Genomic DNA, 72,089 nt, shown 5'->3' with positions numbered 1-72,089 from the left:
TTGAATGATGGATACTAAATATGGAAAGAGGCATGATATTGTGGAAAGAATATTCTATTGAAAGTCCAGAGAAATAAGTCACACAGCTGTAATCTGAGGAAACAATCTCTCTGAGCTTTGTTTTATTTTCTATAAAATGAATGGATCAGGTTAGATCTCTGACACTCTCTCTTACTCTGACACTATAGTGTACATCAAAAGGTCCAAGGAACTGTTACTTGGAAAGCAAAGGTTTACCTACAGCAATCAAAGTATGCAGGGGATTTTTTTTTTTGTTTTCAGGATTTATTTATTGCTTTGTGGGGGAGGGGCAAAGGAGAGGGAGACAGCCAATATGGGGCTCCATCTCATGACCGTGGAATAATGACCTGAGCTGAAAACAAGAGTGAGATGCTGAACTGACCACACCACCTAGGTGCCCCAAGCTGGGGAAATATTTTAAGAACATTTAAAATAATTACATCATAAAACACTATACCCACCATAGCTGTAAAGAAACCTCAGTACTACACAGATATGAAGGAATATCTTTTAGGTGAAGACAATGTATAGATTTGATTTTTTTTCTACTTAAAATCAATTAATTAAAGTATAGTGTATTACTAGTTTCAGAGGTAGTTTAGTGATTCATCAGTTGCATATAACACCCAGTGCTCATTACATCAAGTGCCCTCCTTAATGCCCATCACACATTTACCCCTCCACCGCCCATCCTTCCTCCAGCAACCCTCAGGTTTTTTTTCCTATAGTTAGGAGTCTCTTATAGATTGCCTCCTCTCTGTTTTTGTTTTATTTTATATTTCCTTCCCTTCCCCTATAGTAATCTGTTTTGATTCTTAAGTTCCACATATGAGTGAAATCATATGGTATTTATCTTTCTCAGACTGACCTATGTTGCTCAGCATAATATCCTCTACTCCCATCCATGTTGTTGCAAACAGCAAGATTTCATTCTTTTTAATGACTGAGTGTGTATATTTGTGTGTGTGTGTGTGTGTATCTCACATCTTATTTGTCCATTTCCATTCATCTGCGATGGACATATAAGCTCTTTCTAAATTTTGGCTATGGTGGACATTGCTGCTATAAACATTGGGGTGCATGTGCCCCTTCTAATCACTATGTTGATATCCTTTGGGTAAATACCTGGTAGTACAATTGCTGGGTGGTAGGGTAGCTCTATTTTTAACATTTTGTGGACCTCCGTACTGTTTCCCAGAATGTACAAGTTTGCATTCCCACGAACAGTGTAAGAGGGTTTCCCTCTCTCCACAACCTTGCCAACATCTGTTGATTACTGACTTGTTAATTTTAGCCATTCTGACTGGTGTGAGGTGGTATATCATTGTGGTTTTGGTTTGTATTCTCCTGATGTCGAGTGATGTTGAACATTTTTTTATGTGTCTATTGGCCATTTGTTTGTCTTTCTTGGAAAAATGTTCACATATTCTGCCCATTTATTGACAATTTTTTTGTTGTTGTCTTTTAGGTGTTTAGTTTGATAAGTTCTTTATAGATTTTTTATACTAGGCTTTATCTGATAAGACATTTGCAAATATATTCTCCCATTGGGTAGGTTGTCTTTTAGTTTTGTCTACTGTTCCTTTGCTGTGCAAAAGCTTTTTATCTTGACGAAGTCCCAAAAGTCCATTTTTGCTTTTGTTTCCCTTGCCTTTAAAGATGTGTCTAGCAGTACGTTGCTGCAATGGAGGTGAAGGGATTGCTGCCTGTGTTCTCTAGGATTTTGATGGATTCCTGTCTCACATTTAGGTCTTTCATCCATTTTGAATTTATTTTTGTGTATAGTGTAAGAAAATAGTCCAGTTTCATTCTTCTGCACATGGATGTCCAATTTTGCAAACACCATTTGTTGAAGACAATGTCCTTTTTCCATTGGATATTCTTTCCTGTTTTGTCAAAGATTGGCTGAACATAGAGTTGACGGTCCCTTTCTGGGTTCTGTATCCTGTTCTATTGATCTATGTGTCTGTTTTTGTGCCAGTTCCATACTGTCTTGATGATTATAGCTTTGTAATACAGTTTGAAGTCGGGAATTGTGATGCCACCAGCTTTGGTTTCCTTTTTCAACATTCCTCTGGCTATTCAGGGTCTTTTCTGGTTCCATGCAAAACTTAGGATTCTTTGTTCCAGCTCATGAAAAATGTTGATGGTATTTTGGTAGGGATTGCATTCAATGTGTAGACTCGTTTGGGTAGCACAGACATTTTAACGATATTTGTTCTTCCAATCCATGAGCATGGAATGTTTTTCCATGTCATCAAGTCTTCCTCAATATATTTCACTAGTGTTGTAAGAGTTTTGCAGAGTACAGATCATTTACCTCTTTGGTTAGCTTTATACCTAGGTATCAAATGGGTTTTGGTGTGATTGTAAATTGGATTGATTCCTTGATTTCTCTTTCTTCTACCTCCTTGCTAAGTGTATACAAATGCAACTGACTTCTGTGCATTGATTTTATATCTTGTGACTTTGCTGAATTCCTATATGATTTCTAGCTATTTTAGTGTGGAGTATTTTGGAATTTCCACATAAAGTATCATGTCATCTGCGAAGAGTGAAAGTCTGACTTCTTTGATTTTTTGGATGGCTTTTATTTATTTTGTTGTCTGCTTGTTGAGGCTAGGACTTCCAGGACTATGTTGAACAACAGTGGTGAGAGTGGACATCCCTGTGGTGTTCCTGACCTTAGGGGAAAAGCTCTCAGTACTTCCCCATTGAGGATGATATTTGCTGTGAGGTTTTTTTTTTTGTATGGCTTTTATGATATTGATATGCTCCCTCTATCTCTACACCGCAGAGAGTTTTAATCAAGAATCGATGCTGTATTTTGTCAAATGTTTTTTTCTGCATCTATTGAGAGGATCATATGGTTCTTTTCCTTTATTTAGTTAATGTGGTGTATCATATTGATTGATTTGCAGATGTTGAACTACCCCTGCAGCCTTGGAATAAATCCCACTTGGTTGTAGTGAATAATCCTTTTAATATACTGTTGGATTCTATTAGTATCTTGGTGAGAATTTTTGTATCCATGTTCATCACGGTTATTGGTCTGTAATTCTTTTTTTCTGGGTTCTTTGTCTGGTTTTGGGATCAAGGCGATGCTGGCCTCATAGTACAAGTTTGGAAGTTTTCCTTCCATTTCTATTTTTTGAAACATTTTCAGAAGAATAGGTATTCATTCTTCTTTAAATGTTTGGTAGAATTCAGCTGGGAGGCATCTGGCCCTGGATTCTAGATTTTTTTTGGGAGATTTTTTTATTACTGTTTCCATTTCTCTGCTGGTTATGGTTCTGGTCAAGTTTTCTATTTCTTTATGTCTTTGTTTTGGTAGTCTATATGTTTCTGGGAATGCATCCATTTCTTCCAGATTGCCTGATTTGTTGGCATACAATTGTTCAAATATTCTCTTAGAGTTGTTTGTATTTTTTTGGTGTTGGTTATGATTTTTCTTCTTTCATTTATGATTTTATTTATTTGGGTCCTTTCTCTTCTTTTTGATAAGTCTGGCTAGGGGTTTAACAATCTTATTAATTCTTTCAAAGTATCAGCTCCTAGTTTTGCTGATCTGTTCTACTGTTCTTTTGATTACTATGTCATTGCTTTCTGCTCTAACCTTCATTATTTCTCTTCTCCTGCTGGATTTAGGCTTTATTTGCTGTTCTTTTTCCAGCTCCTTTAGGTGTAGGATTAGGTTGTGTATTTGAGACTTTTCTTATTTCTTGAGAAAGGTCCGTATTGCTATATACTTCCCTCTTAGCACCACCATTGCTGCATCCCAAAGGTTCTGTACTGTCGTGTTTTCATTTTCATCTGTTTCCATGTATCTTTTTAATTCTCCTTTAATTCCCTGATTAAACCTTTCATTTTGTAGTAGGATGCTCTTTAACCTCTATGTATTTGTGTTCCTTCCAACTATTCTCTTGTGATTGAGTTCAAGTTTTATAGCATTGTGGTCTGAAAATATGCATGGTATAATCTCAGGTTGAGACCTGATTTGTGACCCAGTATGTGATCTATTCTGGAGCATGTTCCATGTGCATTCAAGAAAAATATGTATTCTGTTGCTTCTGGATGGAATGCTCTGAATACATCTGTTAAGTCCATCTGGTGCAGTGTGCCATTCAAAACTCTTGTTTCCTTGATCTTCTGCTTAGAGGATATGTCCATTGCAGTGAAGGGGTTGTTAAAGTCCCCTACCATTATTGTATTATTGTCTATGTGTTTATTTGATTTTGTTATTAATTGGCTTATATATATTTGACTGCTCCCATGATGAAGCATAAATATTTACAATTGTTAGGTCTTCTTGTTGGATAGACCCTTTAATTATGATATAGTGTCTTTCCTCATCTCTTATTATACTCTTTGGTTTAAAATCTAATTTGTCCGATATAAGGATGGACACCCCAGCTTTCCTTTGATGCCCATTAGCATGATAAATTGTTCTTCACTCCCTTACTTTCAATCTTGTTGTCTTTGGTCTAAAATGAGTCTCTTGTAGACAGCATATTGATCAGCCTTATCTTTTTATCCAATTGATATCCTGTGTCTTTTGATTGGAGCATTTAGTCTATTTACATTCAGACTAATTATTGAAAGATATGAATTTAGTGCCATTGTATTACCTGTAAAGTCACTGTTTCTGTAGATTGTCTCTGTTCCTTTCTGGTCTTTGTTACTTTGGGGCTATCTCTTCACTCAAAGGCTCCCCTTTAATATTTCTTGCAGGGTTGGTTTAGTGTTCACAAATTTCCTTAGTTTTGTTTTCTCTAGAAACTATCTCTCTTTCTATTCTGAATGACAGCCTTGCTGGATAAAGTATTCTTGCTTGCGTATTTTACCCATTTTGCATATTGAGTATATCATGCCAGTCCTTTCTGGCCTGCCAGCTCTCTGTAGACAGGTCTGCTCCCAACCTTGTGTGTCTACCTTTAGAGGTTAAGGACCTCTTGCCCCAAGTTGCTTTCAGGATTTTCTTTTTATCCCTGAAATTTGCAAGCTTCACTATTATATGTTGAGGTGTTGACCTATTTTTATTGATTTCGAGGGAGGTTCTCTGTCTCTCCTGGCCTTGAATGGCTGTTTCCTTCCCCAGATTAGGGATGTTCTCAGCAATAAGTTGTTCAAATAAACCTTTTGCCTCCCTCTCTCCTCCTCTTTGGGATTGCCGTTACTTGAATATTATTTTGCTTTATATTATTACTAGTTTCTCCAATTTTCCCTTCATGAGCCGGTAGTTATTTTTCTTTCTTTTTCTCAGTTTTCTTATTCTCCATCATTTTGTCTTCTATATCACTGACTCTTCTGCCTCATTTATACTAGCAGTTAGAGCCTCTATTTTTGACTGCATCTCAGTAATAGCATTTTTAATTTTGACCTGATTAGATTTTTGTTCTTTTATTTCTACACTAAGGGATTCTCCACTGTCTTGCATGCTTTTTTTCCAGTCCAGCTAGTGTCTTTATAGTTATTGTTTTGAATTCTAGTTTCAAAATCCTACTTATATCCATATTGATTAGATCTCTGCCAGTGAGTAGTGCCTTCTGTTCTTTCTTTTGAGGTTTCTCCATCTTGTCATTATGTCCAGAAAAAATAGATGAAAGAGAGAGAAAGACAAAAATATCAACAACACAATAGAAAAATACAAACAAAACAAATCAGAAGAAAACAGAAACAAAATGAGAAATAATTAAACAAGAAGTAAAACAGAACAAAACAATAAACTAGATCTTGAGTGTATTTTGGTCTGTTTGTTTAAAAAAACTAGATCCCAAAATGAAAAGAGAAAAAAAAATTACACATATACAAAAATAAAATACAGTACAGTGAAAGGGAACCAAAATAATACATATAACATACATAAAAATACAAGTTAAAAAATAATTTAAAAAAGAATTTATAAAATAAGAAAATAACTGAAAAGAAAGTAAAACTGAAAGACTAAAGAATAAGAAAAAGCCCCATGAATTCTATATACTGTTTTCCTTAAGAGCTGACGTTTTGCAGTTCTCTATGATTGGCAAACTTGTTAGGTGGTTGTTCCTGATGGTCTTCTGGGGAAGGGACCTGTTGCAGTGATTACCAGGTGTCTTTGCACAGGTGAATTGCACCCCCCCTTGCCAGGGGGCTGGGCTCACTGTAAGTGGCTCTGGATTTCACTGTGTGATGCTGTTTTGTTCCCCCAAAGACTTCCAGGACTGATGGGGGGGATATAAATGGCAGCACCCCAATGTCTAAAACTGGAGTGGAAAATTCATGCCCCCCACTCTCCAGTGAGTCCTCACAAAATAAGCAATCACTCTTGTCTCCCTGATTTCCCTAACTCTGTGTTCACCCAACCTGTAACTGAGCATTTTTATCTCAGGCACATGACCCAGTTTCCAGTCTCCAAACTTTATGGACTCCTGCAGTGTGGACCCATGCCATTCTTCCCAGGGGATAGAGGTGTGTCCTGCCCTGGGCTCCTGCCTAGAGAGCAGTTGCCTGACAGTGCAGCAGTTTGCAGTTTATGGCAACAGTGAGCAGAAAGCCAGTGCCTAGACTCACTGTTTTTAGCCAGCTTCTGTGTTCCAATACTTGGGTCTGTGCTGCACTCAGGAACCCTTGCTCTTTTTGTGACCCTGGAGATCCTGAGACCATGCTGTCACACCTGGTATTCCACCCCACTTTGGCACCTGAGCACCTTTAAGCCAGGCACATCCCCAACTGTAGCAGACTGCTTAAAGTTCTGATTTCCCACTCTGCTGCTTATAATACTTTCTGGTAGCCTCCTTAAGTAAGCCCCTCCCCCTCCATGGTTTATCTTCTAATATATCACCTTGGATTCCTGTCTCTACACCTCCTACCTTGCAAAAAGTGATCACGCTTGTATTTGCAGAATTGCAGCAATTATATTCTCAGATCTCTGATTGATTTTGCAGGTGTTCAGAATGATTTGATAACTACCTAGCTGAATTCCAGGCACCCGATGAAATTAAGTTCCCCTACTCCTCCACCATCTTAACTTCTCACTCAGATTTGATTTTTCTAAATGTATTGCTGAGATATACTCTTTTTTTATTATTTTTTAAATAATTTTTATTTTGTTATATTAGTCACCACACAGTACATCCCCAGTTTTTGATGCAATGTTCTATGATTCATTATTTGCATATAACACCCAGTGCACCATGCAATATGTGCCCTCCTTAATATCCATCACTGGCCTATCCCAATCCCCCACCCCCCTAAGCCCTCAGTCATATGGTTTCACTCATTTATGGAACATAAGAAATAGGAAGATCGGTAGGAGAAGGAAGGGAAGAATGCAGGGGGGGTAAACAGAAGAGGGAATGAACCATGAGAGACTGTGGACTCTGGGAAACATACTGAGATATGCTCTTGATAAATTCTTCTGTCTTGCCTCCAGTCTTTTCTCCACAATATAACCAGAGTAGTCTTTCTACAGTTACAAACAAATCACTTTACCAGCCTGATTAAAACTATTCAATGGCTTTCACATTTTCTTCAGAAAAATATAAAATCCTTAAAATTATCTCTATGACCTCCCTGGATCTGACACCTTCCTAAAACCCTAACCTCAACTTTCACTACTCTCTGCTTCAAAATCATTACACTGGGCTTCCAGCCATAGTCAACTCTTTTCAGATACCCAAAAGGGCCACAGGTATACTCCTCTGTGGGCTTTTGGACAGACTCACCAATTAAAAATGCTAAGGATATATTACATATGAAAAAGCAGTTGAATGCTCTTGCAGTATTATTTGCAATAACCAGAAACTGAAAAAAGCCCACAAATATTCATCAACTAATGGATGGGTAAACAGAAGTTTTACTATCCATACATTGTATTTTTCACACAATGAAATATTATTCAGCCACAAAAAAGAATCAAGTTCATGCTACAATATAGATGAACTTTGAAAACATTATGCTAAATGAAAAGAACCAAACACAAAAGGTCACATATTGTATAACTGCATTTGCATGAAATGTCTGGAAGAGGCAAATCCATAAAGATAGAAAGTAGATTGGTAGTTCCCAGGTTCTGGAGTGAGGGAGAGTGGGGAGTGACTGCTAATGGGAATTATGTTTCTTTTGGGGATGATGAAAATGTTCTAATATTAGATTTTAGTGATGGTTGCACAACTCTATGAATACTAACAAGCATTAAATTGTATTCTTTAGATGGATGAAATATATTGTATTTGAAATAAATTTCAACAAAACTTAAAAATGCAATTTAGTATGCTTTGAAAGTCATTATATAAGTGGCAGAGAAACAGGGTAATCCAGTCCAAAATAAATAAATAAATAAATAATAAATAACTGAATTGAGGTTGGAGTGTTGGCACCTTAGCTTGCTGGGTTTGTGAGCTTGGATAAATCATTTCTCAGCCTTTAACTGTAAAACTGATAAAAATACAACCTATGTTAGCTTGTGTGAGGAATAAATGGGATAACATAGGTAAAAATGCTTACTAAACTGCAAAATACTATTCAAATGTAAGATCTAGTAAGATAATACATAACTGCATTGTGCGATTTTAATTATAATATACAGTAGGTATGTGAAGTCCAGTATTTGACACCTGTATTTTTATTCTTAGTCCCAAAAGCTCCCTTGATAATGATAAAAAAATAACTTTAGATAAAGAAAAATTCTCTTAATTATCCCCTTTTGATTTTAAAGAATGTAAAAGTATTCTATTATATCTCGTTGATACTTAGACAAGCGAGTTTTGTTCATGAGTCTCTGAATACAACATTTTCATCTAATGCTAATACTCTAAGAAGGAAATCTGTTCATAAAATCCAAAGAGGAAAACTATGGAAAAGATTTGAAAGCCAAGGTTTATAATGTGGCATTTAGGAGGCAGGGAAGAAAAAGAGGAGGAAGGATGCATATTTCTTTATAAGTTTTTGCTGAAAATCTTGGGGTGGGTAGAGAAAAGCAAACATCTGTAGTGGTGATTTTTTTTTTTCTCCTTAAATCTAAAGGACAGCTGAAAAGCAATCTGTTGTTTGTACAGAAAGAAATGTTAGTAAAAGAGGAAGAAAGTACACTTGGGGGAACATCTGCTCTGAGAAACCACTTGAAAAGTAAGCATGGGGAAACATTTGTACAATACACAGCATATACTGTACTGCAGAAATGAAAAGAGAATAATACAAGAAAGATCTGTATGCATAAGTCTATGTAGCATAAGGAAACAAGTAAAAATACAATATATTGACTTTTTCCTTTCAAATATATTTTAAGACTAGGCTATACAGGTTATGATAATTTAAACACAGTAACCATGAATGGCATCTATTGCCCTAGCATAAGTCAACCCTCCACCTTCCTTATGATATGCTCATTGTAAGTAGAGAACAGTTGAAATAAGGGATGTCCCTGCTTTTGACAAACTATTGGCTGACTTAAGGAGCCAGAGTGTCTAAACAAGTCATATTGATATATACAACACCATAGAAATAAATGTAAATATGAGGCCAAGAACACACAAGAATAATACATACACACACACACACACACACACACACACACACACACACACATATATATTTTTTATATAATAACCGGGACTTAGTGGAGCTAGTCAAGAAAGATCAGAGGTCTTGCATTAGCTGCCCTTGAGCCAAATCCAACCAAAAGCTCTGTTTGGCTTGGTTTGGTTTGTGCACACAAACACACACACACACACACACACACTCCCATCATACTAATTATTTAACAATTGGGAGACTTGGGGCGCCTGGGTGGCACAGCAGTTTTGGCTCAGGGCATGATCCCAGCGTTCTGGGATCGAGTCCCACATCGGGCTCCTCCGCTATGAGCCTGCTTCTTCCTCTCCCACTCCCCCTGCTTGTGTTCCCTCTCTCACTGGCTGTCTCTATCTCTGTCAAATAAATAAATAAAATCTTAAAAAAAAAATTGGGAGACTTCCCATAAGAATTCAGATACCTGGTTTCTCCTGAAAAAGCAGATAAAAACAAACAACTCATTTGACTTTCCTGTATGGCAATAATTGGCTTGACCTGAGGCACAGCTGCTTGATTTGGAGATAGTGTATATTCTTCCGCCTACCATATTTCCCACACTCCAAATTGCATCACTAGTGCATTGGTTAAGAAAATTGGCATAAACACAAATCAGAGAAGAAGCTCTCAAACACTATATATGTAAGGAACATTTCCATGTATGAAACCTTTGAGTATGTATGTATGTATGTACATGCATATATGAAACACCTGACCTCAGTGTACATTATGTAGGAAATATTTGAGGTGTTAATTATAAGTACTGTTTCCTGGAATATATCCCAGAACTAGAATCTCTGAGGCCAGGTGACTGGAATATGCATTTTTATACTAGCATCATAAGTATTTCATATATACATATAAGTGTGAGAACTGCTGTTCTTAGCCATCCCTACTCAAATTCACTTTACTCATTGGTGGAAGATAAACCTTAATTTAACTCTACCATGTTGCTTTCTGCTAAAACAATCTTTAATGATTTCCCCTTACCTGCTGAATGAAGTTCACACCAGTCAGTCTGGCATAAAAAGTCTGTTACTATCTATTCCGGGGCACTTCTTCATTATTTTCCAGCAACATAAACCTTTCATTCTTTTTAAATTGAATTATCCCTTCCTCATAAATGCCTCATACCTCTCTAACCTCTAGGCCTTGGGACAGGTATCCCCTTAAATATGGAAATTTCCTTTTTTTATCTGCCAATTAATTGATACTGAGGTAGATATCTGATTTAAGTTGGGCCAAGCAGAAATTTTCCTTAGCTGTTTCTCCCCAGGAGGTTGTAAAACCTGAGAGCTTATGACATTAATGTGTTTAAGTATGTGAAACAGAAAAGCAGTGAAAAACCTGGAATGAGAATTTGGAAGAAACTCAAACACTTGGAGACTAAGAACAATCCTGTTCAAGAATGAGCCTCACTCAAAAGAATAGAAAAATCTAAAATGCAGTTTTTAATTTCTCACCTCAAGAAGCTGGAACAGCAACAGAGGGACAGACATAATCCACGCACGAGAAAGCAGTTGATCAGGATTAGAGCAGAGATCGATGAATTAGAAATCAGGAGCACAGTAGAGCAGATCAACAGAACAAGAAGTTCTTTGAAAGAATAAATAAAATAGATAAGCCACTGGCAAGACTTATCCAAAAGAATAGAGAAAGGACCCAAATTAATAAAATTATGAATGAAAAGGGAGAGGTCACAACCAACACCAATGAAATAGGAAGGATTATTAGAAACATTTATCGACAGCTTTATGCCAATAAATTAAGCAACCTGGGAGAGATGGAGGCTTGAATGGCTATGTATTTTCCCCTTAAGACTGCCTTTGCAGTGTCCCATAGGTTTTAGACCATGTGTTTTCATTCTCGTTGGTCTCCATAAATTGTTAAAATTGATTTTTGATTTCCTGGTTTATTGAATCATTTTTGAGCAGGATGGTCTTAGTCTCCAAGTGTTTGAATTTCTTCCAAATTTTTCCTTGTGGTTGAGTTCCAATTTCAAAGCATTGTGGCCTGAGAATATACAGGGAATAATTTCAGTCTTTTGGTATCGGTTGAGACCTGTTTTGTGACCCAGAACATGGTCTATTCTTGAGAACGTTCCATAGGCATTAGAATAGAATGAGTATTCTTTTGTTCTTGGGTGTAGTGTTCTGTATATATCTATGAGGTCCAACTTGTCTAGTATGGCATTCAAAGCTCTTGTTTCTTTGTTGATTTTCTGTTTAGGTGATCTATCTATTGCTGATAGTGGAGTGTTGAGGTCCCCTAATATTAACATATTATTTTCTACATGTCTCTTTTTTCTGGTTAAGAGTTGGCTTGTGTATCTTGTTGCTCCCCTGTTGGGGCCATATATATTTACAATTGTCATATGCATTTGTTGGATACATCCCTTAAGAATAATATAGTGCCCTTCTGTATCTCTAACTATAGTCTTTAGTTTAAAATCCAATCTGTCTGATATGAGAATTGCTACCCCAGCTTTCTTTTGAAACCATTTGCATGAAGGATAGTATTCCATCCTTTTACTTTGAGTCTGGATGTATCTTTAGGTTCAAAATGAGTCTCTTGTAGACAGCAATGGATGGGTCATGTCTTTTTATCCAATCTGCAACCCTGTGGCACTTTATGGGAGCATTCAGGTCATTCACATTAAGAGTTATTATTGAGAAATATTATTTTAATGATGTCATGTTGCCTGTAAAGTCTTTGTTTCTATACATTGTAAACTTCTGTTCTGTATCACTCTTGGGGCCTTTTTACTTTTATAGAACATTCCTTACTGTCTCCTTAGAGCTGGTTTCATGGTTACGAAATTGGTCAATGACTGGCAATTCTGGAAGGTCTTTATCTCTCCATCAGTTCTAAATGACAGCCTTTTTGGATAAAGGATCCTTGGCAGCATGTTTTTCTCTGAAAGAGCTTTAAAAATGCCCCCTCAACCCTTTCTCTCATTCCAGGTCTGTGTAGACAGGTCTTATGTAATTCTGATGCCTTTGCCTTGGTACGTGAGAAATTTCTTTGCCCTGGCCACTTTCAATACTGTATCTTTGGATCGAATATTTGCAAATTGTGCTATGACATGACGTGGCATAGGTTTGTCGTGGCTGAGCTTGGTAGGGGTCCTCTCTGCCTCTTGGACACGAATGTTTGTTTCCCTCACTAGATTAGGGAAGTTTTCAGCTACAATTTGTTCAAATATCTCTTCTAGACCTCTGTTTTTCCCCACCCCCTCGGGGATGCCGATGATTCTGACATAGGATCATTTCATTGAGTCAGTAATCTCCCGTAACCTACATTCCTGAGATTGGATTTTTTTGAGCAAATTTTCTGTCTTAGCTTTCTCTTCTACTAACCCATCCTCCAATTCACCTTTTCGTTCTTCTGCCTCATCACCCTGGCCGTCAGAGCATCTAGTTTTGACTGCATTTGATTCATAGTATTTTTAATTTCTGCCAGATTTGCTCTCATTTTGGCCCTTAGAGATTCTATATTCTCGTTAATATTTTCATTAATATTTTTTTCAAGTCTACACGTCTTCTTGACCATTGTTACTCTGAACTCCATTTCTGATAATTTGGTTATATCCATATCCATTAGTTCTGTGGCAGAGGCCACAGACTCATTTTCTTTTCTTTGCTGGGGGGGATTTCTCCTTCTTGTCATTCTGCTGAGGAGAGGTTGTGGGGTTGCCCAAGGCCCAGATTATTGACAGGACCCAGGCAGTGTGCACTTGTTTTATAGGGACCTTAGGGATGTGGGCTTCTTGATTTTTCAGCCTGCCTTCTGGGGAAGGGGCCTGCTGTGCCGATACTCAGGCAACCCTGTTTGGGTAGAGTCTCCGTGTCCCTTGCGAGGGGGGATGGGGATGGGCACACTGTGAGCCGGTATTTCCAGGCTTTTGTTCTCTGGAGGCTTTCCCTGGTGGTTTGCTGTGCCTCTTCTGAGAGTCAGAGCAGCAGTGGCTGAATCCCAGCCTCTGTCAGAACATAGATATTGCAGTCCGCTCTCCACTGAGCTCTTCTGGCCTCTTTAACTTTGTTTCTGTAGGTGCTGCTAAACCCTGCAGTGTCCTGGGATGTGCGTCCCACAGCCGGTATCCCAGCCCTCACTTCCAGGGCCGGCACGTAACTGTCCTTTGTGTTTCTAACACTGCCAGCCACCAGCTGCCCCCGCGTGCTCCGGAGCTCCATTTCAGTGTGGTTCGTTCACTCCAGAGCTCCGGTTTTCAGACTGGTCACGTGCGTTCCCCAGCTCATGGTCTCAGTCTCTTCTCTCGTGGGTGCTAGTCTGCGAGTCAGAATGCTCCCTAGTGCAGGTGACTACCGCTTCCCAGCTCCCGAGCACAGAGGCTCCCTCCCCGTTCCGTGTATCTTCCGGTATCTTTGCGCAGATTCACGGCTCCCTGCTTCGTACCTCAATACTCAGCGCTGGAGATGTTCATTTGTAGAGATCCAGATGTATCTTCCTGCATCTCAGGCTGATTCCATGGGTGTTCAGGATGGTTTGGTACCTATCCAGCTCGACTCAGGGAGCCAACTGAAAAAGGGGACCCCTACTCCTCCACCATCTTAACTCCTCCCCCCTTATCTTAACTCCCCCCCTAAAATATATTGATAGAATATGCAATGGTATATATTGTATATAGTACTATATGTACTGTATTTTATATATATATACTATATAATACTATATATACATAATACTATATATAACAGTACATATAATACACATATATATATACACACACACACATATATACACACACGTAGACATATATGTGTATGTATATATATATATATATATATATATATATATATAGTATTCACAAGGTCCAAACAATTAGATAATTCTGACAATTCAATGAGAAAAAAATAAAAAAATGAGTTATACTTACTTTGGATACATTGTAAAACAAATAATTTACTTGTCACCAATTTATTTGTGGCAGGTTCTAGACTCTCCTAGTTTTCCATTTAGAAATGAATAAAACATTTCAGCTTTGGGGTGCCTGGGTGGTGCAGTCGTTAAGCGTCTGCCTTTGGCTCAGGGCGTGATCCTGGCTTTCTGGGATCAAGCCCCACATCAGGCTCCTCCATTAGGAGCCTGCTTCTTCCTCTCCCACTCCCCCTGCTTGTGTTCCCTCTCTCACTGGCTGTCTCTCTCTGTCAAATAAATAAATAAAATCTTTTAAAAAATTTTTCAGCTTTGTATACCATTCCATTATGGCCTGAAGAAGATTCTGAGCAAATTGCATTCTAATGTTGGGTGAAAAAGAATGGGTGTCTTGTTTCTCAAAAGGAATATTAAGTTTCCTATAAAATTCACGTATTTTCAAAAGACTCTCTCCCTCTCTCACTTTTTCTAATTGATAGGAAAGTTTTGTAGTATGTTAGGTCAAATGTTGGAATAAATTTGGTAGATACTTTGAAGTAGAGAATGAACTCTTTGAAATCTTATATAATGTGAAGAAACATGAAAATAACCAGAAAATAACCATCTTTTTAGGTATTACCTGTTGCTCCTACCTTATTTCTCTTTTGTAAACTTTATAACCATTTTGAAAACATACAAAAAGATAGAAAATTTAGACATCAAGAGTGAGAACCTGAGCAAACCAGGCTGATCATACACAAGATGCATAAATAGACTTTTCTAACTTGAATTAACAGTGACAAGTGATTAACTGAAGTATAGGAGCAGCCAAAAGTAAGCTTCCTCTCAGTGCCAAAACAAGTTACATCCTGCTATTTGAAAAGTACCAAAAACATTGATTGACCTGAAACATCAATTAAAAGCTGACTCCCCCCCTTTTTTTTTTTTTACTAGAAAAGGAGAAAAGGAGTAGTTTTATTCCAGCCCAAGTTAGGACAGCTGCCTATGGTACACAATCTTCACAAAGAGAGTAAGGAGCTGATTGCTTTAAGCAAATACTTTTGGAAGTCTCTCCAGTGTAGTTGGGCTAACTTTGGAAAACAAAATTGGCATAGCTGAAAGGTTGTAAATTCTTTAAATAAATATGCCATTATTTTTCAGAATTGTTAATTTCAACATTTTTGTTTTGATCCAGGCAATCCAAGTTTTTCATTTTATGCTTTTTTTTAAAAAAAAGGTTTCATTTATTTATTTGAGAGAGTGAGCAAGAGAGAGAGAATGGGGGTGGGGAGGCAGAGGAAGAGGGAGAAGCAGACTCTCTGCTGAGCAGGGAGCCCAGTGCAGGGCTCCATCCAAGGACTCCAGGATCATGACTTGACCTGAAGGCAGAGGCTTAACTGACTGAGCCACCCAAGCACCTGATCATTTTGAGCTTTTAAACATGCATCCCTTTACATAAACACATAAAAAATGTAAAATTGAATAGCTGTATCTTGAATGTAAATATTTTAGATTTATTAGTTAAACCTATTATTAGTATATTTGTAATTCTTTTCTCATAGTAATTTAAACACAACATAATGCCCCCGTTTGGGAAGGAGGAGGTTCTGGACATACTTAACTTCTCAATGTAGATTAGGATTTGTTTAAAACAAATTAGCCTTTCTCATTCAGCTTCTACTTGTTGAACTAATTATATACCATGGTATTAATGAATGCTGGTTAAAATTCAGCCCAGAATCCCCTGACATACTGAAATAAATAAAATTATTACATTATAGCCTGTCCCACAGGCTAAAGTTTTAACACAACTGATGTGATTATTTTATTTCAAGTATGGAATAAGTCACACAAATAGCATATACATACAAAATGCATTTCTTCATGAGAATATAAAGATTAAACTAGTATTTAGAATACTTAAAATTTCATTATAAAATTTTATAAAAGCTAATCTTACAGAACATACATTAGTGTCATAATTGAAACTTTATGTTTTTGTTGTTAAAAACTTTATTGAAATATAATTAACACACAATTCACCCATTTAAAGAGGCTGGGGGTGGGATGAAAGGGGAAAATAAACTGTATAATTCAATGGTTTTTAGTATGTTTGGAGTTGTAAAACCACAACCACAATCAATTATACAACATATTCATCAGCCTCCTTCCCCCAAAAAACTGTACATAGTCATTAATACTCAATCCTACCCTCCCGTCTGTCCTAGGCAACTACTAGTATATATTTTATCTCAGATATGCATTTATAAAAATTCAATATAAATGGAATCATACACAATGTGGTCTTTTGTGATTGGTATCTGTCACCTACCATATTTTCAAGGTTCATTCATGTTGTAGCATGTATCAGGACTTCATTGCTGTTTTTAACTAAATAATATTCCATTATAAGGATATACTACAATTTGTTTATACATTCATCAGTTGATGGATATTTTGGTTATTTCTATTTTTTGGTTATTATAAATAATTCTGTTATGAATATCCTTGTACAAGTATGTGTATAGCCATATCATTTCTTTTTGGTATATAACTAGGAGTGGAATTGCTGGGTTATATGGAAACTTTATGCTTAATTTTGAGGGAAGGATGAAGGAATATACTGATCATAAGAGACATAAAATATTTCACATATTTTATCACATATCACATATTTTAAAAATTGGCAAGACTAAACTAGAATGTTTAGAGATACAAACTTGGGTGATAAAACCATCAAGAAAAGCAAGTAAGAAATTACTATAAAAGTCAAAATGGTGGTATTTTTAAAGAGAGAGCAAGGACTGTGATAAAAATAAAGCACATGGTGGGAACTCTTGGAAAATTGAACAAATTCTATTTCTTGAGCTGTGTGGTGATTATAAAATAATATTTGTTTTATATTATATGGTATAGGAAAGATGACATTAGGGTTCAAAGCCAATGGCCAAGAAAGAATTCTTGAGACATCTTTGGTGCAAAAGTGATTCTATTAAAGCATGGGGACAGGACCCATGAGCAGAAAGAGGTGCACTGGGGTCATGAGGAATGGCCCATTATATACTTTCAAGTTGGGAGGGTGTTAGGGATAGCATAAGTCTCTGAGGAATTTTGGAAGCAAGGTTTCCAGAACCTTGAGGGAGACAGCTATTGTTGGGAAAGAGTCATTTATGACTGTCTCATAAAACCTGAGTCATGAGACCACTCAGATGTGTATTGGTGGGTCATATGCTTGGGGGATGATTGCCAACATGTACCTTGGGGGTTTAGAGATAAAGGAAGTTTCCAAAATAATTTTTATATGTTAAAGTAGGCCTACAGGAACATGGGGGGATTGGTTAGGACTAGGATTGCCTTTTGCCCTTAGCAAAGTGTCAACATTGAGGCAGTTGATTCTGTAGAGGAATGTCACTCTGCCTGTTTCAAGGACTTGTCAATGTAGGTAGTAAGGAAATTTAATATTTTTTCTTCCACCTTTGTTTCCCACATCACCATAGATTTACTTAATATGATTTTATTTCATTGTATTTTAAAATAAAAAGATAAAAATAAAATAATTTAAAAATACAAATAATAAAAATAAAGGTGCAAAAAGGTCATTTTTGTCAGAAATAAAAACAAAGGATTTTTCACCAGCAATTCCACACTAAAAGAAGAATTAAAGGTAGTTTTTTGAAAGAAGGAAAATGATCTCAAATGGAAGTTGAAAATGCAGATGAAAATGTTTAATACAAGAAGGGCAAATATATGATAATTATAAATGAATACTGACTCGCACAAACAACTGCAATTTTACAAAGAATTTAAAATATATATATAAAATAGTATAACAAAGGGGTGGACATAGATTGACTTAAATATACTATGTCTCTGTAAGTATAAGGGAAGTGGTTAGAAATACCAAATTTTTATTACATTATGACAAGTAAGGAATATGGGTTGTAATCTTTAGGGTAATTATCGTAATAGTAAAATAAGATGCAACTGTAAAGTTAAAGAAAGTAAACATATCTAGCTATATAGAAATTACATTAAATGAAAATAGGCAAAATACTCTAAGGCAAAAGATGATCAGAACTGATTAAAAAATAAGACTAAGCCATATGTTATTTTAAAAAATAAAATAATTAAATATAAAAAGAAAAAGTTTAAGAGAAAAGTAAATAAAAAACCATACACCATCTAAACAACTAATCAAAAGTTACCTGGTATAACTCTGCCAGCTTCAGGCATAGTAAATGTTAGAGCAAAAACTATTGGGTGTAAGGGAGACATTCATAATAGCAAAGGTATTAGTCTAACAAGAAAATGTCATAACTCTAAGTCTTTATTTACCTAACACCATAGCTAAAAGTATATAAGGCAGAAATTAACAAAAATAAAAAGATATATAGAAAATTAACAATTATAGTTAATAGTCCTTACCACATTTCTTTCAATGTGTAAAGACGACCAGGCCAAAAAAAAAAAAAAAAAGATAAAGATATGGAAATTTGAACTACACAATTAAGTTGATCTAATTGACATATAGAGCACGTGCTTAACAATGGCATACTTTAGTTTCTTTTCAGGTGCATATTAACATAAACCAAAAACATAGAGAAAGTCTCAATACACTTCAAAGTATCAAATAACTTAGATTTTGTTTTCTGACTGTAATTGAATTAAGTTAAAACCCAGTAAGAAAGCAATAATTATATAAAATTCCACTGCTGGAAATTAGACAATCCATTTCTAAATAATTCATGGGTGAAAGAAGAAATCAAACAGAAGTTATAAAATATTTTGGAAGAAATAATAATATGGTTTGACAAAACAGAACTTGGTGGGTGCAGCTAAATCAAGTACCTAGAGGGAAATTGATTACTTAAAGTGCGTATATTAGAAAAGATGAAAGACTAAAACTAAATGATTTAGGTTGCTATCTCAAGAAGCTAAGGGAAAAAAATCAGGCATAAGGAAGGAAAAAGGAAGGAAAAGTAAGGATTTAAGTAGAAACCAATGAATTAGAAAGCAAACATAAAATAGAGGAAAATCAGTAAAGATAAATATTGTTGTTTTAAATACGTTAATAGAAATGATAAATCTCTGGAAAGATTGATCAAGAAAATAAAAGGGAGAACAAAGACTTCATTACAGATTCTACAGATACATCACAATAATGAGAGGTCATTAGAATGACTTTATGTAGATGCTTTTAACTGTTTGCATAAAATAGAATATTCTTCAAAAAGCACAAACTGCCAAAACTGACAGAGGCTATTAAAAATCTTCATAATCTGACTTCTATTAAAGAGATTCTGTTAAATTCTTTCATATGCACATGCACACAAAAACACATGCATACACAAGCACACACACGCACACAAACATAGTCTCACATACCTTCACTAATAAATTCTTCAAATATTTAGGAAACAAATACCACCAATTTTGTATAAACTCTTTCAGAAAACAGAAAAAGGAACACTTCTTTAATATATTTGTTAAGGACAGTACAACCTTAATTCTATAACCTGACAATATGGCAGGAAATAAAAATTACAGATCAGACTCTTATCTACATATATGCCACAATAATAAAATATTAGCAAATTGGATATATTAAAAGAAAAACACATTTTATCCAAGTGAAGTTTATTTTAGTTTCATTGTATCATATGTGTATTTAAGAGTGCTTTAGAATCAGAAAATCAGTCACATTAATAGGAAAAAAATTAGGCAATTCATATGATCATCCTTATTGATGCAGACAAAACTTTGAAGAGATTCAGCACTAACCATGAGAAAACTTTAGTCAAATTAAGAATAGAAGTTTTCTTAATGTGGTAAAAATCATGTTTCGTGTTGTTGTTGTTGTTTTGTTTGTTTGTTTTAATCTACTGCTGCCAAAACAAATTAGCACAAATTTAGCATCCTGAAAAACATAAATTTATTATCTCATATGTTCTGTGATCAGAAGTCTGGGTGGATTTGGGTGAAATTAAGACATTGGTCAGGCTGTATTTCTTACTGAAAGCTCTGGAAAAGGATCTGCTTTCAGGCTTATTCAGATTTTTGGAAGAATACAGTATTGCAAGAGTAAGACTGAGGTTTCTATTTCCTTGAATGCTATCACCTGGAGGCTGTCCTTAGCTTCTAGAGGTCTCTGTCTGGTCCTTGTAAATGGCTCCGATGCAGTGATGTGGTGAACCCTTCTCATGCTTAGAATCTCTTGGTGTTTCTCTGATGCACTTCTTCTGCTTCCTCTTTCACCTCCTCTCTGGAACTCTAGACAGAAAAATTGCTCTGCTACTAAAGACTCACACAATCAGACTGTGCCCACCTAGATAATTTCATTATTTTAAGCCATATAGTCTTAATTATAGCTACAAAGTCCCTTTGTCATATAATCTAATATATTCATGAATTCCAGAGATAGGGCATGGACATTTTTGGAGTATTGTACTGCTCAACACATCTACAAAAACATTACAGCACATATGATAATCAGGAAATACTGGAAACTTTTTCACTGAATTCAGGAATGAGACAAGACTGCCCAATATCACTGATTTTATTCAGTACTCTACTAAAGGATCCAGTCTGTCTGAAAAGGATAAAGAAATAAAAAGGTATAAGGTTTGGAAAGCAAATAATTAGTTTTAGATGATATAATTACATACCTAGAAGATCGAAAAGTGCTTATGTACCAGCATCATACAAATTGAAATACATTTTTTAAGACTTTATTTATTTGTCAGAGACAGAGACAGAAAGAGAGAACACAAGTAGGGAGAGCAACAGGCAGAGGTGGAAGGAGGCTCCCTGCTGAGCAGGGAGCCCGAAGTGGGATTCAATCCCAGGATCCTGGGATCATGACCTAAGTCAAAGGCAGATGCTTAACTGACTGAGCCACCCAGGCATCCCTTGAAATACATTTCTTTAAAAAAGTAGCATCCAAAAGACCTCTGGGGAAAAGAGCATAGCAGGAGGACCCTAAGCTCACCTCATCCCATGGATACTAGACAAAACTCACATCAGTTTAAATAACCCAGAAAATGACAAAAGACAGGCAGAATAAACTCCCAAACTAAACGTAGAAAACAGGACATGCCAAAGAGGGAAGGAAGAATGGAGAGGAGGTCAGGAGCTAAACAGACTCTCAGATCATCTAGAATAGGGAGCCATGGGCATGGAGAGGAGATAGAAACAGACTCTCACACCAGAGATACCACACAGGGAAAATGAATCCCCATAACATTTGACTTTGAAAAGCAGAGGAGCCAAATTTCATGAGTTCTTACAGTGAGACTTAGACCCTAGAACTTTATTTTTTTAACCCCAAAACTTTAAAAATTATTGGTCTTGGGGTGCCTAGGTGGCTCAGTTGGTTAAGCATCTGACTCTTGATTTCAGCTCATGTCATGATCTCAGGGTCATGAGATCAAGCCCTGTGCTGGGCTCCATGCTCAGTATGGAGACTGCTTGGGATTCTTTCTCTCCCTCTCCCTCTGTCCCTTCTGCCCCCCACTTGCATTCTCTCTTTCTCTCTCTCTCTCAAATAAATTTTAAAAAGGGGCCCCTGAGTGGCTTAGTTGGTTGAACAGCTGGCTGTCAGTTTTGGCTCAGGTTGTGATCTCATGGGTGGTGATATCAAGCCCCATGTCAGACTCTGTTCTCAGTGGGGAGTCTGCTTGAAATTCTCTCCCTCTGCCCCCCCACTTGCTCTCTCTCAAATAAGTAAATAAATCATAAATAAATAAATAAATAAATAAATAAATAAATAAATATAAAATAAAACAACAAAAATTAGTGGGCTTGGCTCTGGCAGAACCTAGAAGATGATAGGAAACTGAGTACATGCCCTTAGAGACAGCACAAGAAAGAGTTGGCAGAGATACACCATATAAGCAATAGTTTGAAAACAACTGGGACATAGAGGATAGAGTTATTTACTAATCACAGTGTGTCCCAGAGGGACAGTTTTTGCTGGTAGACTTCTCCAGGAGCAGAGGACTTGGCAGATGCCATTTCCTTCCCAACCCCCAGCATAAACACAAAGCCAACTATGGAAACCAGCACAGTGCCAGATTATACCACATAACTTGCTTACACTGTGAGCTGCACCCTTCAGCCAGGCCTGACTCGGTCCTGAATGCATGGAAGCTGGTCACCTCCTGCAGAGAAAGTATGCACCTTGCTAGAGCTGTATGACCCACTCCTGTGCACTTTGTGGATAAGATCCTTGTCATCACAGACTTGGTGCTGGCTGCACCTGTGGAAGAAGACCAGCACATAAAACATGTGAATACTGAGTTCCCTACCCATGCTTTTTGTGGTGTGGCCCTAGCAAGCCCTGCTTTCTGCAACAGCTCTATGTCCCCATTGGTAAAGGACAGCACCACCTTGTTAAAAGTGCAGGCCCTGCTCACTCCTTTCAAGAGCAGGGGACATAGATGACTTTCCTTATGCACAGAAAGAGACACAAAGAGTTAGACAAAATGAGGAAAGAGAGAAATATGTCTCAAATGAAAAAACAGGACCAAACCACAGCAAGAGATCTAAGTGAAACAGATATAAGTAATACATAGAGAATTTAAAGTAATGATCATAAAGTTAGTCACTGGACTTAAGAAAGGAGTGGGGAACATCAGTCAGACCCTTAACAAAGAGACTAAAAAACAAAAAACAAAAACCAATCAGAGATGAAGTACACAATAAATAAAAATCTGCTTGATAGAATAAATAACAGGTTTGAGGAAGCAGAAGAATAAATCAATGACCTGGAGGACAGAGTAATGGAAAGTAACCAAGTTGAGCAGGTGAGAGAAAAAAAAAATACACAAAATGAGACTTAGGAAACTCAGCAATTCCATCAAGCATAACATTCCCATTATAGGGATCCCAGAATAACAAGAGAGAGAAAAAGGAGCAGGAAATGTATTTGAAGAAATAATAGCTGAGAACTTCCCTAATCTAGGGAAAGAAACAGATGTCCATATATAGGAGGAAGAATTCCCTCAACAAAATCAACCCAAGGAAGGCCACACCCAAATACATAGTAATTAAAATGGCAAAAAGTAGTGTGGAGGAGAGAATTTTAACAGCAGCAAGAGTAAAGAAGACAGTTAAATACAAGGGAAACCCCATGAGGGTATCAGCAGATTTTTCAGAAGAACCTTTGCAGGACAGAAGTGAGTGGCACGATATATTCAAAGTAATGAAGGGAAAATCTGCAGCCAAGAATACTCTATCCAGCAAGGCTATCATTTGGAATAGAAGGAGAGACAAAAAGTATCTCAGAAAAATAAAAGCTAAAGGAGTTCATGGCCACTAAATCAGCCCTTCAAGAAATGTTAAATGGGACTCTCAGTGGAAAAGAAAGACCATAAGTAAGAATAAGAAGAGTAGGAAAGCACACAAAGCAGTGAAAATAAGTATATCTGTAAAAATCACTCAAGAGACTCACAAAATAAAAAAGATGTAAAATATCACATCATATACCTAAGTATGGGGAGGAGAAAAGTAAAGGATGGGTTGAAATTTAAGCAATCATCAACTTATTATAGACTGCTATATGCAGAAGATGTTATATACAAACCTAATGGTTATCACAAATCAAAAACCAGTAATAGATATGCAAAAAGTAAAGGGAAAGGAATGCAAATACACCACTAAACAAAGTCAGATTTTAATAAATATTTTATTTATTTTAAAGAGAGAGCATACAAAGGGGGAAGGAGACAGAGGGAGAGGGAGAAGCAGACTCCCCACTGAGCAGCGAGCCCAATGCAGGGCTCCATCCAAGGATCCTGAGATCATGACCTGAGCCGAAAGCAGATGCTTAACTGACTGAGCCATCCAGGTGACCCTAAAGAACGTCAACTTTTGCTAAAAAAAGAACAAGGGAAGAAAGGAATGGAGATGATCTACAAAAACAACCACAAAATAAATAACAATATGGCAATAAATACATGTCTATCAATAATTACTTTGAATGTAAATGGAGTAAATGCTCCAATCAAAAGACAAAGGGTAATGGAATGGATAAAAAAAACAAGACCCATCTATATGGTGCCCACGAGAGATTCATTTCAGACCTAACACACATTCAGATTGAAAGTGAAGGGATGGAGAAATATTTATCATACAAATGGAGTCAAAAGGAAACCATGGTAGCAATAATTATCACAGACAAAGTAGACCTTAAAAAAAGACTGTTACAAGAATCAAAGAAGGACCCTATGTAAAGATTAAGGGGACAATCAAACAAGAAGACAACAATTGTAAATATTTATATATCCAATATGAGAGCACACAGATACATAAAACAATTAATAACAAATATAAATGAAGTAATTGATACTAATACAGTAATATTAGGGGACTTTAACACCCCACTGACATTGATGGACAGACAATCTAAGCAGAAAATCAATAAAGAAACAATGGCTTTGAATGACACACCTGACCAGATAGACTTAACAGGTATATCCAGAACATTCCATTCTAAAACAGCAGAATACATATTCTTTTCAAGTGCACATGGGTCATTCTTCAAAATTGTTCACATACTAGGTCACAAATCAAGCCTCAAAAAGTACAAAAGGATTACAATCATAGTACGCACCTTTTCTGACCACAACACTGAAACTTGAAGTCAACCACAAGAAAAAATTTGGAAAGACAACAAATACATGGAGGTTAAAAAACATGCTACTAAAGAATGAATGGAATTAACGGAGAAATTAAAAAGTGCATGGAAACAAATGAAAATGAAAACAGAATGGTCCAACTTTGGACAATGGCCCAAAACCTTTGAGATACAGCAAATATGGTCATTAAGAGGAAAGTATATAACAATACAGGCCTACCTAAAGAAGTAAGAAAAATATCAAATAAATAATCTAACCTTACAACTAAAAGGACAAGAACAACAAATGAAGCCAAAAAAGCAGCAGAAGAAGTGAAATAATAAAGATTTGAACAGAAATAAATGATATACAAACTAAAAACAAAACAAACAAAACAAAATAAATACACTAGAACAGATCAATGAAATCAAGAGCTTTTTCCTTGAGAACATTAAAAAATTGATAAACTTTTAGCCAGACTATCAAAAGGAAAAAAGAAAGGATCCAAATGAATAAAATCACAAATGAGAGAGGAGAAATAACAACCAACACCACAGAAATACACACAGTTATGAGAGAATATTATGAAAAACTATATGCCAACAAATTGGAAAACCTGGAAGAAATAGATAAATTCCTGGAAACATATAAGCTACCAAAACTGAAACAGGGAGAAATAGAAAACTTAAACAGATTGATAATGAGCAAAGAAATTGAATCGGTAATAAAAAATCACCCAAGAGACAAAAGTCCTGGGCCACATAAGGGAATTCTACCAAACATTTAAAGAAGAGTTAATACTCATTCTCAAACTTTTCTGGAAAATAGAAAAGGAAGAAAAACTTCCAAATTCATTCTATGAGGCCAGCATCACAAGGATAAAAAAAAAAACAGATGAAGACTCTACTAAAAAGGAAAACTATAGGACAATATTCCTGATGAACATGGATGTAAAAATTCTCAATAAAATAATAGTAAATCAAACTCAACAGTACATTAAAAGAATTATTCACCAGAATCAAAGTGGGATTTATTCCTGGGCTGCAGGGGTGGTTCATTATACATAAATCAACCAACATGATACACCACATTAATAAAAGAAACAGTAAGAACCATATGATTCTTTTAATAGATGCAGAAAAAGCATTTGACAAAGTACAGGATCCATTCATGATAAAAATCTTCAGTATAGTAGGGTTAGAGGGTGCACATGCCAACATAATAAAAGCCATACATAGAAAACACATAGGTAATATTTTCCTCAATGGGGAAACCTGAGAGCTTTTCCTCTATAGTCAGAAACAAGACAGGGATGTCCACTCTCACCACTGTTACTTAACATAGAACTGGAAATCCTAGCCTCCATAATCAAACAACAAAAAGAAATAAAAAGCATCCAAATTGGCAAGGAAGAAGTCGATCTTTCACTATTTGCAGATGACATGATAATACTCTATATAGAAAATCAAAAAGTCTCCACCAAAATATTGGTAAAACTGATACATGAATTCAGTAGTCACAGGATACAAAATCAATGTACAAAAATCTGTTGCAGTTCTCTACACCAAAAAATGAAACAGCACAAAGAGAAATCAAGGAATCAATCCCATTTACACTTTCTCCAAAAACCATAAAATACCTAGGTATAAACCTAACTAAATAGGTAAAAGATGTGTATTCTGAAAACCATAAAACACTGTTGAAAGAAATTGAAGATGACATGAAGAAATGGAAAAACATTCCATATGACTATACTACCAAAGCAATCTACACATTTCATGCAATCCCTATCAAAGTACCAACAGCATTTTTCACAGTGCTCCCTCTATCCCTACGATACTGAAGATTTTATCATGAATGGATGCTGTACTTTGTCTAATGCTTGTTCTGTATCTATTGAAAGTATCATATGGTTCTTACCATTTCTTAATATTAATGTGTGTATCACGTTGGTTAATTTGTGAATAATGAACCACCCCTGCAGCCCAGGAATAAATCCCACTTGATTCTGCTGAATAATTCTTTTAATGTACTGTTGAATTTGATTTACTAGTATTTTATTGAGAATTTTTACATCCCTGTTCAAACAATCCTAAACTTTGTATGGAACCACAAAAGATCTCAAATAGCCAAAGCAATCTTGAAACAGAAAAGCAAAGCTGGAGGCATCTCAATTCTGAGCTTCAAATTATATTACAAAGCTGTAGTGATTAAAACAGTTTGGTACTGCATAAAGATAGACACATAGATCAATGGAACATAATTTGAAAAAAAAACCAGAAATGAACCCACAACTATATGGTTAGTTAATCTTCAACAAAGCAGGAAAGAATAGCCAGTGGAAAAAAATACAGTCTCTTCAACAAGTAGTGTTGGGAAAAGTTGACAGCAACATGTAGAAGAACTGAACTGGATTTCTTTCTTATACCATACACAAAAATAAACTCAAAATGGATTAACAACATAAATGTGAGACAGGAAACCATTAGAATTCTAGAAGGGAACATAAGCAGTAACCTTTTTGACATCAGCCTTAACAACTTCTTAATATATATGTCTCCTGAGACGGGAAACAAAAGCAATAATAAATGACTGGGACTTCATCAAGATAAAAAGCTGCACAGCAAAAGAAAGAATCAACAAAACTAAAAGACAGCCTACAGAATGGGAAAAGATATTTGCAAATGACATATCTGATAAAGGATTAGTATCCAAAATCTATAAAGAACTTATCAAAATCAACATATGAAAAAAATAATCCAGTTAAAGAAAGGGGCAGAAGACATGAATAGATATTTTTCCAAAGGAGACATCCAGATGACCAACAGACACATGAAAAGATGCTCAACATCCCTCATCATCAGGGAAATACAAGTCAAAACTACAATGAGCTATCACCTCACACCTGTCAGAATGGCTAAAATCAACAACACAGGAAACAACAGGTGTTGGTGAGGATGCAGAAAAAGGGGAACCCTCTTACATTGTTGGTGGGAATGCAAATTGTTGTAGCCACTCTGGGAAACAGTATGGAGTTTCCTCAAAAAAAAAAAAACTAAACTAAAAATAGAACTGTCCTAAGTTTCAGCAATTGCACTACTAGGTATTTACCCAAAAGATACAAAAACACTAATTCAAGTGTAGTATAATATATAATATATATGGATATAATATATATGGATATAATATATAATATATATGGATATAATATATATGTATATATATATGTATATATATATATATATAATACTTATATAATGCAAGGGGATATTACTCGGCCATAAAAATGAATGATATCTTAACATTTACAATGACATGGATTGAGCTTGAGAGTATTATGCTAAGTGAAATAAGTCAGAGAAAGACAAATACCAGATGGTTTCACTCAGATGTGGAATTTAAGAAACAAAGCAAGTGAACATAGGGGAAAATAAGAGAAAGGAAAACCAAGAAACAGACTCTAAGTATAAAGAACAAACTGTTGGTTACTGTAGGGCAGGTGGGTGGGGGAGGGGATGGGTTAAATAGGTGATGGGTATGAAGGAGGGCTCTTGTGATGATCGCTGGGTGTTGTATGTAAGTGATGAAACACTCAATTCTACACTGTATGTTAACTAACTGGAATTTAAATAAAAACTTGGAAAGAAAAAATAAAAATTAAAAAAATAAAACAAAACAAAACAAATGATCATAGGGGAGAGTAAGAGCGAGGAAAACCAAGAAACAGACTCTTAACTATAGAGAACCAACATGATTGCCAGAGGGTAGGTGAATGGGTGGGTGGGTGTATAAAATAGGTTATGGGGATTATGGAGTGCCCTTGTGATAAGCACTGGGTATTTTATGGAAATGTTGAATCACTAAATTATATACCTGAAACTAATATTACACTGTATGTTAACAAATTGGAATTTTAAATACAAACTTTAAAAAAAAAAGAAACAAAACAAATGAGCAAAGGATAAAAATGAAAGAAAGAGAAACACAAACCAAGAAACACACTCTTAAGTATAAAGAACAAACTACCGTAGGGGCGAGGTAGGTGGTGGGTGGATGGGTGAGGTAAGTGATGGGGATTAAGATGTGCACTTGTGGTGATGAGCATTGAGAAATGTATGGAATTGTTGAATCACTGTATTGCACATCTGAAACTAATATAACCCTGTATGTTAATTATACTGGAATTAAAATTAAAAAAAGGAGATGTGTTATGTAAATACAGTATTGTATTGGTTTCAGGAGTAATATTTAGTGATATATATATATAGTGATATATATATATAGTGATATATATATATTCCATTTGAGATGATATCTATATATCTATATAGATCTATATATCTATATCTATATATATCATCACTAATGGAATATTATTCATTCATAAAAAGGAATGAAATTTTGATAGATGCTACAACATGACCCCCAAAGACATTACACTAAGTGAAATAAACCAGACATAAAGGGACAAATATTGAATGAGTATACTTATATGACTTGTCTAGGATGGTCAAGTTCATTGAAACAGAAAGTAGAACAGTGGTTAGTAGGGACTGGGGAGAAGACCTCATGGGAGGTTATTTAAAGGGCACAGTTTTGCAAGACGAAAAAGTTCTAGAGACAGGTTGCCCAACAATGTGACTATATATCACACTACTAAACTTTACACTTAAAAATGATTAAGATGGTAAATTTTATGTTATGTATATTTTACCCCAATAAAAAAGTTAAAAACTAATAAAATATTACCCCAAAACATGAGGCACCTGGGTCGCTCAGTCAGTTGAATGTCCAACTCTTGATTTCAGCTCAGATCTTAGGGTCTTGAGATTGAGCCCATTCCAGGCTCTGTGCTCAAGGGGAGTCTGCATGGGATTCTTTCCCTCTGCCTCTCTCCCCTCTCTCAAATAAATAAATAAATAAATAAATAAATAAATAAATAAATAAATCTTTAAAGAATAGTACCCCCAAACATTAAAAAAGCATATATGTAGGACTGCATCAAATGACAGATGTATAAGACCTCTATATTAAAAACTAAAAAAAAAAAGGGGAAAAAAAGCATTAGTATTATGGGAGAAACTAAGAACTATCTACAGATGGTCCCCAACTTATAATAGTTGAACATAATATTTTGACTTTACAATAGTGTGAAAGTATATGCATTCAATAGAATCTATACTTCAAATTTTGAATTTTTATCTTTTCCTGGACTAGTGATATGCAGTACAATACTTTCACAATGCTGGCCAATGGCAGCAAGCTACAGCTCCCAGTCAGCCATGGGATCACAAGCATAAACAACTGATATGCTTACAACCATTCTGTATCTATGCAACCATTCTGTTTTTCACTTTCAGCAGAGTATTCAATAAATTATGATATTCAACACTTTATAAAATAGGCTTTGTGTTAGATGATTTTGCCCAACTATATGTAATGTGAGTGTTCTGAGCATGGTTAAGGTAGGCTAGGCTATGCTATGATGTTTAGAAGGTTAAGTGCATTAAATGCATTTTCAACTTATGATATTTTTAACTTATAATGGGTTTTATTGAATTACCTTATCATAAGTCAAGGAATATTTCTAGAGAAATATATCATGTTGGATCGGAAAATTCCATACTATAAATGTGTCAATTCTTCCAAATTATTCTATAAATTCAATATAATCAAATTAAAATATTAGCATTTTTTGAGGAAATCATTAAGGTGACTCTAAAACTCAAATGGAAATGCACAGAACCAAGAGTAGCCAAAGATATTTTGAAGAAGAAAACAAAGCTTGGGAATGTAAATTATTAGATATCAAGATGTATTATAAAACAAAGGAATTAAAACAGTGTGATACTGACACATGCATAGATAAACTGACTATTGGATCAGAGAAAAGAACCGAGAAATAGACCTACTACACCTAGACAGTCACCTGACTTATGACAGAGATGATACTGTAATACAATAGAAAAAGAAGTAACATTTCATTAAATTGTGCTTGATCAATTAGAAATCCATATGGAAAAACATTTATCTAGGACAATCACTAGTGATTCTCAAAGTGTGGTCCATGGACCCCTGGTAGTTCCAAGTTCCTTTCAGGGAATCTTTGAAGTAAAAACTATTTTCATAACACCATTTATACGTTCTTTACCCTTTTCACTGTGTTGACATTTGCCATGTTGTTACAGAGAGAGGTAAGAGATAAAACCCATAGTACCTTAGCACCAATTAAGTTAGTGGCAGCAAACTATACTAGTAGTTATTGTATTGTTTATCACCATGCACTCACAGTAAAAACAAAAGCGAATTTCACTTAAGTATGTCTTTGGAAACAGTAAAATTTATTACCTTTTTTAAATCCCAACTTTTAGTATACATCTTTATTATTTTGTATGATGAAACAGAAAGTATATAAAAAATACTTCTGCTGTGTACTTATGATGGTTCTCTGAAGGAAAAACTGTTGAGTGATTGAGTTGTCAGCTGAACTAGTCACTTTTTACATGGAATGCCATTATTTACTTGAAGGAATGATTGTCAAACTATGTTTCTTGAGATTTTATGATTTGGTGGACAGTATTCCTGAAAATGAATGAAGTCAGCCTATCACTTAAAGATAACTCATAATACGTATTGCCTATGATAAAATTTGACCTTCAATTAAAAATTAGAATTATGGAAAATTTGTATTTTCCGCTGTGAACCTGATATCTTCCAAGTACTTACATGTTTCTGTAATGAGACCTGTGGTGATATTAACTAATGTGATTTTTAAATATTATGAAACAAAATGTGTCAACATTTGAAAGATCTGTATAAATCAATCAATAAATATTTTCCAAGTGATAGATATGTTACAAAATCATGTATGGATCAAAGATCCATTCAACATGCAAGATACATCAATTATTTTTAAAGTAAGAGTACAAAAAAGTTCACTGATATTTTTTTCAGATTCTATATTGTGACTAACCTTTAAGAAACTATCACTTCTCAAGTGTAGTATCAAAGAATATTTATAATTATCTTGAAAGATTCCAACTATAATCTGTGTAAGACTCAATTTTCATTATAAACTGCAACCAAAACAACATAATATACCAGGTTGGGAAAGCAGATACGAGAATCCAGCTGTTCCTGTTAAGTCATGTATTGAAGAGTTTTATAAAAATGCAAAAAAAAAAGCTACTCTTCTCACTGAAGAGGCTTTTTGCTGTGGAAAATATTATTATTTTTCATAAGATATGTTACTTTTATTAACATGTAATTTTATTATTTTAATAGAATTAACAAATATTTTTAAATTTTCTCATTATTATTTTCTATTATGGCTGGTATGAATACCACGTAAACAAAAGCTCTTTGCAGTCCTCACCAATGTTTAAGACTATAATGGACTTCTGAGACTGAAACATGAGAGTCACTGCCATACAACAAATTCTATTCTGAATGATTTAATATATAATTATGAATGATAAATTCGTAATTCTTTTAGAGGAAAACATAGAACATCTTTGTGACATTGGAAGAGGTAAATATTTTTTACTACACAGAAAGTATTAATCTTAAAAGGAAAAAATAGCAAATTGCATTGTATTAAGGCTAAGAACTTCATCAAAAGAAGCCATTGGGAAAACAAAAGGTAACCCCTTCACAGTGTGGGAAATATTCATAGCTTATACCTCCAGCAAAGCATCCATATCCAGAATATATGAAACTATTAACACTTCATGAGAACAAAAGCAAACAGTAGAAAACTGGGCAAAAGCTTTGAATACATACTTTACAAAATCATCAGTCTGCTAGTGCTATATCTTTTGCAGGCTTTTAGCCCAAATTAACACTTTTGTTTTTATCTTGACAGTCACAGTTTTTTAAAGTATGGTTCAAAGCCGACTTGCATCCATATCATCTGGTAGATTTATGAAAAAAAGAATAATTTTTATTCCCATTCTATGGGTACGGTGTTCATATCACTGAAAATAACATAGTTTTTTATGTCTTTCATGTGACTGTTACATATTCTAATTGATTTGTTCATCTGGATCCTTGAAAAGCTGTTGCTATTTTTACGTTTTTAAAATCAGCATCATTTAGAACTTATGTTACTTTGTTTTTAATCACGTCGAACAATGTGTAAGGTGAAATTTCACAATAAGTTTTCTCTAGAACGAAGAAGAAGAAGAAGAAGAAGAAGAAGAAGAAGAAGAAGAAGAAGAAGAAGAAGAAGAAAAGAAGAGAGTGATAATTGTTGCAAAAATAAGTATCCAAAGGCAACCTGGAAGTCATTGCTGATCCTATATAGGCCAGTTCTACAGATGTGGTTAAGTGAGATCTGTGAGAGGTAAAAGTATGTGGGTGGTCAGTGTGTAGTTCAGAAGTTCTCAAAGTGTAGTGTCTGCACCAGTAGCAGGCACACCAACTAAAATCTTGTTAGAAATGCAAATTCTTTGGCTCCACCTTACTGAATAAGAAATTCTGGGGGGAGGGCCCAGAAATCTATTTAAACAAGCCCTCCAGTTGATTTTGTTATATGTTCAAGTATGAGAACGACTAGTAGAGAAAGACAATTATTCTGAGGAATTTAGTTGTGAAGGGAAGATGCCTAAGCATATTTAAATACTGATAGAAAAGAGTCTGTACTGAAGAAGTGGTTGAAAATATAGCAATAAAAAAAGAAATTCCATTGGGTACTGTTCTCAAAGAGTTATAAGATGATGGAATTCAATCACAATTCAAAATAGAGGATTATTTATGCATTGTAATAAAAACAAAAGGCAAAAAGATAGCTCTGAATACATATAGCTAATATTTGTTGAATTTTTATTATATACCAGATACCATTCTAATATATTCACAAGACTAAATTCTTATAACAATCCTGTATAGGACTATTATTATCCCTATCCTACTGGTGAGGAGACAGGATTAGAGAGAAGTGGAATAGCTTTCCCAAAATCACACAGCTCATAAGTGACACTACTAGGCTTTAGACACAGGAGTTCTGGCTTCTGAACTTATGTTCTTTTTTATTTTATGTTCAATTAACCAACATGTAGTACATCATTAGTTTTTGATGTAGTGCTCAATGATTCATTAGTTGCATATGTTCTTAATTATGCTATGCTATATCTCAGATTCAGGTAGGTTTTTAAATGTGTTGTATGGAAGTTGAGAGAATTCCTGTTAGATGGCTTATTTTGTTTCATTTTTTTCCCTGAGAAAAACTCTGTTGAAAGTGAGTGAGGAGGAGGAGAGGTCAGATATTTGAAATCAATGGAGCTAATTTAGAAATAAATAATCATTGTAGGGTATAGGAGGGCCAGCTGAGAAAAAATACATCATTAAAAAGGCCAGAGTGGTTGGAGGCCAATTTGAGATTGGTGGTCTTCAGTTTAGAGTCCTACCAAAATCCTTGTCATATTGTTTCCCCTGACAATGATCAGTTGCTTGCATGTAGGTGCAGAGATAGTGGGTATTTGGTTTTATCTAGGGTTGGGAATTTTTCTCAGTAGTTATGAAGAGAAGATAAAGGAGCAGGGTATTTTCTGGTTTGGCACTAGATATATTGAAATGATAGGCAATGGCATGTAAACTAGATATAAATTCAAGTTAAAATAAAATTATACTGTCAAGAAAGTTAGTAAAGAAAAAATTGCACATATTCTTACAGCTATTTTTAAGTTTCTGTTCCCTGGCAAGTCTTTAGCCATATGTGTATATTTTACATCATTTAAGCATACTGTGCCTTCACTTTTGTGCCCTCTCTTTACTTAGTAATTTTTTTCATTAGCTACAATTTTGTCTAACATTTTCAATAGATGCTTTGCATATTTAATGTAGCATATTCTACTTAATCCTTTCCCTATGTGAAACCATTAATGTTGCCTCCAATTTTCTAATACAAACATATACATATTTGTATATAGGGACTTTCTTTTAAATAGATTTCTTAGAGCAAGTCTTTGAGATGAGATAATCATCCTAATGTACCTCACCACCAGAAAGGTGTGATATGCCAGTTTCCTGCATGTTCTCCCAGTATCAGGCTTTTCAAAAATACTTACTATTTTTTTCTAATTTAACAAGAGTACACTAACACTTTGTTTTTATTATAATAATTACTACTTCTATTACTAGTCTAATGAACAAATTTCCATATGTTTGTTTGCTTTATATATTTCCTTTTGGGTGAAACAACTTTTCATATCTTTTGCCTGTGCCTAATATACCTATTAGGATCTTGGTGTTGCTCTTATTTGAATAAACTCAATGAAAAGTAGACAATAAAATCCTTCTTCTCAGATATCATAAATATAATAGATTCTTGCAAAGTGAAATATAAATTCCCAGTAGTTCTGTGTGTCCATTTTACTTCTTCAGTGCATGTTTAAAAGTATAGCAACAGAAGGGGGAATGAACCATGAAAGACTATGGACTCTGGGAAACAAACTGAGGGCTTCAGAGGGGAGGAGGGTGGGGGAATGGGATAGGCTGGTGATGGGTAGTAAGGAGGGCACGTATTGCATGGTGCACTGGGTGTTATACACAACTAATGAATCATGGAATTTTACATCAAAAACTAGGGATGTACTGTATGGTGACTAACATAATATAATAAAAAATTATTATTAAAAAAATAAATGAGGAAACAGAGCCTAGAAGAAATAAATTGCTACAGCTACTAAAAAGCAGATATGAAATTTAAAAAAAAAGTGTAGCTTTGGGAATATTCAGATATTAGCATGACATTCACACATGGCGGCTGAGGAATATTTTATAATATTAAATAATTCATAAAATCCCTAAATTTGTAATTATAGAGGTGGAGTTATAATGCATATTAAACACGATGTTGATTTACATTGAATAATAGAATTGTGAATAGTTTTACCTACAAATCTACATAATAAAATTTGTTTGCGTTGGCAAAAGTGATAAAATTTTAGTTTCGTTCATACAAATTCATTTTAAAACTTTACTATTCATTAAATATAATTTGTGTTATTTAAATATAATAAATATCTTGAATATTTTAGATGAAAAATAATTTATTGCAATAATGTATGAAAGCTAAATTTATTTTTTTATTTTACACATTACTTATTTATATTTTGATGAACTAGATTAGAATTTTGTACACTTTGAATAAAATAACATTTTATTTTTTGACTCTAGATCATGAGTGTCAACAGCCCAAAAATTACGTGAAAACTTAATTACAACACAGTGATTATACTGAAATGAAGGTGAGAAAGATAAAATTTTATGGATTAAAATATAATTTCTCTACTCTGTATATATTACTAATTCAAACATTGACCCAACATCAGAATAATAAGTATGGTCAGATTTGATATTTTCCCCACTTTGAGACATGTAAAAATTATAGCTTTACACATTTGAAAATTTTGTCATTATGATGATATATTTCCTAAATTGATTTATAAGTTGTAAATATTTACACATATGGCATGTAGGCCATTATTTATACTCTTATTCCAAGCCCCACAAATGTTAGAGGTGAGTTTATATACTGTAGTTATTTAACAAAGTTATTAAATATACAAATAAAGAGTTACACTTTAAGCAAAGACATGTACTTACCACAGAAGTAAAATGTTCACCCTATGAGTTCCAAGTTTTTGCATCAAAGCCATCACTCTAATACAGAATGATTTTTTTCTAATGTGGCAAACCAAAAGAAAAAGTCTGCACAGATGTACCTAGAGAGTTTAAGCCTTAATAAACTAAGTGAACTGAAAACCAAGACACTAATACAGAGTATTTTTCAAGGCATTTTTCCTTCATATTTGTATTGCTCTAGCACTCTTAAACAGAATCTGAGAGACGTTATAATTGTCAAACCTTGAGCTACTCTTCTTTAAGGCAGTGTCGGATACATATAAAAATTAACTTCCTTTTTCTTTTCTTAAGATGTAGTAATCACTTCTGGGAAAAGGGAATATATAATATTTAAAGTAGTGGGTTGAGAATCACACATATAAAAGAGACCAAACTGCACTGGTGAGGGAAATAGCATATCATAAGGAATGCAACTGCTTGAACTAAATCCTGGTGCATGTTCCAAAGTTACAATGTTCAATCAATTAAAAAACAAAACAAAATCAAACCAAAAAAACCTGAAACTGTGTTTTTATTAAGATGCACAATCTCTTATACTTCACTTACCATAACATTTCTTAGCATTCACACTTCTGGTTTTATATGCGATTCATTGCAAAATATAGTCCCCAATTTTAAACAACTTTGCATTCTTAAGTAGCTTGTAATTTGAAAACAGAAAACATAGGAGAGAGGCAAGATGGTGGAAGAGTAGGGGACCTCATTTCATCTGGTAGATAGATAACTTGAATTTAGCTAGATAACTATCAAATCATTCTGAACACATATGAATTCAACCTGAGATGTAAGAAAAGAATTGCTGGAACTCTAGAAGTAAAAAAGTAACCACTGTTTGCAATGTGGGAGGTGCTGACAAGTGAATCTGAGGGGAGATATCTGAAGATAAACAGCAGGGGTAGGGAGCCTCCATAAGCCGGCTACAGGAAAGTGATATAGCTGCAGAATACAAAATTGGAACCCTTATAAATCTGTTCCAGTGAGAGACATCCCTACCTGAAAGCTGTTTCCTTGGTGAAGCAATCTTAGACTGGACAGTGTGGTCTCAGGATCCCCAGAGTCACAGAAAGAACTGGGGTGCTTAAGCTGGTAGAGTTTCCAAGCATTGGAGCAGGAAAGCTGGTTAGGGTCAGCGAGCTTGGGAGAGGGCTCTTAGCTCAGTTCACCATAAACTGACCCATGGCCCAATCAGGTAACAGCTCTCTGTGCTTAGGGCCCTGCAAGGTGCAGAAATGCAGGACCCTCTGCCTTCCCCTGGGAGGATTGGTGTGGGCACACACCACAGGCATCTGCAGAGTTTGGCACACAAAAGTAAAGACTTGTTATCCTTGAGGGTTTATTGAGGAGGGGGTACTGTGATCTTTTGGCTCTGGGTCTGGAGATTGGGTATGGCCATCTTAATTTTGATCCTCTAAAGAGGTGTGGAAAGTCTTTGGGGAACAAAAGCTACACAGAGCAACCAAAAACAGCTTCACTGAGCCTGTCCCAATGGCAACGGATGCTGCAACTCCACCCAGGCAAAGACACCTGAGAATCAGCACAGCAGACGCCATCCCCAGAAGACCAACTGGAAGAATAGGTGAACAGCAAGTTTACAGACAACACAGGACTGTAAACTCCAGCTCTAGGGGAAAATAGTATATAGAAGTGAGGTATTTTCTCAGTATTTGTTTATCTTTCAGTTTAAAACTTTCCATTTCTTTTCTTTTTTTTTTTCCTTTTCAACTAGTTTCTTATTTTATCAACTCTTTCTTTTTAAGTCTTTTTTTTAAACTTTCATTTTTACATTTTATAGAGATATTCTTCATTTGGGGCTTCCCTTCACTCTATTCAATTTTATTTGTGTGTGTGTGTGTGTGTGTGTGTGTGTGTGTGTGTGTGTGTGTGTAAGTTTTCCTTCCTTTACAATATTGGGATTTAGTGTCTTCCAACACACAGACCAAAATATACCCAGGACCAAGTGCATCACCCTGTTTTTACCACCCTGTGAGATTAAATTATTTCTCCCCCCTTTTTTTCTTTCCTTTTTTTTTTCTTTTTCTTTTCCTTTTTCTCTTTCTTTTCTTTTCTGGTTTCTGACCTCTTTGGATTTGTCTAGTGTGTATTTCGCTTGGGTCATGGCTGATATTTTCGATTTTGTTCACTCATACATCCATTTTTCTCTAGGAAAAATTACTAGAAGGAGTAATTCACAACAAAATAAAGAACCAGAGGTAATACTCTCTGTCAAAAATATAATCGATATGATTATAAGTAAAATGTCATAGTTGGAATCCAGGATAACTATTATAAAGTTACTAACTGGGCTTGAAAAAAAGAACATAAAAGACACTAGAGAATCTCATACTGCAGAAATGAGATTGAATCGGGCCTAAATTAAAAATGCTCTAACTGAGAAACAGTCTAAAATGGGTGCTCTAGGGGCACCTGGGTGGTGCAGTCGTTAAGCGTCTGCCTTCAGCTCAGGGCGTGATCCCGGCGTTCTGGGATCAAGCCCCACATCAGGCTCCTTTGCTAGGAGCCTGCTTCTTCCTCTCCCACTCCCCCTGCTTGTGTTCCCTCTCTCGCTGGCTGTCTCTCTCTGTCAAATAAATAAATACAATCTTAAAATAAATTAAAATAAAATAAAATAAAATAAAATAAAATAAAATAAAATAAAATAGGTGCTCTAACAGCTAGGGTAAATGTAAAAAGCTAAATGCTCCAATCAAAAGACACATTACTGAATGGGAAAAAAAAAACTATTGTAGTGGGTGATTCTTTCTCTCTTTTTGCTCTTTTAACCTGGTCTAATAAATAATGTGATCATAAATAACAGGAATAGTAAGAATGGATGTGTTAGTATCTGTGATTTTAGTTAATATTATCAAGAAATAATGAAGTATATTTGAAAGAGGGTGTGTTAAGTCTGTTTATAGGTATCTGTCGACGGAGAAGGACCCTGAATATTCTAGGAGCACACTAATTCAATATCAAAGAGCTGTTCTAAAATGCTTTTTGTGTGTTGAGTCATTAAAGCCTCAAAACAATTTATTTAGTAGGTACTATTGTTGAGCCCATTTTACAGAAGAAACAGGCAAGGTTGATTATTTTATGCATGTCCACATAGCTAGCAAATGACAGAGCTCGAGTTTCAACCAGTTTGGGTGCTATGAAGATAGGAGTAAGATCTCTAGGAAGTTGAAAACAAATGTGATCTATCTCTGTATGCCTGCTTGGAAAAAAAATAGTAATTTCCTTTAACAGTGCATGGATCAAAGCATATATGTATAAATCCATTATTAAATAAATCTGCAAACAGTTCCTTACACCAACCTGCCCAGTCTCAGCTAAGTCAGGTAGGAGCAATAAACAGATTAGAGTTAGGGACAGGCATAGTTTCAGCAGAGTTAAATGAAAATTTAACTTGCTTGCCAGGCATTTTTCAGGCCTTATGTCTTTTATCCTTACAACAACTCAAAGAGTATATTTATTTGGATTTTTTGGTTGTAAGTAACTGAAACAAACTAACTAGATTAACAAGGAAATGGAATGTCCATTGTTTGAAACAAGGAATGTTTCATGAAACCCAAAGGTGTGCATAGAAAAACCTCAGGAAAAAAAATGGAATGAGAAAATTGTAAGTTGTCAGGAAACAAGGGAATACTTTCCCTCCATTTCTTGCTTCTGATTTTTTCCTGAGGGCCTGCTTTATCTTTCCAACTCTTTAGAATTGTTCTCTTACTCAGTCTTCATGGCAGAAGATGGCAGTTCACAGATCCTACTTTCACAAACCTCGCTTCCAATTGCAAGAATAGGATGGATAGGAAGAGAGGTTGATGGGTTCAATCTGGGCTGGATTTAGCCCAGTCAGATTTTGGCTACTGGCAATCTAGTTTTACAGACCAGAGTTTCCATCAAGGGGACTACTATAAGCTTAGGTATAGTAAGTATTATCTTTTATTTTATAGGTGAAAGAAAAATGAATCCCAATAGTATAAGTAACCTCCAAAGTTATAATCAAAACAGAAATGAACTTTAAACCCCAGTCCTCATGCTCAGAAAGCAGTCTTTTTCAGCATTCCATAACATCTTCCTAAAGCAAAAAGCATTATTTCACAAAATGAGAACCATATAAGTTTATAGTTAGGTGAAACTAAGAGCTGAGGTGGGGCAGGAGTCAAAATACAATGCATTGAGATGACATAATGCTTCAGGATCAAAACAGATCACAACACAATCAGTAGATGAGACTTACTGAAGAGAACTCAAAAACAGAGATATGGCTTGATCATATGCCAGTGCCCAAGTCAGAACTAAATACAGCTATTAATAGGCTTTGTGGCTTTTATGCCTAGCTCTTAAGGCAGCGGCCCTGGGACCTCAATAGTCCTGGTTTATTAAGACATTCATTCAATGAACACTAATCGAGCATCTATTCTGTGAGAGAGTGTTCTTTATTTTTTTTAAGATTTTATTTATTTATTTGAGAGAGAGAGAACAAGCAGGGGGAGGGGCAAAGGGAGAGGGAGAAGCAGACTCCCCATTGAGCAGGAAGCCTGTTGCAGGGCTCAATCCCAAGACCCTGGGATCATGACCTGAGCTGAAGGTAGATGCTTACCCAATTGAGCCACCCAGGTACCCCTGCCAGACAGTGTTCTAAGTACTAGGAATATAGTAATGGACAAGATGGACCAAAGTTCCTGGACTCAAGGAACTTACTTCCTAGTTAGGGGAGACAGATAAAAAACAAACCTAAATAGTGTGTCAGGGGCTGAATAGTGTTAGAGGGAAAAAAAAAACTTAAGCAGGGTAAAGGGTTAAGGTGTGAATAGGGTCTACAATTTTAGTTAGGATGAAGGGGGTAGTTGGGGAAGGCCTCTTTAAAGAGATGAAGTTTAAGGAGAAAGTAAACAATTTGAAACAGGGGTCATGCAGATATCTGGAGGCAGATATGCCCTGGTCTTCCATTTGAAAGCCTGCTCCACTGGTGTTGAGAATTTTTGCACATTGGGGAAATTTCAATTCTGGTGACACTTGAATCTTTCAGATCTTCTTTTATTAAAATATTCTTGTGCTAAATTGTTTGCAGAAGTGGCCCAATTCTCCACCTCTCTTGGTATCTAGGCCCTTGGCAATGTGATTTTATAGCACCTCCCATCAATAATTAAGGGGCTATTTTCCAACTCCTTAAATCTGGGCTAACCTTACTACTTTATTTGACCAATAGAATGTAACAGATGATGGGCCTGTTCTGAGTCTAGACCTCAAGAGACTTCACACACTTCTACTTTTTTTTTTTAGGATCCTTGTCTCTTCCAGGACAAACTTAGGTTGTCCTGCTGGAGGACATGAAACCATGTGGAGCAGAGACTTTTTAGCCATCTAGCCCCAGATGAGGTCTCAGTTATAAGATCAGTAAAATTGCCCAGCTGACCTGCAGATCGATGAATGAGCCTTGTCAAGCCGACCAATACAAGAAGAACTTTCCAACAAACACACTGACTTAATAAGCAATATTATATGGTTATTAGTTCAGGCTACTGAGGCATATGAGCTATGGAGCATTATTATGACAGATAACTCGTGTTTGAATACTATCTCCAGTTTTGATGGTGTGTGTGTGTGTGTGTGTGTGTGTTGAAAATTTATATGTCATCCAGTGAAGGTTGAGGAAGAATTAGAAGCAATATTGAGAGGACCAAAGCAAGTTTACCATTTACCAGATATGCAAATTTGAAAAAGCCCTTCTCATTACATGTGCATACATGATGATGTGATAAAACCAGTAGATCCATAACCACAAGTTGGTGGAATATGACAGGGATTTTGGGAGCAATCTTGTGTTATCTCATTTAGACTGTATCTGTTACTAATAGTGCCCCCACAATCCAGATTAAAGCCCATACATTCTCATTTTAAACAATATTGCTAGAAACCAAATCTCTTATCCTCTACAAAACACATTTGGAAGATGACAAGAGCTAAATTACAGCCTTCACTTTCACCCCATCAATCTTCGCTATGCCTGTTGTAATCTCACTTGTACAAAACAATTCCAATTATATATTTTTTAAAAATGCTTAAAATTTCCCAGACTTGCAAATCCTCTGTTTTTCATCTTTGTAATGTTGTGTTTTTTTCAGCAGGATTCCTATATTTCTGTTTATTCAAATAGTATAACATGATGCTTTGTGTATAAAGAAATGCTTCTGAACCATCAATAAGATGTGTACTTTGAGCTAGTTTTTCAGTTGTAGGAATGGATTTATAATGATCAATCAATGCTTTAGTATTGTAAGGCAAAGCAAAAATATGCTTCTGTCTTGGTAACTTCAACTGTAGTTGAGATGGTTTCTACTAATATGATAAGAAAAATTGTTTTTGAGGAAATACAGAATCTAATAGCCCATTTGTGTAGTAGAAATCACCAGTAGATGTGAACACCATGACTTGGGAGCCATTTTCAAGTTTAAGACACAATTTCTTTTTTTTTCCATCCAGTAAGAAGGAACAACTTTATTAATGATAGGAACAGCACAAATTTCAAACCAAGTTGCAGTTATTCTTTTGAAACACCAAAAAAGGTCCTTGTTTTCAGATGGTTACATTCTTAATTCCATAATAGGGTTTACAATATCATTACTGTTGTTCCCCTTTACAGTACCCATATTTGCAGATGAGGATGGCTTACTATAGCCATGAAAATAGAAGAGAAATTAATCCCATCCATATTAGTAGTGTGTCCTCAGCAATCCAGTTCAGTTAAGTACTGGCTTTACTCTTAATAGGACCTCTTGATGTGGCTTCAAGTTTTTTTTTTCTTCTTCTAATTGTTATTACATTCTAAGTTATAACTGGTATGTTGGGCATCTTATTTGAAACTCCCCAAATAAAAATTACTAAAAGGATGTTTCATCAAGCACACATGAACACTTTCTTCAACAATAGTTGGTATTATCGTCAACTACTTTTTTTCTTGGTGAATAAGCATATTTGTATAAAAAAGACAAACATAATAGCTTGTAATTATTTTAAGGATAATATTTTATAAAGTGAAACAAATTACACAGTATGTAGATATATTACTTATATTAACAAATTGGTCTTTGACATTGGTTTTAGATAATTTTTCACCAAATCACAGATTAACATAGCAATCTTGACATATATATTTCACTTATTATTTAAATGTTTGTATTTATTTGTATAATGCTTTATTCCAAAACCAGCAGGTAAAGTTAGATAATTCAAAGATAAATATGACAATATTTGAATAATACTTCTTTTATAAATGTTTGCTCCTTAAAGAGATGTTCTCCTGAGATCTGAGAATTTTCAAAAGGAGCATTAAGAAAATACTATATACTGTCACAAATTTTAACACTCATTGGGAAATGTACAAATGTTTACATTAAGAATCTGGTTAAAAACACTATACAAATTTTAAAGTATTTCTGTTGACAATTTAAAAAATACATAGCCATGGTTAATTTATTCTTCTTAGTTGTAATTAGTATCCTAAAAATTTGTTAGCTTACCATATAAGTGGTTATTTCCTATAAATTTATTTGCAGGATCTAAACTATTCAGCTTTATAATAAACATTATGTTTTGTACCAGAAAACTATTATGTATATATTATAAAGTTTAAAAGTTTTCTGCTTAGGGGCGCTTGAGTGGCACAGCGGTTAAGCGTCTGCCTTCGGCTCAGGGTGTAATCCCAGCGTTATGGGATCGAGCCCCACGTCAGGCTCCTCCACTATGAGCCTGCTTCTTCCTCTCCCACTCCCCCTGCTTGTGTCCCCTCTCTCGCTGGCTGTCTCTATCTCTGTCAAATAAATAAATAAAATCTTTTTAAAAAAGTTTTCTGCTTAAATACCATTAGAGGATATTCCGCAGATCTTAAGTGCTCTATTTTGTACACACTTGGTGTTTTGTCCATACATCGATCAAAATGGTGTCTTGCTCTTTCTGTCGCCATCTTGGTTCTGTGTTCCCTGCACAAAATGTCTGGTGATGCCACAGCAACTGTCCCTGCTACAGAGCAGGAGTTGCCACAGCACCAGGCTGAGACAGGATCTGGAACAGAATCTGACAGTGATGAATCAGTACCAGACCTTGAGGAACAAGATTCTACACAGGCAACCACACAACAAGCTCAGCTGTCAGCAGCAGCTGAAATTGATGAAGAACCAGTCAGTAAGGCAAAACATACCCGGAGTGAAAAGAAGGCATGGAAGGCTATGACTAAATTGGATCTTCAACAGGTTACAGAGGTTACTAGAGTCACTACCTGGAAATCTAAGAATATCTTCTTTGTCATCACAAAACCAGATGTCTATTATAGCCCAGCTTCAGACACCTACATAGTTTTGGGGGGTAGCCAAGATTGAAGATCTATCTGCTGCTGAGAAATTTAAAGTTCAAAGTGAAACTGTCTCAAACATTCAAGAAAACACACAGACTCCTACTATACAAGAGGACAGTGAAGAGCAGGAGGTTGATGAAACAGGTGCAGAGGTTAAGGACATAGAATTGGTCATGTCACAAGCAAATGTGTCAAGAGCAAAGGCAGTCTGACCCATGAAGAACAACAGTAATGATATTGTAAACCCTATTATGGAATTAAGAATGTAACCATCTGAAACAAGGACCTTTTTTGGTGTTTCAAAAGAATAACTGCAACTTGGTTTGAAATTTGTGCTGTTTCTATCATTAATAAAGTTGTTCCTTCTTACTGGATGGAAAAAAAAAAAGAAATTGTGTCTTAAACTTGAAAATGGCTCCCAAGTCATGGTGTTCACATCTACCGGTGATTTCTACTACACAAATGGGCTACTAGATTCTGTATTTCCTCAAGAACAATTCTTCTTATCGTATTAGTAGAAACCATCTCAACTACAGTTGAAGTTACCAAGACAGAAGCATATTTTTGCCTGCCTTACAATACCAAAGCACTGATTGAGCATGTGGTTTCTTGCCTCATTTAATATTACTTGTAGTTTGAGATTTGCTCTCTGACTTTGGGAAAAAAATATACTTGAGTAAGAACTTACAGAAATTAAGTCCATGCCTCTGCTTGTAAGAGAGTCTGTAGCAAGTAAAGGCAAGGTGTATCTTTTTTGGATAAAACTTTTTTTTTCTTTTAAAGGCTAAATATTAACTCATTTCAAGATATTCCTGTGGCTTTAATAATTTTAGTCACCAGGGACTTGTGATGTTTCTGATAGAGGGTAAGAGTATCTAGTGTCTATTATTCATTCTGTGCATATGTAATTATTGAAATGTTGGTGGTGCCGTGGAGAAATAACCTGGTTTTGCAGTTTATAAAATCTCGATCAGAATCATGGACCCACCAGTTATAAGCCATATTCTCTTAGTTGAGTAAGACTTTTGCTGAAGCTCAGCTTACCATGTCTAAGGATGACTTCTACCCTCTTCTGGAGTTGTTAGGAGGAATGAATAGGATAATATATTTAGAAGCTCACTGTAATTGGCAAACTGATTTTGACAGCACTCTGGAAAACAGTATGGAGGTTCCTCAAGTTGTTAAAAATAGAACTACCTTACAACCCAGCAATTGCACTACTAGGTATTTATCCCAAAGATACAAATGTAGTGAAAGAAAGGGCACATGCACCCCAGTGCTCATAGCAGCATCGTCCACGATAGCCAAACAGTGGAAGACACCAAGATGTCCTTTAACAGATGAATGGATAAAGAAGATGTGGTTCATATACACAATGGAATATTACTCAGCTGTCAGAAAGAATGAATACCTACCATTTGCATTGACATGGATGGCACTGGAAGGGATTATGCTAAGTGGAATAAGACAAGCAGAGAAAGACAATTGTCATATAGTTTCACTCGTATGTGGAACATAAGGAATAGCATAGAGGACCATAGGGGAGGGGGTGGAAAACTGAATGGGAAGAAATCAGAGAGGGAGACAAACATATGAGACTCTGGACTCCAGGAAACAAACAGGGTTACAGAAGGGAGGGGGGTGGGGGGATGAGGTAACCGGGTGATGGGTATTAAGGAGGGCATGTGTTGTGATGAACGGTGGGTGTTATACACAACTAATGAATCATTGAACACTACATCAAAAACTAATGACGTACTATATATTGGCTAACTGAACATTAAAAAAAAAGATGGTATTTTTCTGAGACAGGTAATACGCTTACTACATATATGATGTTAAGTCTGCCTATCTCCTCACCTCTCTTCCTCTACAGGAGTTTGCATTAAAACAACACAAACAACTCTTTCATACATATGACTTACAATGTGATAATGTATTAGTGGCAAGAATCTGTAGTCATATAGGCCAAACCATTTTTAATATTTCTGATTTTTGTGAGATGAAGTTTATTCCCACAAATTAAACAGGTAAATTGGGGGAAGTAGTTGTCACCTGACTTCTTTTTAATCTGGAGAATTTAAGGGACATAGTAGAGGTTTTTGAAAAGGAAGAATAAGAATGATTGCCAGGCCTTGGATGATAGGGATTTTCTGATAAAATGCATCAAGTTAAAAATGAGAAAACTGGATGCAAGAAGCAGTGAGATTGACGAGGACTGAGCTCAGATAGCAAGCCAAAAGGAACCATGAAAGGAAACACTTCATGAAGTTTGACATAGCCTAAAGAAAGTTCTTTTTGTTTTGTTTTGTTTTAGTAGAGAGTAAGTGTGGTCTGAATGGGAAAAACAAGGAGAAGCTACTATAGACTTGAAGAGAGGGTATATTAGTAATTAGGAAAAGGGCAGTATAGCCAGTGGTCTCTGAAAGAGAAATAACCAGGCTAGGGATGGGAATTTTGCAGATTAGCTTCTATAACAATGATTATTCTGTTGAAAGAAACAGAATAAATAATGACTTAAATTCAAGTTGTAAAGCACCCCCTCCCCACCACTACGATTTTCTTTTTGTAAGTCCTTATATACTACAGAAGGTAGTTAGGTCATAGGCGGGTCTTTGCTAATAGAAAAATCTCAAGAGTTATGAAAATGCCAGTTCTTAGTCAACAACAACAAAAAAAGAAGTTGACCTTTAAGTAGACCAATATTTAACTGTTTTCAGTAGTCCTATACCATAGAAAAGTGGGGATATTTAAAACATAATGCTTCATGGTTTTGATCAAACATGATTCCCTTTTCCTTTATGTATAAAAGCCCCTTATACCCAGCAGTGATTACACAGCTCTCATCACTGGCTGCTAGTATCACAAGCTATATCTGCATCTTCAGTGGCAGCTGGATAAAAAGTTTCTATGTTTATCTTTAAAAAATATCTTTCAAGCTAGTGTCTTGTTACGCAGTCTGGAAATACATTCTGATTCAGCTCTGAAAAGAAGACAGCTTAAATACTTGACAGCAGTTATATAGTCAAGGCAGGCCATAATTTCTGTTTCAGAAACCATGTGTGCAAGCTGATTTTTCCTCTACTTGCTACAGTTTTAGGGCCAGATTTTCAAACAAGCATTTGTGTACATAAAATGGGTAATTGCGCACACAAATGGACAATTTTGTATGCAATTATCCATTTTACATATGCAATTATATGCTTCTGAGGGTATAACACATATACACGAAATTTGGTAAGCATACCCATTACACCTTCCTTTAAAAATGTAGTCCATATTGCAGGTTTGTTGCAGAGAAGAAAATTGAGATGCTTCCTGTTTGATAGTGTTATTGCACTCATTACTTCTCCTTACCCCACTCCTTTTAATCAAGGATATCAAAGCCCATTAAATTATTAACCCAATCATCCCATCAGCCCTATTGTCTATGGATGCCAAATGTTATGACAATCTCATTTTAGAAATTAAGAAATCAAGACATAGAAGTTAGGCTTCTCTAAATATTAACCACTTTCCATTTAGGCTTCCTGACAAATAGTTCCCTGAAATTCACTCTCCATCTGCCTGCACAAATGTAAATGTAAAAGAACAGTTTTGCAAATGGCAAAGGAACTGAGAATAAACACAAAGTTTCTTTCCTTGTGGTCCAAATAAGCCAAAGTTTATTCACATTTCTGTACTGACAAAAAGCTTGCATTATTCCCTTCTTCAAACATAGATCAGCTAAGACAGCAAGTTTTAATAAGAGGGCTTGTTCATCTGGGAAATCCCTATGTCATTGTCAAAACAAGAGAATAAAACATTCACTCACTTCATGGAAATAAACTGTGTCTTTAGGTTTGAGGCATGCTTCTCAGAAAGCTGATGAAAGAGGTTTATTTGACTGATAACAGCCTGAAGTTTACAGTTACACATGGGGCTTCCTCACAAAGGTAAAAGCAGGATTCTTTGTGGCTTTGATGTTAGGGAAATAAGACAGACAGTTTGAATATTTGTTGTTGTTGTTGTTGTTGTTGTTGTTGTTGCAGTTAACTTATGTGCCCTTTCGTATTCCTGCTTGACTTGCTACCTGTCTACCATGTCATTGTGCAGTCTATGCTGACAGAATTGCAGAGGCAGAAAGCTCAAGTCATTCCAAAGAAGAAAATAATGCAATCAGTCCTTGCCAGGAAGAAAAAAATCAGTTGGCACCTACTACACAGAGATTACAATTTGACAGCAACTTTACATAAAACCTATAGTTTGCTTATATCGAGACAAATTAAAATACTTTGAGATGACGTTTAATTGAAATATTATGGGGTAATAGTAGCAGGAGTAGTAGTAACAGCAGCAGTAATAGTGGTGTACTAGTAATAGTAGTAGCAGCAACAGAAGTAGTGGTATTTATAGCAGTAAAAGTAGGACCAATACTGCTCATAGTAAAAACAGAAATACCTAACATGTTGCTATTTGCCATGTACCAAGATCTATGAGAGGTAATTTATTTTGTTTTAAGTTTTTATTTAAATTCCAGTTAGTTAGCATACACTGTAATATTAGTTTCAGGTGTACAATTATAGTGATTCATTTTCTTAAATAATTTTTTATTAAGTTATGTTAGTCACCATACAGTACATCCCCAGTTTTTGATGCAATGTTCCATAATTCATTATTTGCGTATAACACCCAGTGCACCATGCAATATGTGCCCTCCTTAATACCCATCACCGGCCTATCCCAATCCCCCACCCCACTCCCCTCTGAAGCCCTCAGTTTGTTTCCCAGAGTCCACAGTCTCTCATGGTTCATTCCCCTTTCTGTTTACCTCCCCTTCATTCTCCCCTTCCTTCTCCTACCAATTCAACACCTCCATACAACACCTGGTGCTCATCACAAGTGCACTCCTTAATCCCCATGAACTATTTCATCCATCCCACCACCCACCTCCCCTCTGATAACTATCAGTTTGTTTTCTATAGTTAAGAGTCCGTTTCTTGGTTTGCCTCTCTTTTTTCCCCTATGCTTTGCTTGTTTTACTTCTTAGATTCCACATGAGTGAAATCATACAGCATTTGTTTTTCTCTGATTGATGTATTTCTGTATTTCACTCAGCATAATACTCTCTAGCTCCATCCATGTCATTGAAAGTGGCAAGATTTCAATCTTTTCATGGCTGAGTAATATTCCACCACATCTTTATCCAACCGTCAGTTGATGGACATTTAGGCTGTTTCCATGATTTGGCTATTGTAAATAATGTTGCTATAAACACCAGGATGCACGTATCCCTTTGAATTAGTATTTTTGTATCCTTTGGGTAAATACCTGATCATGCAATTGCTGATCATATGGTAGTTCTATTTTTAAATGTTGAGAAACCTCCATACTATCTTCCAGAGTGGCTGCACCAGTTTGCATTCCTACCAACAGTGTTAGGAGGGCTCTACTTTCTCCACATCCTCTCCAACACCTGTTGTTTCTTGTGTTGTTGATTTTAGCCATTCTGACAAGTGTGTGGTGATATCTCACTGTAGTTTTGATTCATATTTCCCTAATGATCAGTGATACTGAGCATATTTTCATGTGTCCACTTGCCATCTTCATGTCTCCTTTGGGAAAATGTCTATTCATGTCTTCTGCCCATTTTTTATTTGGATTATTCCTTTCTTGGGTGTTGAATTTTTTTTTGAAAGAGAGAGAGAGAGCACAAGCAGCAGGGAGGGGCAGAGAGGGGGGAGAGAGAGAATCTGAAACAGGCTCCATGTTCAGTGAAGAGCCCCCAGTGGGGCTCAATCTCACAACCCTGAGGTCATGAAATGAGTCGAAATCAAGAGTTGGACACTTAACAGACTAAGCCACCCAGGCGCCCTCTAAACTACTTTGTTGAGGTTTTTTTCACAAATAGATATTATAGTTTGTCAAATGCTTTTTCTGCAACTATGATAAGTACTTAACTAAACTGTGTTTTTTAAAGCTGAGAGTGCTTCTGATAAATATTTTTTAACCACCTCTACAGATAAGGATATGGAACATTTAAAAGCTTCTCTGTGGTTGGATAGCTTGTAAATAGCAAAACTGGGAGTAGCCCCAGTGCATTCACACACTAAATGCTGCAGACGTGAAATGGGTACAATTCCATTTCAGCCATTTTGTTTTTATTCTTATATAGCTGCAGAAAATAAAGGCAATTTTGGCAGACAGTTACTTATTTCTCAAAATACCACTCAAAAAGTGCAGTTTTTAAAATTAAAAAAAAAAAACAGGGGGTGCGTGTGTGGCTCAGTTGGTTAAGCATCTGCCTTTGACTCAGGTCATGATCCCAGGATCCTGGGATGGAGCCCTATGTTGGGCTCTCTGCTCAGTGGCCTGCTTTTCCTGCTCTCTCTGTCTGCAGCTCTGCTTGCTTGTACTCTCTTTCTCCCTGTCAAATAAATGAAATACTTTTTAAGAAGTGCAGTTTTAATAACTCATGTATTTTAAAATTAAATCTTCCTAAATAGTAAGTAAAAAAAATAAAAAAGACTACCTTGTGTAACAAGTCATGAGTTAAAGATAGTATTAAACAGACTGAAGGTCCTGAATATGAGTCATGTTATTTCTTGATGAAAAAAAGTAAATTATTTGCCTTAAGTTGCATGTGTATGTGTGTGTGTGAGAGAGAGAGAGAGAGAGAGCAAGAGAGAGCAAGAGCGAGCAGTTACACTTGAGAGAGTTAGCCTAAATACCCGACTCTGCCAATAACAGTTTTTTTTTCTTTCAATAATAACTAAAGCTGAGAAGACCTCAAGGAATAAACTTCATGCTGCTCATTAGTCTTAAACTTTTCACGATGAGCATATTTATTGGGATGTTTAATAATTTGTTTCTTTAGAACCTTTCATCTCAGGATCCTAGTGTGCTTTACAAACATTAATTCTCTTAGCATTGCTACTAGGAAGATGTACATGTTTATATTTGGCTTAAATATGCCCCAAATGATTAAATGGTCTACTTTATGTCACAAAGTGTGGGAAAGTTCATTATGGAAAACATTCTCTGATTGAATGATTTATTCTAAACATACATATATAACCATAATTTCAGAAGAATGTGTTCCTCAAAAATATATTTCTGTATATGATTGACACATTATATAATTAACAACCACTCCCAAAAAACTCTAGATATGATTTATAAAACCCAGCTCAGATCCTTAGCAGCTCAGGAAGGGCCTTCTTGAGTCAATCACATAATTAAAGTGATTCAGAAAAGTTCTGTAAATAAGTCTGATTAACTTAGAGTTAAGTAAATGAATCTCCATGCACATACACAGGGAGGTTGGGCTTTTTGACAAGATTGCTTGGCCAAAGACTTCCTCATTGGCCCATATTTACTCAAGAGTCTTATGTCATAGTTTATTCTTCACAAGCTCGGCCTCTTGTGCACGCTAAAGCAAAAAGTTTGCTATCATCTATCCGTATATCTAGTAATCTTTTTCCTTAGAATGCCGAATTGACCAGGAGATCACAACTAAGATGCCTCTATGTCATTTACAAAACTTCATTGTGACTACTGTATCTACACAGTGAAAACACTTTGTGTGAGTATGAGTAGTGGGGACTGGAGAGTTAAACTCTGGCTGATGTGTTGGAAAAATGTGTTTTCTTAAATCCTGTAAGGTAAATTCAAGAGTTAAGAGTTTGCACACAGATGTTTCATTCCATACCCAAGTTGTTCTTTTGCATGCTAAAAGGCACGCAGTTATCTCCTTTGCACATAAATTTGTAATTTGAAACTATACTACATGCTGAAATACTTCCATAGAGATAGGTCCTGGAAACATATAACTTTGGCCCTTAATGAGCTATTATAAAAGAATATGCAAGGTAGTATACATATATGCAAAGCATAGTTTGGTTCCTCTGATTTTTTCTTTACCTTCACAGACCTCCTTTTATGAGGATACTGTTCAATTTAAAGTGGATGTTTTTGTTTTTTGTTTTTGTTTTTCCTTTTGCTCTACGCTTCTCCGAACCATCCCTATATAACAATTTCCATTTGGGCAGATTTCTTATACTCAATAATGCCGTCTACACGTCCTTTCCGAGGAATTGTTTCCAGAAGGCAATTTGTTCCTTAAGACAGCTTCTTTAAGCTTAAAGAAGTTTTAGCTTGCTCATGTAAAGCATTTTCTTTCATCCAAGAAAGCATCAAAGAAGGACGTCATTCTAAGAGAATTACAAACTATCAAGCAAGCTTAGAAAAACAGCTAATTTCTTTTTTCTTTTTTTTTTTTAAAGATTTTATTTATTTATTTGACAGAGATAGAGATAGCCAGCGAGAGAGGGAACACAAGCAAGGGGAGTGGGAGAGGAAGAAGCAGGCTCATAGCAGAGGAGCCTGATGTGGGGCTCGATCCCATAACGCCGGGATCACGCCCTGAGCCGAAGGCAGACGCCTAACCGCTGTGCCACCCAGGCGCCCCAGAAAAACAGCTAATTTCTTTAACTCCAGAAAAGGCAACATACAATTGCTTCTGCAGTAGGTGAGAGTTGCATGTACTCTTATGGTTTACTTTATTTCAGAAAAGAAGACAACACGGTATTAGTGTTCACATTAATTCTGGCTACCACAAACAGTTTTAAGATAATATTTTGTTAATGCTAAAATGGTCCAGTTAAAAATTGTGATCTTCGTTGTAAAATTTGGGAGGAAGTTAATGCATAATCAGAATTCAACAGATAATATTCTTTCTTATCAGTGAAAGAGAGTAAGACCTTAACCCAAGGCCAAATACAAATAAATTATCCAATCACCCATCAGACAGCAGAATGAGATTTAGTGTGTATTTAACTGTATTTAACAGCCTCACTAGTTGCAAAATCAGGTAGAACAAGATACCACCAAGCTATTTGGAAATCAAATGGTAGTTTACTCATCACTAGGGATTTGGCAACATTTTTGATCTGGGTGTAATAGTTCAGGATAACCTCATGTTGTTGTTGTTGTTGTTTCAAACTCTCATATCCTAAATATTTTTCAGGATTCCTGAAAATGAAGAATACGGGTCAGTTTTCACCAAAGGATACATTTTTCAAGGTTATAATTTTATTGTGAACATTTGTTATAGTGGTGGTCTATTTATGAGCAGAGACCAAGGTCAGGTGGTTGTGGATCATTAAGAGACAGATTATAAAAGAAGGAACAAAATACATTCATCAGCAAACCAATATAAAAATAAAAGAAAATTAACAGGGGAGAGAATGGAGCAATGGGTGAAAAAATGTCAGTAGCTTCTCAATCAAAGTCATATAATATGCCTTGTGACTCTCTCAATTAGCTGCCCTCCCTATGCCATTCAGAGACACTTATTTCTCCCCCACTATTTATTTTAATTAAACTAAACTAAAGCTCATGTTTGTTAATTGCCATCTACATTTTCTTGGCTTTTCTGACCCTAATAAAAACCTCTTTAATTTCAGCAGCACTCTTTTTTGCTACTTATATTCTAATATGTTTATTTTCAAGATGATATATAGTATTAAGTAGAGTAATAACTTCTGTTCTCCTTCACTGAAACTAGGTATCTTGTTTTCTGTACATGTACTCAACATCTGCCCTTAATTGTTTATAAAGTCAAATATTATGCATTGTGTCTATTGACATTGCCCTCACTGACAATCCTGTAAACACTCCAAAACTGCATTATACTGATGTTTTGCACATGTCATTTGGCATCCTCTATGCCATTTGCTTTTTATGTAAGATGCTTTTTCACATGGTATTGTGAAGTAACTATTCTATATGAGTGGGCATGTAGAAAAGTGATTCAGGTCTATCAAATTGTTTACCTCTTTTTCCACTACCACATTTATATCCAAGATCTCTCTCTTGAGGGAAGATATCCCTTAGGATATCTTTGATTAATAATTCTCTCAAGGTTGTTTTTCTTTCTTTCTTTCTTTCTTTCTTTCTTTCTTTCTTTCTTTCTTTCTTTCTTTCTTCTTCTTCTTCTTCTTCTTCTTCTTCTTCTTCTTCTTCTTCTTCTTCAGATTTATAGAATTATGTTCACCACTATAAACTACTAAGTTCAAGTGAAAATGCAGCATTTCACATTGAGAAAGACCCCAACAGAAGTTAGAGTCTCGTTGCCATGGATTTTCCCATGATGGCTGGAATATACATAGAAGTGACATTAAGTAATTTAATGACAACAAATCCAAACATATAAAGTAAAACCTTCCCATCTGTGCCTTATTCTTCAGCAAGTGTTCACAATGCAAATGCTACAGGCTTTTCTAGGTCATTTGGCATTATGTGAGAAATCACCACTCTAACCCCATATGGTGAAGCGTCAGTAGCTAAACAAATTGGCAGAACAGGGTCATAATACACTAGAATCCTTGAGGACATCAGTTACTGTTTAGTCAGTTCAAAAACAGCTTGACATTCCTTTCACCAATGACACTATTTATTTTGTTATGATAGTTCTATCATAAAAAGTGACTGCTATAGGAAGACTTGGTTTAAATTTCCTGAAGTAGTTTTAAAGGAATAGAAATGATATGCAATTCTGTATATAGATTAACTATATATATATATATATGTGTGTGTGTGTGTGTGTGTATATATATATATCAATCACATGAAAAGTATACTATATACTGTGTGTGTGTATAAAATCTAATTTATGTAATAAAAGACAGAATTAATTAAGCTTTTAATAATATGATCAGAATTTCTTGCTGAAAATACAAGCTTTTAGACACTTGGTGGAGAAAATGATTATAGGAGAAAAAACTTAAAACAAAATATTTACATTCTTTTCAGGATGATTTTCCAATAGCTTTGACCTCACCAACTTCTCTGTAATTCAGGTAGAATGAGTTATCAAAATAAAAGACCGTATATGAGTCTTAATTGGCATTCCCTTAAGAAAGGTAAATCTTTACAAGACATAAGTATTCTAAGGATGGGAAATGAGTCTTTATTACCTGATTCCTACAGTTTGGTCACTCATTTATTTATTCACTCAATATTTTCAACAACAACTTTGACTTAATTTGAACTCATCTTAAAACTTTGTCTTTTGTCTATTCACTAGCATGCTCCTCAAATGTGAAATATTTCATATTAACCTTCTCATTTTGGGGTTTTCATCATAATTAAAGATAATGGGGAGTTTGGGAAGGAAGAATAACTGGCACTACCATCATCTCTTCCTGCTGAACAAATTCATTTCAGAACTGTCACAAAACATAAATCCATGATATATGAAGATCTATGAAATTTACATCACTTTATAATTCTGCAATGAGGTCAGTTACTTCAGTGTATGGTTAATGGTCCACATCTAAGAAGAGCTTGTGTTATAACTTGTCACTATGTATTCTTATGGTAGCACTCAATGTACATATATAACTGATAAAAACAAAAGGAGAAAATTGTGAACTTTCTCCCTAAAAGCTATATTGGAATTTCTTTGAATTTAAATGAAACAATTAAAAAGAAAAAAGTCCAATAAATAAGGAAATGTCCTTACAAAATACTTAAAATACAAGGCTAATAAATTTTACCATGATATGTGCATAAAATGGTTTAGTATGAAAATTTATTACAGAGAATAAGGTATTGTTTAGGAATGGATAATAACAGAAGGCAACTTTAAAACTATATAAAAATTAAGCAAGTCATGAGGTTTCCTCAGGCTATGGTAAGATAGCCTGAGATAGACTAATCCTCCCACTCAATAAAAATCCAGTGCTGGATAAGGTACTAAAAATATATCTGAAAGTTGTTAAACTGATAAGCAAAAGTACTTGAGAGGTAATAGGGATAAGAAAGTCAGAGTAGTGAGCAACAATTCTATAGCATTTGCTTGCTTCTAGTCTGCTATTCCAGCAGAAAACCAGAACATAGGGCTGCTGCCAATAGACAAAGAAACAAGTACAACTTTTGGCAATCTTATGGGTCAAGAGAGACAAAAATTAGAGTTCAAGTCTGCTTCAAACAACCAGTAGGGACCCAATGAAAAGAGAGGTGCATTGAACTAAGCCTGACATGCTGCTAATTTTCCATTGTAAGCATTTGTTAAATTCTTGAACTGTGCAAAACAGGAGGGTAAAAAGTAAGAAAAAAGTTCTGATGGGGGGCGCCTGGGTGGCACAGTCGTTAGGCGTCTGCCTGCCACTCAGGGCGTGATCCCGGTGAGCCCCACGTCAGGCTCCTCCGCTGGGAGCCTGCTTCTTCCTCTCCCACTCCCCCTGCTTGTGTTCCCTCTCTCGCTGGCTGTCTCTCTGTCAAATACATAAATAAAATCTTAAAAAAAAAAAGAAAGTTCTGAAGGGCAGAAAAGAACTCCCAAAGGGTTTTTAAAAAGCACGCATTGCAGTTTACTGTCCACCAAGGATGAAATGCCACACTGAAACCTCAGCATCTAAGGAGGTTCCCTAAGGAAGACTTCACCTTGGAATTAGAGATAAACCAGGGTTAGGGATACCTTACAAAGCTGATACCAAAATTTCTGTAATCTCAGTCTCCAAATGGATTAAGATGATCTGTTATCACTGTGTGTGCTTATCAGAAAATAAGGGAAACCTTCTCTAGAGGAAGAGAACATCATAGAGTGCCTCAAATATTTATCATACACTTTTTCTAGTATTCAAAAGTAAAAACAAACATTCCAAGAAATATGATCATGAGAAATAATGGATAATATAAATAGATTCACAAATGACTGAGATATTTAAGTTATCAGGTAGAATATGAAATACCTGTGATTAGTATATTTAAGACAGTAGATGACAAAACAGAGAATTTCCCCAAAGAACTTAAATTTAAAAATATAGAAATTTATAAATTAAAAAAAAATGAAATAATTGGATGCTTGGGTGGCTCAGTCCATTAAGCGTCAGCCTCTGGCTCAGGTCATGATCCTGAGTTCCAGGATAGAGTCCTGCATCAGGCTCCCCACTCAGCGGGAAGTCTGCTTCTCCTTCTGACCCTCCCCGCCTTGTGCTTACTCTCTCTCACACTCTCTCTCTTAAATAAATAAATAAAATCTTTAAAAAATGAATTAAGAACTAAGTAGAACAACAAACTAGGTATAGCAGCAGAGGCAATTAGTGAACTGAAAAATAGAAAATATCCACCCTGAGGCACAAAGAGAAAAAAACATAGGAAATGCAGAAGAAATTATAAGAGGCATGTAGGACAAAGTGAAAATATTTAATGTATGTGTAGTTACAGTCCCAGAAGGAGCAGAAGAAAGCAAGAGAGGGAGAAAGAAATAACATCCAAGAATTTTCCAAAATGGATTGAAGAAAAAGAAAGAAATCCTGCCATTTGCAATACAATAATCCTGAGGGCATTATGCTCAGTGAGATAAGTCAGACAGTGAAAGACAAATATATGTTCTCACATATATGGGAGAATCTAGAAAAGCCAAACTTGTAGAAATAGAGGACAGAGAGTAGAATGGTGGTTGCCAGGAGCTGCAAGGTGGGAGAAATAGGCATGTTGGTTGAATGGTACAAACTTCCAGTTTTAGTATGAATAAGTTTTGGACATACAGCATAATGACTATAACTAATAATTCTGTATTATATATTTAAGAATTGCTAAAAAAGTAGGTCCTAAACGTTATTATCACACACACACACACACACACACACACACACACACACACACACACAGAGTAAATATGTGAGGGGATGGAGGTGTTCCTATTGTGGGAATCATTATATATACTTACATATATAACCATCACATTATATACTTTAAACTTAGATATGTTATATGTCAATTATATCTTAAGCTAGAAAAAGAATGGATTGAAGATTTAAGGCCCCAGATTGAAGAAACCCTACTAACCCCAAGCAAGATAAAATAAACAAGCAAACAAACAAAAACTGTACCTAGATTCATCATAGTAATCTTGTTGAAAATCAATAATAAAAAGAAAATCTTAAAAGCAATAAGAATAAAGGACATTTCTTCAAGGAGAAATAAGACTTCTCAATAGACACAATGGAAATGAGAAAATAATAAAAATTACATATTTTAAGGTGCTGAAAAAACACTGAAAACTTAGAATTCTACCTTAAGCAAAGAAACAAAAAGATTAAAGTAACATAAAGATGTTTCCAGACAAACAAAACTAGAATCTTACTGAAGAACTAATAGAGTTCTTCAAGAAAGAAAATTATTCCAGTCAGAAAGATGGAAATATAGTAAGAAATAAAGGACCACATAAAAGATAATATCTGGGTAAATATAAACAAATACTGACTATAATAATAATAATAAAAATAACAGTACCAACAATATATTGTGAAGTTTAATATATAAATAAATATGATACACATGAATATATAATGTGCTTAATTCTGAGTCTAAATCTAACCTTAACTATATGTAGTCATCTCTCATGATTCATGAATTCTGTATGCAAATTTGTCTATGCATTAAATTTATTTGTAGTCCCAAAATCAAAATTCATGACACCTGCACAGTCATTTGTGCATATAATCTTGTGCAAAGCAGTGAAATATTTGAATCACCCAAGGTGCACCTTCCCAAGCTAAGGTTGAATGAGGTAACATTCTGCCTCATTTCAGCTCTCATAAACTAGTGTCCTTCTCACAATGTATTCAGTGCCATGATTTTTGCATTTTTGCGCTTTTTGTTGATTTCACTGTTTAAAATAGCCCCAAGCATAGTGCTGAAGTGTTGTCTAGTGTATCTAAGTGCAAGAAAGCTATGATGTGCGTTAGAGAAATGTTGGATGAGCTTTCAGAGTGCTACATAGGTTTTGTTCAAGCTTGAATTATAGTGCCGTTATCTGTGAATTCAATGTTAATGAAACAACAGTATATATTAAATAAGGTTTCTTTGCACAGAAACACACAAAAAATAAGATTACATATTGATTGGTTGACAAATCTGGCTCTCAGGAACCTAACCCTTTATTTTCTTGAACAGCAATGATTTAGTGTTTGTGAATTCATTGTTTGTGGCAACTTTATAAGAAACTACTATGAATAACGAGAATCAACTCTGTGTGTGTGTGTGTGTGTGTGTGTGTGTGTGTGTGCATTCCACTCCAAGTTAGTGGGGATATACTTTTTCCTGCTCCTACCCCCTAAAAACAAATAAATAACCTGGAAATAATTCAATAGATGGTTGTTAAAGAATTCTGAAATGTGGAGAAAAGAAGGTAGACTGCCCGGAGAACTCAGAATTTGAGGAATGCCACTGTAATGAGTTCCCTGGCTTTTCTTTTTTATCTTTTTATCAGATTATGTGTGATAGAGACCTGCAAATCAGAATGGTTGACAGACATAGATAAAACAAAACGAAATACTCAGAAAAGCCTGCTTCTACCACCAACATTCTTGGAAAAAGAAAAGCCAGTAGAAACCTAGTTAGGAAATCCATATTTGGTGACAGTGATGGGCCCAATATGTCATAACAGTGGTGCCAACAGAGGTGGTGGAGAATAAGGAGACTGAGGGAAGTCATGTTTTAATATTTCACTTTAGGTGACAAAATGGCAAAATTAGTAGGATGAGATGAGTTATATGTGTATATGTTATTTCCTAGAGCAACTACTAAGAAAGCTACGTAAAGTGACATACATATAAATAAATAATAAAGTATACAATATAAAAAATAGTATAAATAAATCAATGTGGAATACTAAAATTTGTTTAAGTAACCCACACAAAGACAAAAAATGAAAAAGAGAAATGTGAAGGAGAGGAAACAAAAAGAAAACAAATACCAAAATGGCAGAATTAAGCCCTAATATATGGCTAATTACTTTAAATGTAAGCAGTCTAAACATAGAATTAAAATGAAAAGATTAGTAGTGTGAATTTTTTTGAAAGGCTTATCTCTTTTTTGTGTGTGTATTCACTTCAAACATAATGACATAGAAGTTTGAAAATAAAAAGAGGGAGAAAGATATATCATGGTAACATTGATTAAAAATAAAGAGTAACTATGAAAATATTACATAGATTCCAGAATAAAGGAAAATACATAAGGACAATGTGAGACATTACATAATGCTAAAAAATATCAATTCATCAAAGGACAGAGATCTTGATATGTCTCCTCAGGCAAGGGAAACAAAAGCAAAAATAAATTTTAGGGACTACACCAAAATAAAAGTCTTTTACACTGTGAAAGAAACCATCAACAAAATGCAAAGGCAAGCTACTGAATAAAAGAAGAGATTTACAAATGATATACCTGATAAAAAGTTAATATCCAAAATATGTATAGCACTTATACAACTCAACACCAAAAACATGAAGAATCCAATTTAAAAATGGGCAAAAGACCTGAACAAACATTTTTCCAAAGAAGACATACAGATGACCAAAAGACACATGAGAAAATGCTCAATATCACTAATTATCAGGGAAATGCAAATCAAGACAATGATATATATCACTTTACACCTGTCAGAATGGCAGGAGCAAAAAGACAAGAAATAATAAATTTCAGTGAGGAAATTGAGAAAAAGGAACCCTCACACACTGTTGGTGAGATTGCAAACTGATGCAGCCACTGTGGAAAAAGTATGGATCTTCCTGAAAAAATAATAAAAATATCATATAATCCAGTAATTCCACTACTGGATATTTATCCAGAAAAAATGAAAACACTAATTGTAAAAGATATACATGTCTCTTTGCTTATTGCAGCATTATTTACAATAGACATGATATGGAAGCAATCTAAGTGTCCACTGATAAAGATGTGACACACACACACACACACACACACACACAAGGTGGATGGATACTTAGCCATAAAAAGGATAAAATCTGGCCATTTGCAGCATGAGTGGACCTAAAGCATATTATGCTAAGTGAAATAGTTAAACTGAGAAAGATAAATATCATACAATTTTACTTATATGTGAAAGTAAAAAAATAAAACAAATTAATAAACAAACAAAAACTAAAAACAACCATAAATACAGAGAACAAAGCAGTGGTTGCCAGAGGAGAGAGCAGTGGAGGAGATGGACAAAATGGGTAAAGGGGAGTGGGAGATACAGGTTTTCAAGTTATGGAATTAATAAGTCACAGGGATAAAAGGTACCTCATAAGGAATATAGTCAATGGCATTGTAATAGTATTTTATGGTGACAGATGGTAGTTACACTTGTGGCGAGTATAGCATAATGTATAGACTTGTGGAATCACTATGTTGTACACCTGAAACTAATGTAACATTGTGTATGAGCTATACTTTAATTAAAAAAAAAAAGTTGGAGGGAACCTAAATGTGAATGCACCACACAGCACAGCTTCAAAATACATGAAACAAAAACTGTTAGAGCTGAAAGAAAAAGTAAACAATCCTACGATTATTATTTATGACTTCAAAACTACATTTACAGCAATTTGTACAATATCTAGACCAAAAAATCAGCAAAGATATAGAAGAACTGAGTAACACCATTAATGAATGTGATCTATCAATATACAGATGACCCTTGAATAACATGGGTTTGAATTGTGTGACTCCAGTTATACATGGATATTTTTTTCAATAAGCGTATTGGATAATTTTTTGGAGATTTGTGTCAATTTAAAAAACCTCTCAAACTGCGTAGCCTAGAAATATCAATAAAGTCAGAAAAAGTTATGCCATGAATGCATAAAAATACATAGATAATAGTCTTTTATCATTTGCTACCATAAATTGTACACAAATCCATTATAAAGTCAAAATTTATCAAAAAATAGGCACACAACACTTACAGACTATGCATGGTGCCATTTATAGTCAAGAGAAATGTAAATAAATGTAGATGTAGTATTAAATTATAACCATGTAAAATTAACTGTAGTACATACTGTACTACCATAACAATTTCATAGAAACCTCCTGTTGTTACTTCAGTGAGCTTGAGTGTTGCAAGTATCTGATTAAAATGCCATGTGATGCTGATCATCTCCACATGAGCAGTTTGTCTTTCCAGTAAAATTGTGTCACAGTAAAAAGTGATCTCTCATGATCCTCATATGTTCTTCAACATCTTGAATGCAATAGCATAAACCTTGAATAACACCATGGGACCCATATGAAGTGCAACTTATGATGTTGGAAGTGCTCCCAAGAGGCAGAGAAAAGTCATGGCATTACAAGAAAAAGTTGAATTGCTTGATATGTACTGTAGATTGAGGTCTGCAACTGTGATTGCCCACCATTTCAAGATAAATAAATCCAGCATAAGGACCACTGTAAAAAATTATAATAATAATGAAACCATTGCTGCAGCTTCACCAGCTGGCACAAAAACCTTGCACTTTTTTTTCAAAATGTCTTTTTATTTTGTGTTGAAAATGCAGCTTTTATGTGGGTATAGGATTGCTATAATAAAGAAATACCTATAGACACTAACATGATTTGAGAAAAAGTGAACTCATTATATGACAGCTTAAAACAAAAGGAAAATAAAGGATCTAAAGCTGGAGAATTTAATGCCAGCAAAGGATGGTTTGATAATTTTAAGAAAAGGTTTGGTTTTAAAATGTCAAGATGCAAGAGGAGTTAAGATGGCGGAGGAGTAGGAGACACCTTTCTCAGCCGGTCCCCCGAGTTGAGCTGGATAGGTACCAGACCAGCCTAAACAACCATGGAACCAGCCTGAGACGCAGGAAGATGCATCTGGATCTCTACAAATGAACATCTCCAGCGCTGAGTATTGAGGTACGAAGCGGGGAGCATGAAACCGTACACCGATATCGGAAGATAAACAGAAGGGGGAGGGAGCCGCCGCGTTTGGGAGCCGGGAAGCGGTAGCCACTTGCACGGGGGAGCGGGGGGGGGGGGGGGGGGCTCGCGGACAGCACCCGCAAAACAGCAGACGGAGACCGTGAGCCGGATGCGCGCGCCACCAGGCATCTCGCGGAACACCGGAATCCCGGTGCGCTCACTGGATCCAGACTGAGACCAGGAGCTTCCGGAGCACGCGCGGGGCTGCTGGCCGTTGGCGGCGTTAGAAACACAAAGGACAGAGACGCGCCGGCCCTGGAAGTGAGGGCTGGGACGCCGGGTGTGGGACGCACATCCCAGGATGCTGCAGGTTGAGCAGCACCAACAGTAACAGAGTTAAAGTGGCCAGAACATTAGTAGAGAACGGGCCGCAATCCCTCTGTTCTGTGACAGAGGCTAAAATTCGGGCGCTGCTGCTCTGACTCTCAGAAGAGGCACAGCAAACGGCCAGGGAAAGCCGCCAGAGAACAAAAGCCTGGAAATACCGGTTCAGAGAGTGCCCATCCCCATCCCCCCTCACAGGGGACACAGAGACTCTACCCAAACAGGGTTGCCTGAGTATCGGCACGGCAGGCCCCTCCCCCAGAACACAGAAGGCAGGCTGAAAAATCAAGAAGCCCACAACCCGGGCGCCTGGGTGGCGCAATCATTGAGTGCCTGTTTTCGGCTTAGGGCATGATCCCGGCGTTCTGGAAAGGCGTCCCTCATCGGGCTCCTCCACTGGGAGCCTGCTTCTTCCTCTCCCACTCCCCTGCTTCTGTTCCCTCTCTTGCTGGTTGGCTGCCACATAAATAAATAAATAAAATCTTTAAAGAAGAAGCCCACATCCCTAAGATCCCTATAAAGCAAGGGGCACGGCCTGGGATCCAGTCAATAATTTGGGCTCTGAACAACTCCGCAACCTCTTCTCATCAGAATGACAAGAAGGAGAAGCCCCCCCCAGCAAAGAAAAGACAGTGAGTCTACGGCCTCTGCCACAGAAATAATGGATATGGATGTAACCAAAGTATCAGAAATGGAATTCAGAGTAACGATGGTCAAAATGATGAGTAGAATTGAAAAAACTATTAACGAAAAGGTTACTGAGAATATAGAATCCCGAAGGACAGAAATGAGAGCGAATCTGACAGAAATTAAAAATTCTATGAGCCAAATGCAGGCAAAACTAGAGGCTCTGACGGTCAGGGTCGCAGAAGCAGAGGAACGGGTTAGTGAATTGGAGGATGGGTTAATAGAGGAAAAAACCAAATTGGAAGATGGTCTTAAAAAAATCCACGCCCACGAATGTAGGTTACGGGAGATTACTGACTCAATGAAATGATCCAATGTTAGAATCATCAGCATCCCCGAGGGGGTGGAGAAAAACAGAGGTCTAGAAGAGATATTTGAACAAATTGTAGCTGAAAACGTCCCTAATCTAGCGAGGGAAACAAACATTCGTGTCCAAGTGGCAGAGAGGACCCCTCCCAAGCTCAACCACGACAAACCTATGCCACGTCACGTCATACTCGCAATGCAACTCGCAAATATTAGATCCAAGGATACAGTATTGAAAGCAGCCAGGGCAAAGAAATTTCTCACGTACCAAGGCAAAGGCATCAGAATTATGTCAGACCTGTCTATACAGACCTGGAATGAGAGAAAGGGTTGGGGGAGCATATTTAAAGCTCTTTCAGAGAAAAACATGCAGCCAAGGATCCTTTATCCAGCAAGGCTGTCATTCAGAATTGATGGAGAAATAAAGACATTTCAGAATCCCCAGTCACTAACCAATTTCGTAACCACGAAACCAGCCCTACAGGAGATATTATGGGGGGTTCTATAAAAGTAAAAAGGCCCCAAGAGTGATACAGAACAGAAAGTCACAGCCAATACAAACAAAGACTTTACTGGGAACATGGCATCATTAAAATCATATCTCTCAGTACTCAGTCTTAATGTTAATGGCTTAAATTCTCCCATAACATGCCACAGGGTTGTGGATTGGATAAAAAGACATGACCCATCCATTTGCTGTCTACAAGAGACTCATTTCGAACCCAAAGATGCATTCAGACTGAGAGTAAGGGGATGGAGTACCATCTTTCACGCAAATGGACCTCAAAAGAAAGCTGGGGTAGCAATTCTCATATCAGATAAATTGGATTTTAAACTACAGACTATAGATAGAGACGCAGAAGGGCACTATATTATTCTTAAGGGAAGTATTCAACAAGTGGATATGACAATTTTAAATATATATGCCCCCAATAGGGGAGCAGCAAGATACACAAGCCAACTCTTTACCAGAATAAAGGGACATATAAATAAAAATACATTAATAGTAGGGGACCTCAACACTCCACTCTCAGAAATAGACAGAACACCCTGGCAAAAACTAAGCAAAGAATCAAAGGCTTTGAATGCCATACTTGATGAGTTGGACCTCATAGATATATATAGAACATTACACCCCAGAACCAAAGAATACTCATTCTATTCTAATGCCCATGGAACATTCTCAAGAAGAGACCATGTTCTGGGACACAAAACAGGTCTCAACCGATACCAAAACATTGAAATTATCCCCTGCATATTCTCAGACCACAACGCTCTGAAATTGGAACTCAACCACAAGGAAAAATTTGGAAGAAACTCAAACACTTGGAGACTAAGAACCATCCTGCTCAGGAATGACTCGATAAACCAGGAAATCAAAAACAAATTAAACAATTTATGGAGACCAATGAGAATGAAAATACAACAGTCCAAAACATATGGGATACTGCAAAGGCAGTCCTAAGGGGGAAATACATAGCCATCCAAGCCTCACTCAAAAGAATAGAACAATCTAAAATGCAGTTTTTATATTCTCACCTCAAGAAGCTGGAACAGCAACAGAGGGACAGGCCTAATCCATGCACGAGGAAGCAGTTGACCAAAATTAGATCTGAAATCAATCAAGCAGAAACCAGAAGTACAGTAGAGCAGATCAACAGGACTAGAAGCTGGTTCTTGGAGAGAATCAATAAAATTGACAGACCACTGGCAACACTTATCCAAAAGAAAAGAGAAAGGATCCAGATTATTAAAATTATGAATGAAAAAGGAGAGGTCACGACGAACACCATTGAAATTGGAAGGATTATTAGAAATTTTTATCAACAGCTATATGCCAATAAACTAAGCAATCTGGAAGAGATGGAATCCTTCCTGGAAACCTATAAACTACCAAGATTGAAACGGGAAGAAATTGATTCCTTAAACAGGCCAATTAATTATGAAGAAATTGAGTCAGTGATAAACAACCTTCCAAATTACAAAACTCCAGGCCCGGACAGTTTTCCTGGGGAATTCTACCAAACATTCAAAGAAGAAATAATACCTATTCTCCTAAAGCTATTTCAAAAAATAGAAACAGAAGGAAAGCTACCAAACTCATTCGATGAGGCCAATATTACCTTGATCCCCAAACCAGGCAAAGACCCCCTCAAAAAGGAGAATTACAGACCGATTTCCCTAATGAATATGGACGCCAAAATCCTCAACAAGATACTTGCTAATAGAATCCAACAGTACATTAAAAGGATTATCCATCACGATCAAGTGGGATTCATACCTGGAATGCAAGCGTGGTTCAATATTCGCAAATCAATCAGCATGATACATCATATCAACAAGAAAAGACTCAGAAACCATATGATCCTCTCAATCGATGCCGAAAAAGCATTTGACAAAATACAGCATCCTTTCCTGATTAAAACCCTTCAGAGTGTAGGAATAGAAGGTACATTTCTCAGTCTCATAAAAGCCATCTATGAAAAGCCTACTGCAAATATTATTCTCAATGGGGAAAAGCTGGAAGCCTTTCCCTTAAGATCGGAACTCAACAAGGATGCCCACTCTCGCCACTATTATTCAACATAGTACTAGAAGTCCTTGCAACAGCAATCAGACGACAAAAAGGGATCAAAGGTATTCAAATCGGCAAAGAAGAAGTCAAAATGTCTCTCTTCGCAGATGACATGATACTCTAAATGGAAAACCCAAAAGAAGCCACTCCCAAACTATTAGAAGTTATAGAGCAATTCAGTAACGTGGCGGGATACAAAATCAATGCTCAGAAATCAGTTGCATTTCTATACACGAATAACGAGACCGAAGAAAGAGAAATTAGGGAATCCATCCCATTTACAATAGCACCAAAAACCATACGTTACCTTGGAATTAACTTAACCAGAGACGTAAAGGACCTATATTCTAGAAACTATAAATCACTCTTGAAAGACATTGAGGAAAACATAAAAAGATGGAAAGATATTCCATGCTCATGGATCGGAAGAATTAACATAGTTAAAATACCCATGCTACCCAGAGCAATCTACACTTTCAATGCTATCCCGATCAAAATACCGAGGACATTTTTCAAAGAACTGGAACAAATAGTCCTTAAATTTGTATGGAACCAGAAAAGGCCCCGAATCTCCAAGGAACTGTTGAAAAGGAAAAACAAAGCTGGGGGCATCACAATGCCGGATTTCGAGCTGTACTACAAAGCTGTGATCACAAAGACAGCATGGTACTGGCACAAAAACAGACACATAGACCAATGGAACAGAATAGAGAGCCCAGAAATGGACCCTCAGCTCTTTGGGCAACTAATCTTTGATAAAGCAGGAAAAAACATCCGGTGGGAAAAAGACAGTCTCTTCAATAAATGGTGCTGGGAAAATTGGACAGCTACATGCAAAAGAATGAAACTTGACCACTATCTCACACCATACACAAAAATAAACTACAAATGGATGAAAGACCTCAATGTGAGACAGGAATCCATCAAAATTTTAGAGGAGAACATAGGCAACAACCTCTACGACATCGGCCAAAGCAACCTTTTTCATGACACATCCCCAAAGGCAAGAGAAACAAAAGATAAAATGAATTTATGGGACTTCATCAAGATTAAAATTTTCTGCACAGCCAAGGAAACAGTCAGAAAAAGTAAGAGGCAGCCCACGGAATGGGAGAATATATTTGCAAATGACACTACAGATAAAGGACTGGTATGCAAGATCTACAAAGAACTTCTCAAACTCAATACACGAGAAACAAATAAACAAATCAAAAAATGGGCAGAAGATATGAACAGACACTTTTCCAACGAAGACATACAAATGGCTAACAGACACATGAAAAAATGTTCAAAATCATTAGCCATCAAGGAAATTCAACTCAAAACCACACTGAGATACCACCTTACGCCAGTTAGAATGGCAAAAATAGACAAGGCAAGAAACAACAGTTGTTGGAGAGGATGTCAAGAAAGGGGATTCCTCCTACATTGTTGGTGGGAATGCAAGTTGGTACAGCCACCCTGGAAAACAGTGTGGAGGTCCCTTAAAAAGTTAAAAATTGAGCTACCCTATGATCCAGCCATTGCACTACTGGGTGTTTACCCCGAAGATACAGACATAGTGAAGAGAAGGGCCATATGCACCCCAATGTTCATAGCAGCAATGTCCACAATAGCTAAATCTTGGAAGGAGCCAAGATGCCCTTCAACAGATGACTGGATGAAGAAGTTGTGGTCCATATATACAATGGAATATTACTCAGCTATCAGAAAGAACGAGTTCTCAACATTTGCTACAACATGGAGCACTGGAGGAGATAATGCTAAGTGAAATAAGTCAAGCAGAGAAAGACAACTATCATATGATTTCTCTCATCTATGGAACATAAGAACTAGGATGATCGGTAGGGGAAGAAAGGGATAAAGAAAGGGGGGTAATCAGAAGGGGGAATGAAACATGAGAGACTATGGACTATGAGAAACAAACTGAGGACCTCAGAGGGGAGGGGGTTGGGGGAATGGGATAGACCGGTGATGGGTAGTAAGGAGGGCACGTATTGCATGGTGCACTGGGTGTTATACACAACTAATGAATCATCGAGCCTTACATCGGAAACCGGGGATGTACTGTATGGTGACTAACATAATATAATAAAAAATCATTAAAAAAAATAAAAAATAAAAATGTCAAGATAACAAGAAAAGTAGCTTCTGCCAATCAAGACACAGCAAACGAGTTCCCAGACACCAGTAAAAACAACACCAGCAGCAGCAACAACAAAAACAACAACAGCAACAACAACAAATCATAGAAGAGAAAGGTATCTGACTGAACAGTTTTTCAATGTGGATGAAAGTGCCCTATTCTGGAGGGAAAAATGCCACAGAGATTTGTATTAGTGAGGAAGAGAAGCAAACACCATGATGTAAGGCAGGAAGGGATAAGCTACTCTATTGTTTTGTGCAAATGCAGTAAGGTTCTTGATCAGAACTGCCCTCATCTGTAAAGCTGCTAACACTTGAATCTTGAAGGGAAAATGTAAACACCAGCTGTCCATCTTTTTTTTGTGCAAAAAGAAAGCCTGGACAACAAGAACATTTTTCTGGATTGGTTACATTAGTGCTTTGTCCCTGAAGTCAGGAAGTATCTTGCCAGTAAGGCACTGCCTTTTAAAGTTCTTTTGAAAGGGGATAATGCCTTTGGCCATCCAAGACCTCATGAGTTCAAGGCATCAAAGTGGTCTACTTGCCTCCAAATATAACATCTCCAATTCAGCCTATACATCAGGGTGTCATAAGAATCTTTGTCTCATTACACAAGGTACTCTATGGAAAGAGTTGTCAATGTTATGGAAGAGAACCTTGATAGACCATCATGAAAGTTTGGAAAGTTTACAGCATGGAAGATAACGTCATTGTTTATAGAAAAAGCTATGGAAACCATTAAGCTCAATATAACAAATTCCTGTGGGTGAAAACTTTTCATATGTTGTACATGACTTCACAGGATTTATGACAGAACCAATCAAGGAAATCATAAAGTACATTGTGGATATGTCAAAAAAAAAAAGGTGAAGATTTCAAGAAATGGATCGTGGAGAAATTCAAGAGTAATAGACATCACACTAGAGGAAGTAACAGATGACTTGATGGAGATGAGTGTTTCCTGAATCAGTGCCAGATGATGAGAAAGATGTAGAAGAAACAATGACAGAAAACAAATTGACATTAGACAACCCAGCAGAAGGTTTCTGATTATTCACGACTGCTTTGACTTCTTTTATGACATGAACTCTTCTATGATATGGACACTGAAACGAAAGCAAATGGTGGAAGGATTGGTACTGTATAAAAACATTTTTAGAGAAATGAAGAAGCAAAAAGTCAGACAAAAATTACAATGTATTTTTCTCAAGTTATACTGAGGGTGTCTACTTCTCCTGCCTCCCCTTTCACCCTCTCCACTTCTTCCATCTTATGATGATCTCAATGAATAGTAAATCTTCATGCTGCACATTTAATAACTTACCTGTGTGTATGTGTGTGAGTGTCTTTGTGTGAAAACCTAATAATTTTTTGACAAGAACCATATGAGACAGTTTTGTGTGATCATCATCATCGTTGTCTAAGTATTCATCATATAGAATATTGTGTGCAAGACTTGTATGGAAGAGGATAGCCTATCCTTACATGGCATAAGATGAGTGATATTTATTATTAAACTAATAATGTGCTTATTTTCTTACAGTTTTATATCTTTGCTTTTAAAGAATTACATTACCGTATGGTATGACCCCCCAACTATCTATGTCATAGTTGGAGAAATTGTGTATCAGCTTATTTTCACAGGTAAGTGATTTTTTTAATGTAACAGCATTTCTAACACTGTATTATGAATATGACTGTAATACTATATGCCATAGCATTTTATAATGATTTATTTGTCAGTGTATAAGCTAGCCTACAATGAAACAATTGTATTGATTACACTAGGCTACCATAAAGTATTCATACTGTTGTCTTTTCATTATCAATGCATGAATTGTTATACCTCCAAATAAATATGATTTCTTTCTCACATTCTCTTTTCATTTTTGATGTCTAGTGTTAGTAATACGTATAGCATCTATAGTGTTTTGTACCACATAAGACAATATTGATGTAGGAACTGACAGATGATTCTTCTTATAAATAGATGACATAAACTTATGGTATTGATAAATACAATACAGTAGTGGGGCGCCTAGGTGGCTTAGTTGGTTAAGCCTCTGACTCTTGATTTCAGGTCAGGTCATGATCTCAGGGTCATGAAATGAAGCCCTGTGTGGGGCTCTGTGTTCAGCGTGGAGCCTTTCTGGGATTCTTTCTCTCCCTCTCCCATTGCCCCTCCCTCCACTTTTGCACTCTCCAACTAAATAAATAAATACAATCTAAAAAA

The 72,089-nt window shown here is 35.9% G+C and overlaps 1 pseudogene; it reads left to right on the top strand.

The window, feature by feature from the left end:
• The first annotated feature begins 44,692 nt into the window (after nucleotides 1-44,692).
• On the top strand, nucleotides 44,693-45,266 carry LOC123796911 (nascent polypeptide-associated complex subunit alpha pseudogene; annotated as a pseudogene).
• Nucleotides 45,267-72,089: the final 26,823 nt, after the last annotated feature.

The sequence above is a fragment of the Ursus americanus genome, chromosome X (assembly GCF_024610735.1).
Source record: "Ursus americanus isolate L20-20 chromosome X, mUrsAme1.1.p, whole genome shotgun sequence".
Classification (NCBI taxonomy): domain Eukaryota; kingdom Metazoa; phylum Chordata; class Mammalia; order Carnivora; family Ursidae; genus Ursus; species Ursus americanus.
This window is presented reverse-complemented; position numbering and strand designations above follow the sequence as displayed.